Below are 72,089 nucleotides of genomic sequence, written 5' to 3'. Positions count from 1 at the left end.
AGGATGGTGCAAAAAAAAAGAAAAAAACTCTTCCAGGGCAATACCTTTCTCTAGGGCTCATCGCGGTTTTACCTATTGAAGACAAGATTCTTTCTCTCTAAGTTTTTGGATTAATTTCGATTGAAGAAGAACGTTCAAAGTTATCCATCATGGTCAAATGCGCCAAAAGCAAATGATACGAGCTCACAAAAAAGGTCCGCCCTAGAGAATTTTTTGAGAGGGACCTGGTATTGAAGAAGATCCTTCCCATACAAAAAGAACTTCATCCTAAGCCAGGAAGGATCTTATGTGGAAGACCTTATCTATAAAAACGACGATAGCAAGGACATGCCTAATCCTATGAGTTCAGATTCAATCAAAAAATATTTCAAAAAAAAGAAAAAAAAAGAAAAAACAAAAGGGAGAGGCCAAGTTGAAAATCCGCAAAGGACGCCTTGAGACCAAAGGGGATTTGAGTTGAAAACCCGAAAAGGGTGGCTCAAATAGTGATCAAAATGAGGCATGAGGTGATTAGAGCAACTCGAATCTTGATCAGATTGGGGCATGTGGTGATCTAGTCAATAAGAAAGAGTAGGCAACATCTTGAGGCATCGATAGAGTACTGTAGATCTCTCAAACACATGTCAAACTCAGAAGGCTTTTTAGAAAGTTTGTACAAAGAAGTTCAAGCTGCGATATCTGGGGCACCCAATTTTCATACTATTGAATTTGTTGTTCTTGGAATACTTCATTATTTTCAAAGATACACATTCCCAATCAATTTCTTTGTTATCCTTATTTGCTATTTTTGATAATTTATTTCTTTCGAGCTAGGCTCAGAACCAACTTTTTCTTATCTATTGTTATGACCTTTTTTGCAAGCATGTTGCATTGGAATAATGATTAATGGACTAATAAAACTTTCACAAGGGAAGTTTTGCATATTACTTTAGAAGTTTCTAAATAATACATGAACCTGAAACAGGACTATTGTTTAGAACGCACCAAGTTTAAAGGTTGGAAATTTAAGAATGAAAAGTCTAAATTAGGACTTTTTCTTTGGATTCTGTTATCAAAAACATTGATTGAGCAAAGTGATAGGATGTCAGGTTGGTGACAAACCTAAAATAAACAAGCAAGCAATGGTCACCAGGTAATGGGAAGAGGTTTCCTTGGAGAAGAAAGACTTCATTTGCACATGAGCCTTTGGTACGACACCTTAGGCATGGTGTAAAGGACCAAAGAATTCCACATTCAGTATCCTTGAATTGTGATAGGAGCGGATTAAGAAAAGCTATATATTTCTACCCTCGGGTTGTAGTGAGATAATGATGGTACAAAGTTTACGTCCCAGTGGATTGAACCTTGAGGTTTACAGTAGGGGAAATCTGACTAAGTGGAGACACTAGCCGAGTAAGAAGGCATTGTAGCACGTCAGTGATAAAGCCTTAATAAACTTCGAGCAATGATAACTTTAGTGAAAAAGGGATCATTCTAAAAAATAACAATCTACATTCATGCAAACACCATTCACATATGTCTAGTTAGGAGCATTTGATGCATTTCGATCATGTCATCCTAATCTTAGGCATATTTAGGTTTATTATATAGGTCATGTTCTTCAGAGAATGGATCGGTGAAAGCACAAAGCCTTGCCTCCCTGGTTTGCAGCGGAGCAATTTGAAAATAACAGATCTTGCCTTCCTGCGTCGACAGCGAAGCAGATCGAAGATACCAGCCTTGCTTCCCTGGGTCGTAGTGGAGCAGGTTGAAGATAGCAGACCTTGCCTTCCTGCATCAACAGCGAAGCAGATCGAAGATACCAGCCTTGTCTCTCTGGGTCGTAGTGGAGCAGGTTGAAGATAACAGATCTTGCCTTTCTATACCGACAGTGAAGCAGATCGAAGATACCAGCCTTGCCTCCCTGGGTCGTAGTGGAGCAGGTTGAAGATAGCAGATATTGCCTTCCTGTACCGATAGTGAAGCAGATCGAAGATACTAGCCTTGCCTCCCTGGGTCGTAGTGGAGCAGGTTGAAGATAGCAGATCTTGCCTTCTTGTACCGACAGTGAAGCAGATCGAAGATACCAGCCTTACCTCCCTGGGTCGTAGTGGAGCAGGTTGAATATAGCAGATCTTGCCTTCCTGTACCAATAGTGAAGCAAATCGAAGGTACTAGCCTTGCCTCCCTGGGTCGTAGTGGAGCAGGTTGAAGATAGCAGATCTTGCCTTCCTGTACTGAAAATGAAGCAGATCAAAGATACCAGCCTTGCCTCCCTGGGTCGTAGTGGAGCAGGTTGAAGATAGCAGATCTTGCTTTCCTATACCGATAGTGACGCAGATCAAAGGTACCAGCCTTGCCTCCCTGGGTCGTAGTGGAGCAGGTTGAAGATAGCAGATCTTGCCTTCCTGTACCGACAGTGAAGTAGATTGAAGATACCAGCCTTGCCTCCCTAGGTTGTAGCGGAATAGGTCAAAGATAGCAGATCTTGTCTTCATGTATTGGCATGAATTAGATCGAAGATAGCAGATCTTGTCTTTCCATACTGGTGGCAAAGTAGAATCGAAGAAAGCGGATCTTGTCTTCATGTATTGGCATGAGGTAGATCAAAAAAAGCAGATCTTGTCTTTATGTACTGGCGTGAAGTAGATCAAATATAGCGGATCTTGTCTTCATGTACTGGCGTGAAGTAGATCAAAGAAAGTAGATCTTGTCTTCATGTATCGGCATGAAATAGATAAAAGGTAGCAGATCTTGCCTGCCCATACTGGTGGCGAAGTAAATCGAAGATACAAGTCTTATCTCCCTGAAGTTGCAGTAGAGTAGATTGAAGCACTAATTCCTATACCTCTGAAGATGCAGTAGGAAGGAATGAAGCTACTTAAAGAAGAAGAGTACCAAAGTTCATCACGACCGGGCAAAATCAGGCATTTTCAAGTATTTGGTCCGTTCCTGTCACACGATAACGAGCAAAGACGGGCAGCAGTAACACCCTATTTTGGCCTGGGACTAAAAAGCCCAAACTACAAAGGGCCACGAGCCTCGCGCGATCCTCACCTACAAGAAACAAACAACAAAAAGGAAAGAAATCAAAGATTTGCAGATCAAATAGGATCATAAAGATACACTTCTTGATTTGTTATTCTTATTTCGGCTATATAAAGCCACTGAATGTACTATAACGAGGATCGAAATTCGAAACCAATTAAAGAAAACAATTACTTTCACAACCAAAAACAGAGAAATCAAATACCGAAAAAGTAGAAAACCGATCCAAAGGTCTATATTTTTTTGCTTACTTTCGTTTACTGTTTTTTTGTTTATATTTTTATTTTACTAAAATAAATAAGGGAATGAAAGAAATAACCTGTGTTTTGAGCCCAAATCGCTGTGAACGATCGAAGAAGCCGTCTCCAAGGAAAGACGGCAGGAAACCGAAAGATTATTTGGACTTTTGAGGCGTTTCTACTAATCTTTAGAGGGTTTTGAGCCCGAATTTGCATTTAGGGGTTTTGGAAAGACCGGATCTAAGATTCTCCCCTTTTTCGGCCACCGCAGACGGTGGTGCCGTCGCCAGAGATTGGCGGCCGGAGAGGTGGCTGACGATCGGCCGGTGCCTGGACCTAGGCCGGAGAACTGAGGGGTTGGGAGCTTTTTTTGGATTTTTTTTAGAAAAGAATGAAAGAAATGATTTTTTTTGAAAGATTTTTGGCTTAAATAGCCAACTAAAACGGTGCCGTTTTGGGCATGGGTTGACCCGAAACCGACCTGACCCAGCCTAGGATCCACGTGTTTTTGAGTGGAGGGGTAAATTTTGCTTTTAGTCTCTCCGCCTTTTAATGTTTTTGCAATTGAGTTTTTCTTTATTTTTAAAATTCGCCCTTTAATTTATTTTCAATTTCAATTTAGTCCTCTTTGAACGGTGCCGTTTTAGAGGAGAATGGACAATTATTTGCGAATTTGCCCTAGATTTTTATCACAGTTTAAAATTAGTCCTTTTTTTTAGAATTAATTTCAAAATGTTTTTTTTCCTTTTTTAAGTTTATATATGTAATCATTATCTTTATGATCTATATATTTATTAACTTATATATATATGTACGTATATATATTATACTTTCTATACATATTTTATAATTTCTATATATATAATCATTATCTTTATGATCTATATATTTATTAACTTATATATATATGTACGTATATATATTATACTTTCCATACATATTTTATAATTTCTATCTATATATTTTTCTTTATTCTCATGAATGTATTATACATAAATTTATTTTTTATATAAATTTTATATATTTTTTTCATAATTTCAATGTATATCTTACATACACACCTTATATTCGTTATTTATTTTTTTTAGGTTCGTTTATTTCCATCACTCGCTTATTCATTTGTGTTTTCATTTATATTCAAAAGAATGTTTTTTTTATTTTGCTCATTTATTAGAGACTTTGCATGTCATTGATTTATTTTTATTTATTTATTTATCTATTTATATTATTTTCATACAATTGTCATATTTATAATTGTTATTTGTTATTGCGACATTTTATACACGCATTCTATATAACATTACATCATTTTTTTTACTCGAGTTTAAAAATAGAAAGTTTTTAAAATTGAGATAATACTCGTATTTATGATTTTCAAGGAAATTGAGCCCTAACGTATTGGGTTCCAATTTTCTTCGTTAATTCTAACAATCGAGAATTACTCATAAATCAAAAAAATAAAATGAAAAGCTTGTTGTCAGGAATTTAATATGTTGTGTCCTAACGTATTGGATGTGACGTATTGATTTCTCGAGACAAAGATTAAAAAAATAATAATAACAAAGGAAATATTCCAAGTTTAGGATTTTGAGAAATTGTGCCCTAACGTATTGGCCTGCGATTTCTTTATAAATCTTCAACAAATGAATATTCTTTTAAATTTTATTACACAAGTATTTTGGACTAATTCATTTTTGATGAATTAGAATGTCGTGCCCTAACGCATTGGGTGTGACATTTTCTTTCTCCGAAATGATAAGAGTCTTAATAAGTAATTTTTTTAAGTTTTTATTAAGGATCATATTTTCAAATTTTCGACGTTAAGACACTAATTAATTAACTAGGTACCAATTTTGGGCGTTACGAGGGTGCTAATCCTTCCTTGTACGTAACCGACTCCCGGATCCATTTTTCTAAAACTCGTAGACCAAAGCTATTTTTTAGGTGATCCAATCACACCTCAATAAAAGATTGGTGGCGACTCCCAATTTTCATTTTTTTAAGTCGACAACTAATTTTTTTGTTTTCAAAAAATGGTTTCGACAATCACATTTAGGTAATCCTCATACTTAGGCGGGTCGGTGCGATGAAAGCTCAGTTATAATACTCTAGTTCATTTGACTTATTTTAATTTGGGTTTACATGTTTTGTAAATTTTTGGACTGTTTGGACATTTGGGGTTATTTTGGTTTTGGATTTTATTTCCGTTTTTCCGCATGAAATTGATTAAACATTTCTTTAACGACATTGTTTTCCTACAAAACAAAATATTTTCAAACAACAACTTTGTTTTAAAAAATTATACGTTTTAAAAATTTCCGCTGCAAACCTATATATTTTGGAAAGTGTAAACTAACAACATTTTCAATAAATCAATTAAGTATCATATGCTTTCAAATAAATCTGATTTTTGTGTAATAAAAGCTTACGACATATTTTCAAAATAAATGAATTATGGGCTTTCGAAAGAAATTGTAGTAACATCTACATATTTGGCCATAACGTCTGGGCCAGGTATGGGTTATTACATCCAAGATAAAAAAAAATTCTATAAAAGTAAAAGAAAAATGATTAGGAACTTACTTGAAATTGAAGCTAAAAGCTTGAAAACCCTTAAAAATGGCATTAAGCCTTTCTTCTTTTCTTCAATTCAGTTGGAGAAGATGAATCCTTCTCTCTTTCCATCGAAATTTGATTTATATAGTGAGATTAATTTGTTAATTAAGTTAATTAACTTTATTTTAATTAAACAAAGCTTAATTTATGCAAGTAATGACTACACAATCACATCGTCCACTAACATACATTTTAATGTAGTCTAATTGTTTTCTTAACCTTCGGTTAATTGCAATTTAAGTCCCCAAACCATTTCCAAATTAAAAATCTATAACAATATGAATTTAAACTTTAGTCTCTAGCCCTTAATTAACCATAATTTCGGCCAATTTGGCCGTCCAAAATTTAGTTCACCTAAATAAAATCTCTGTAAATATCTTTATTTAATATTTATGGGCTCGGTTTAGGGAAACAAGGTTTCGAAACTATAATTTTCAATACGATTAGAAACCGGGTCATTACACCACTACTATTGTTTTCAATCTCACTGAAACCAAGCTCATCGCCCATCCAAAAGGAGCCTTTTCATGTGAAGCGTGTTTCTCAAAAATGGTTTTACCACGTACATTAATATTAACATAATTGAGTTTATTTTTTCAATTACAAAAGCAAAGTTCATTCATAGATGTAAGGTAAATTAAATTTTGCAATGAAGTTGAGAATTCAGTCCATCTATTTTAATTTGGTCATCTTTTATGTATTGTATTTTTCAATTTTTCAAATTTTAATTTTGACTAAAGGATAGCATATAAGTTCATTAAGTTAAGTTTTATTATTTCTAAAACTTGATGTAGAAAACACATTAACACATGTATAATGACATGTTAGCTTACTATTTTTACACATTACTCACAAAAATCCTATTAATTGATTTATCAATTATCATTTGTGTCAAAACTATAATTTCAAAATTCAAAAGTGTAAGAACTAAAAACGATTCAACTTGAGGACATAGACTCAATTTATAACTTTATACATAGCACAAGTCTAATAACATAATTTAATTGTTACATTTGGATCAAGATTGAAATTTCAAAATTCAAAAAGTACATGGACTACAATTGACCTGTAACACCCCATACCTGACTTGATCATCGGATCTGAATGTGTGATATAACATTATGTTGCCGAAGCAACTCCAGCTAACTTGACACATGTTCATAAATTTAGTTTCGTAATTATCATTTATGTCAAATTAAACAACCATCATAATCACACACATACATACATAATGTCTAACAGTCTAATTTTATCAAGTTATTGAGTTATATCAAATTTGAGAGTTAGGAATCGAATCCAAACTCAATTGTTAAATTTTAACCTTATGTCTCGAGACAAGGATCTCCATGTCTCGAGGCATGCCACATTTTATTTTTGGGAATTTGCTTCGCTGATAGCATGTCTCAAGACATTGGAATTCATGTCTTGAGACATGGTACCTTATTAGTCTCGAGACAGATCTCTTATGTTTTTTTTTTAGCTTCAATGTTTGGATATTTCGAGACAAAGGGTTCTTGTCTCAAGACCTAGAACAATGCAAAATAAATTTAGCTTCGATGTGCCTTTATCTTGAGATAGAGACCCTTGAGACATACGCCCAATTTCTAGAGACCCAAAAGGTTGGTCTCAAGACCATGAACAAAATAACATCTTAAATGATACATTTTCTGCTTAGGGTCTCGAGACATTTTATTATTGTCTCGAGAGTAAATGGTAAAATTACTTAAATTGAACATTTTAAATACATTCAATCATGACCAAAACCTATTTAAACATACCTAACTTTAAACCAAATAAAAAAACCCAAATGGTAATGAAAAACACAATTATATATCATCAAACCAGAGCATTCAATGCATCAAGGCATAAACACCTAATTTATGTAACAACCCGATTTTTAATGGTGTTGAAAAAGGTGGTTTGAAAACCCTATTTTCATAAACTAGATTCGTAAATATCAAATATGAATATTTAAGGAGTTGGTATAAAAGAATATTAAAGTTTTTTCCTTCAATTTTGTCTATTAATTACTTAATTAAGGTACAAGGACTAAAATGTAAAAATTTTATCGCTATAGATTTTTAAATAGATAAAGGTTTTAAATGGTAAATAAATCATTTTTGTTTCATTAACTAGTGGAGAATGATTTAACATCCACTAATTTTAGTTATTTGTGATTAAGATTAATTAATTAATATTAATTAAATTTTAATTAAAGTATAAAATACATAAGTTAATGGAAAAATTTAAGCATCACGTTTATCTTCTTCTTCATGCTGTGAGTTAAAACAAAGAAAGCCCTTGGAAGCTTTCAAAGTTTTGGTCCTCAATTGGTATGTTCAATTAAGTCATTTTCTTGTAAATTTTAGGTTTTTGAGAGGTCATGGGAGCTTAATTTCCTAGCCCATGTACCAATTTGCAAAAAATTGAAGTTTTTGAAAGTTTCCGTTGTTTATTTCTTGAAGAAATCAGTGTTAAATTGATAGATTTTAAGCTTAGATGTGAAAAAGGACTAGATTGTAATGTTTAATTGTTAATTTTGATCATAAGGACTAAAGTGAAATAAATTGTGAAATTAATGTGAAATTGCAGTAAAAATAGATAATATGGAGTCCTTAAGGGATGTAATTGAAATTGGTTTTAAAATCGATGCTCAAAATTGAAAGATATAATTATATTAGTTTTAGGGACTAAATTGTATAAAATGTAAAACTTTAAGGGTATAAAAAATAAAGTTTCACAGGTTCATGCATATAATGAAATAGTGTATAAATGTTTGGTATTGATTAATTGAATGGAATAATTGTATAGATCAAGAATTGAATCAAACTAGTGATAATCGAGGAAAAGCCAAAATTGTCGATTAGTTCTTAAAGATTCAGTTGTTTGTTGTTTTGACTAGGTAAGTTCATATATAACTTACTAATTTATTTTTATGTCATGTTTATTTGTTTTCTATTTCATTTATATGTAATATTTAAATGAATTAGTGAATTTGGCACTTATAGCTCAAAATTGACTGAATTGTAAAATTCTTGAGAATGTTGGTTATATGGAAATAGAACAGGATGTAAACGAGCTTGCTGACTAAATATATGTTTCATATGAGAAATGAAATTGAGTATAGGAATTGATAATGTCATTTGTATGGAAATGATGCCCGAATGAACTTACTAAAATGTTAGAATACGTATGACATGCTATTAGGGTTATATAAGTGATTAATCAGGGATTTTATAGGTTATTATGAGATCTAGCATTTGTTGCAAATCCTCGAAATATATGTATCGTAGGTTTAGCTTGATATAACGTCATCTTGTGTGAGCATTACATTCTCGTATATTCGAGTCCATTTTATTATAGTTCTATTGGGCGATGTTCAATTGATTGAAAATGGAATTTAATTCATGAATTGAAACTGAAATGATATTGATGGTACTTGGCATATAGATTGCTATATGATTCTGTTTTAATTTTTAGCAATATTTACTATTTGAGAAACGTAATTAACATATTTGATTTCTGGTGATGTTGCATGTATAGATATGTGTTAATGTGTCAAGGGAAGTTAAATTAGTAGCCTAATATAATGATTGTTTATACTTTAATGCTCAATGTAAGCTTTAGATTCCTTATGAGCTTACTAAGCATCTTATATGCCTACCCTATTTATTTTTCCCTTTTCTCTTCCTTGTATATTGTCACCTTACGAAACTCGTCAAGCCAAATCATCTCAGAGCTCACACTATCACTGAATCGGTAGCTTTTTTATTATTTTGAGTCAAGAATTGTGGCATGTATATAAGTGTTTGGAGCAAACTTTATTTTATATAAGTCTTTACGAGTTGAATATGGCATTGAACTTGGTTTATGTGATTTAGACGTTGGTTTTGGTATGTGGTTTAGAAATGCATGATTTGGCATTTGTGATACCTAGTTGAATTGGTGTATTTTGATTTATATGCTCGAGGTATGTATGGCATATGAAATTGCATGTTTTAAAGTGGATTGGCATAGGTAAAGTTGGTATTGAATGACTTGGTGAATGATGTACATGTAATGAATGTTTTGATGGATGGAAACTTAAACATATTTGTTTGAAATATTAGGCATGTTTAGGTAGGTTTTGAGATAATTGGGAATGGTATTTTGATACATTTTTGAATAGTTGAAATGGAAACTTTGAAATAGGTACCAAATGACTCAAAATTTACCAAAAACAGAGTCCGCATCTTGATGAGCAACCTACCTCGTTGCAATGTCGACCTACAGTGAGTCACATCGCGACATCAAGTGGCTTGATTTTGTGATGTGACAAACTGTTTGGCAACGTCATTACATGGAAGAGATGATGCCCCGATGTCACCCCTGAATTTCTAAATCTTTGCAAGTTGGTCATATTTCATGCTTGAATTGTCAAAATAATTTTGTAAGCTTGATTAAGACTCGAGATTATTTGTTTAACCTAAAATGAATGTGATTAATGTTTGAGTGCATGTGAAAATAAGACTCGGGATTGTTTTCCAAAACTAAGAAATTAACAATTCAATAAACAAAAATGGTTGATTGATTTCCATGTTGCTAATTAGTCATTGGATTAGGGATCTAAAAAACCTAAACTTTTAATTGGCTCAATTTTACCTCTCGGTCACCACTTTACCAAATTAGGCGATTTAGTTTGATTTATCTCTCGACCTCTCCAAACTAACTCAAGACAACTAAATTGGTGCTCAATATGGTCTCCTCTCGGTCTCAATTATCTATGTTTTACCCTAGAGGCGTCAATTCTAAGTTTCAAAGTTTATCCTGTTTAGTCCTTATACCAAAAACAAACCAAGCAACATTTCTATCAACCCACTACCATGAATTTAGTTACTCATCATCGTTTACATACAAGCAACAACCCCACATACGTTCACAACATATATTAAAATAGGCATAAGGAATAGGGTTGACGAAAGCTTATTGATTTCTTGATGGTTGAGGAGAATGAAAGTGACAACAATGGAGGTACAAAATATCATGAAAGTTAAGATTTTTAACTAAGAAAAAGGAAATATAGTTGAGATATATTAAATGTTTTGGATTAAAATTAAAATACAAATAGATTTTTGAGTACTAAATAATAATTAAGACAAAGCTACAATAAAAACTAACTAACTACCAACTAACACAACTAAAAACTAGAAAAGCTTGAAACTAAACCCTAGAAAAATGAAGAAGATAATTAGAAAGCTAAAAATATGATAGAAAAAGTAAAGTCAATTGCTCTTTTTTTAATTCTCAACCAAAAGTGGCTTTTAACATCTTATTACAACCTAAAATTTTTGACCAAAATGCCCCTTGATGTTTTATTTTGATTGGTGTTGATGTTGGACAAAAACTAACCCTACAATAAATTTTCTTCCCGTTAAGCAACGGTATAACAATACCTAGGCTCTAGTATAGCACATGACATTATTCCCAATTCCCCCAATATGTAATCTTTACACTCACTGCCTTATTTCTTCTTCTCTTACATTCCTTTTCTCTCTAATAATGTTGAAGATATGGCTCAATATTAGTTAGTGCAAACAACTTAGTGAGTATTTTTGCACTGTGACAATAAAAAGTTTGATCTCTCCTTTTGAGCATATTTTACAATTTTTCCTCTTTTCACTCACAATTCTTTTATCTCTAATCATGTTTTTTTATTCACTCGCTTTGCTTTTGACTCTCACAATTTTTTCTTTGTTTGCTCACATTTTTCGTTCTTCACACCTTTTGTAATAGCCTATACACGCTATATCGAACCATTTCTTCACTATCTGCTCAATTACATTTTTTAAACCTCCAAATTGTTCTTGCCAACCCCTTAATGCCCATGGCATGATGTCCATTCTATAGTGAAATTTAAGATTAAGGAATGAGAAGGGTTGAATTTTTAACTCACTTTAGGCTCAAGGTTCAAAAATGTTGGTTCATCAAGAATGGATCACAAGGTTCAAAATTAGGGTAATAGGATTGTATATAGCTAATAGGTTAGTCATTTAGGCTCTTGGATAACAAACAATGTCTTAGGTCATGCCTTAGCATCTCAATAGACACAAACCCTAAACGTGCTTCTACTTTTTTCCATGAATAATGTTAAATTCCAATGCATGCATTCACACATTTATCCACATACTCATTCATCATTTGGTTAAAAATTTTAAAAATTTCATGAAATTTAGCTACCTCTATTTTACTATACAATGTAACTAATTGAACTAACTAATATAGCTCACTAAGAATAGAATTTATTTAGCATCATTCAAAGTATCATATCATGCCTCATTCAACCAATTGTCAATCATACAATGTTCAAGTACCATACACAATTGAAACAAAAAGATAAAACAAACACACAACCATAAAAGTAACTAAGCATGCAAAATTTTTATATGAATGCCCCCACACTTAAATTACACATTGTCCCCAATGTACATTCCCCAAACAAAGATAGAAAGGTTATCGGACATCCCTAAATATTGTGACCGCTCATCAAGGCAAGCTAGGGTTGTCCACTTTTGTAACACCACTAACCCGTATCCGTCGACAAATTAGGGTTACAAGGCATTACTGAACAAAACACAACCATTGCTAAATCAAAACATATACATTGTATATAAATATTTAAAATTTAATAAACTTGATCAAATATTAAATATGACATATTATGAGCTTCACTTAGATCATTTAAAACAAAATAAAGACATTACAATCCAATTAATCGATAAGGAAATAAATCATTTTCGTATGGCTATTAAATTAAAATACAATATAACAAAGTATGACCTTCAAAACATTTATCTAGTCTATACATGCCATAGTTAAAATTTAAACATTTTAATACCGAGAGAGTAGATAGAGTGATGATCTTGCTGACGATCCTCAAGCTTGAAGCTTGATCTTTAAATCTATAAAACAGAAAGACATAAACAAACAAAGTAAGCTTTTATAGCTTATTAAGTTTACAGCATAACTAAATATAAAATAAATTATATAATTTCCTGCGTACACTTAATGAAATCGCGAATACTACATATATTACCATTTGAATATTGCTACTCATAAATATCTTATTTATAACCAAATATATGAACTCATAGCATTCATATCAAAGAGTACATATATATATATGACATGCATATAATCAAATGTATTTATAAAAACTCATCAAACTTTACAACCAATACATTTACATATCAGCTACGTATAGTCAAATGCTTGCATAATTATCAACATCTAAGACCAAATGCATGTACACTTTAAACAAGAATAGTCGAATGCATATATATATTCTTAACAAAGATTATCACTGAATGTATATATATACATAGACCTCAAACAAATTTAACCGAATATATTCCTACTTACCAAAAATGCATTTCACCGTATATGTAGATGCTTATTAAATGCATATACCAAATGCATATATATATAGATTATCACATGCATACATCCGAATATATATAAACTTAGCAAATGCATAAGAACAAATATATATATATATTTATATGCTCTTCAATTACATATAAATGCATGCTTATATGCTCATCAACATCCAATGACCGAATATATGTACATGTTCTTCAAACTCATTTGACATAATTCATTTGCATATCCATTATATTTAAACACGTAATATAAACAGATTCACCAGAACTTTGCCTACTAGGTTTAAAACCTGATTCAGTACACCGGCTTTTGGCCTGCCAGACATAGAGTCTGAATTGTTTCACCGGCATCCAGCCTGCTAGACATAGAGTCTGAATTATTTCACTGGCAATAAGCCTTCTAGGCATTGAGCTTGAAATCTCAATTCACATAAGTTGTATCTCATATTTGAACTATTTATGGATATAAATCCATACGTAAAATTCAGCTCAAAACTTATAATATTTCTCTTTGAACACATGGATATATATATTTATGTAATTTGTATTATCAATTCCAGCTTCATAACTTAATGATTCCACCGAACATATCTATACATAACCTTATATTTTGGATCCTACTACTACTATCATACTATTAATTTATAATATACTTAAATAATATACATTTAACATTCGAACATATTAAAATAATCTAAGCTAATAATTTCATACCATTAATTCAATACAAAACTTTTACATATGCATATACATTCACATTCGGCCTCATGTATACATATATAATTCCGTACCTAATTTCAATTCAAGAAATTATACATGTACATTTATACATATTCGAATCTACCATATAAATGTATAAATTCATACTCAATTTCAAAACAAGAACTTAGACATATATAAATGCATAATCGATCCTCATATACTTATATAATGACATATCTAAATTCAATACACAACACATACATGTATATTTGCATGCTTATTCGAATATATATATACAATTATAACATACATATCACAAATCAAATCCAAGAGTTTATACATATATATATACTTATATAATCATTCGAACCTTATATATATACATATATCTTATACATATCTTTGATTAATCCAATAATTTATACATGTATATACTTATATACCATTTATACTTTAACTAAATTTAAAGGTTTATATAAGTATAAACCTATATATATATTCGAACATTAATAATACATGTATATCATTCATACTTTATTTTATTTCAATCAATATACTTTTAAATTAAAGTTCAAAAAAAATACAATACATTTACATACATATATACCGATTTAATAATATTAAATAGCTAATAGACTTACCTCGAATAGTGAAAAATCGAAACCGAACGATTAGTCGACGACTATAGCTTTTCCCTGATCCAACTCCGATTTCTTTGGTTCTTGATCTAAATATATTCAAAATGAGCTAAATTAAATATTATTACATTCAATTTAGTCCAAAAACACATAAATGGGAAAATTACCATTTTACCCCTGACATTTACACTTTTTTCAATTTAGTCCCTATTGCATAAAACACAAAAATACACAAAATTTGCCCACACTATATAAGGGCCGAATGTTGCTAGTGCTCATACAAGTCCACATATTTCAATTATTTCACATTTTAGTCCACCAAAAATTTAATCTCACCAAAAATTCAAAGACAAAACATGTTAATCTTTCAAATATCTTTCACATTTCATCATCAACTATCACAAAGCTCAAGCATTCATCAATGGCATATCACAAAATCATCACCAAATTCTAAAATTAAAGCATGGGTCTTGTAGTACACAAAGCAACGATCTCAAAAACGTAAAAATTTTCAAAAATCGAACAAAAACAAACCTTTAATTATAACCTTCTTCAAGCATTTTAATGGCTTTCTTTCATCTCAATTTCGGCTAAAGAAGATAATACAAACTATATTTTATGTTTTAACTATTATGTATTATAATAATTTTTAATTTACTAATTTAACCTTACTAAAAATAATTATAACCTTTATATATTAAGGTTTGTTTAGACCTTAGCCACCCACTATCTAAATAGTGGTTAAATTGCATCTTTAAACCTTTTGATTAAAAAGACAACAACAAATAGATGCTTTTAGATTTAATCCTCTAAATTTTCATTTTGCGCGATTAAGCCCTTTTAATCAAATTGAGCACTCAAACGATCTAATTTTCATACGAAATTTTCACACATAGTAATTCACATACTGCAAATACCAAAAATAATTTTAAATTATTTTTTGACTCGAATTTGTGGTCCCGAAACCACTTTATCTGATTAGGGTCAAAATCGGGCTGTTACAACTTTCATATTTAAGCACGTATTTTTAATGTAATTCTCGAATGAGTTGCCTACATAGAAAAACACAAAAAACATATGCGAATAACAAAATAAAAAACAAAAACCATCCAAAACCAAGTTCAATTCAAAATAATTCAGTATTTAATAGTTACATTCCGCTATTGGTATGCAAAGAAATGTAACTAATTTTCACCATTGGAGTCAGACTTCGATTCCACTATCTCTTTCCCATTTCCCTTAACTGTAGCCCCCTTGTAAAATCGTTAGGGTGGTTGGTTACGTGACTCGTCCTCCCTATGGCTGCAAAAGACTACCCCCTTGGTTGAGGGACGCTCTAGAGCAAACACTTCCTCCATTTCATCAACATAGGGCTTAAGGTGATCGTTCTCCATCTAATCCTCCTGCTCTTCATCTTTTCTATTGTTCCCTCCGCCTTTTTCTTCTTCTTCTCCTCTTCCTTCTCCTCAAAAGGATACAACTCATGGCTTCACCGGCCAATGTAGGTCTTCCAACCTGTGTCTCTTCGTGTAATGATCAGGACACAGCTTTTTCACTTTCATCATCAGAGTGTTGTACCGCACCATCTTTAATAGCTCATCGAGCTACGTTTGTTTGCCTCTGAAAGCCTTCTTCAGAAAGGCAGGAGGCATCTCTATCTTGTGTTTCTGGCACTAGTTCCACTCTTGAATTTGTTTCTCTGTAGTTTTTTGAATTGATGGAGCATGGAGTCGCCTATGATGCTACGGGTGGGGTGATGGAATTGCTCAGTTGGTTCCACAACCACCCTTTCTTTACAGTATAAATTCGTAATTAGGTGTAGGAAATAGATACCAACTTTGCCTCCAGCCATACATTCCTCATCTCCTTATTGATTCATCTCCCTAAACAGACGTTCTTATGCTACAAAATACAATACATCAAAACAACTCGGCAGACATTAACCGTATTAATGTTAAGAATAGGGCTAGCACAGGTACAAATAAAATGCATCCACATCTTTGCGATAGGAAACATAATGACTTAATTAAATGAAAGAGGGAAATCTTTGTATGGTTCTCACTTACGCTCTCCCCTATTGTCAGTTAAATAACTTAAAATGGCGTCCATGTTGACATTTATATAAAATTGTAAATCCATAGAAGAAATGTTATCCTTTTAGAAAAACAGAACACCATAATAGTCACAAATCATTTTAGGGGAGATATCATCATTTTGGTGTCGAACATAAACCCAGTTATCCGCAGTGAATTTTAAATTGGAGTATTAATCAAAAACAACAGGTATAACAACAGGTGCTTTTGGCACAAGGCAGAAGTTATGCCACTCGTAAAATCAGACAAGATCTCATATTTCATTGCATAAAGATGAGGTTGGGTCAAAACCATGTTCAAGGATGAATATTCATCCTCTTGTGATTTAAATTTACTCGGAACAAACCCTAACGACGAAGATGGTTCAGGTTGAGATTAAGTCCTTTTGGTTTTCCTTGATGGCATTGTATATAATTTCCTCTTATCCAATCAAACAATATAACAAAAATAAGTCTACCCAACTAGTCTCAACAATAGTAATTTTAAAATCAATAGCAACTAAATTCCGTTAAAGAACGAGTTGGAGCTTTTAACCTCAAATGGCTATTGGTGTTGAAGGCTCTCGATTTGTTCGTGTGGTGCCGTAGTTCCCAAATCAACCAAGAATACCTGATAAATTGGAGGAAAACACCAAAAGTGATAAAAGCTATTGCAAATAAAGAGAAGAAATTGAGAGGAAAGTGAAATGGGGAAGAGTATGAGGGAGATTAAGGCTGAAAACTAAGGGACAATAGAGGTAAAACAAGGGGGTTAGGATACCCAAAATGGGTTTTCTACAAAATCCAAAAGAGGTATCGCGATATTGGAGTTAGGGTATCGTGATGTCCCTGTATGTTTTATAACCTCATTAGAAATTATTTTGGGGATCACAATATCAAAGGGTTGGTTCCGCAATACTGAAAGGTGTTTTTGCCTTCCCTTGAAATTGTTTTGGGTATTATAACACTGACCCTTGGTTTTCATGATACCACTATATGATACCCAAAATTCCTAGTTTTTTAGCCTAAACTCCTAAATACACAAAAATTAAACCTACAAAGTCCTAAATCTAAACATGCAATGAATTTAAAACCTAAACTAAATAAAATCATTATAAGTCTCAGCTCAAATAATTTAATTATTTACAATAATGATCAATTTCCCAAATGCAAGTTTAAAGAGTGGTTCTCTGACAATTCGTTACACCCCAAAAATAAAACTTCCACAAGGTCCGAGAGCCTTTGACCCGAAGTTTGTTCATGATCAAATTGATAAGGACCTCCTTCAGCGAATGAGCATATTAATCCCCCTCATCTTGGACCATTTCGACATGTACATTATGAGTTGTTTCTCACCAAAACCCAATGCACTCCATTGCACCTTTCGAGGGATCATCAATTTTGAAACCACAAACTCAATTTCTTCCGAGTTCTCCATTTCTATTTGAATATACCTCTGTTGGAGCACCTCTTTGGTCATTTCATGTTGAGGGATTTCATCCATAATGTCCGAAAGATGTGGTGGCTCCTCTAAACATATGTTAATAGGATTGGAGATCTCCTCAATAATACCTAACACTTCACCCAATTCTCCAATCTCTATTTCTTGTTGAAAATCGGCCTTCAAGTCATGTTCAACACTTATATAGGGGACCTCCTTTTCAAGTTTCGAATTATTTGGCTCTACACACTCTTCTTCCGGAATGTGCTCCTTAGCTTGACTTTGGACGACTTCTAACAATAAGTCTAATTAATTCTTTCTGGTCTTCATAGTTTTGTGGCATTCGGACATGGCATCCTCAAGTGTACCAACCTGAGTGGTTAAGTAGTGATCTTCATCAGGTTCTTCACAATACATACCACAATCTTGATAAGAATATGAGGAATACGGATCATACACCGAGTTACTACCTACCAACCCTTGATTGCAACTATCTACTCCACACGCGTAACCATAAGAATCATAAGGAGATTCATATCCTTGCCTCCCATTGTTTCCATCACACCCGCAGCTAGGTATTAAAATACCATTCGCATAAAACATGAATGGACATTCTGGCCACCTAAAGTCATTATTAAACATGACTATCAATCAATTCTCTACAAGAAGAAATTAAGAAACCAATGAAAATAAAAATAAAAATAAAACATTGTATCTATATACTTAGCTTTGGCCAATTATATTCCCAAGATAACATGCAACAATCATATAAATCACACACAAAGTCCTTGGTAATGACGCCAATAACTTGACTGTGCCCCAACGTATGTGTACATTATTGGAAAATTGGGTTTGGAAAACGTAGCGAAAAATAAGTTTAAGGGAAAACTAAAGTTTTAAAAAAATTTCAAAGACAAGAACTTGGTTGTGTTACCAAAAGTAATAAACACTTAATCAAAATTATACCTTTGTGATTCAACTAGGATGAACACTTCAATCAAGTAATCTATTCTACTATCCTCAAACTCACATCTATCGAGTGTGGGCTCGCTTCGGATTAGAAAAATTTTAACAAAATTACCAACAGGGCAATGTCATAATTTCTCTAAACTTTTGGGTGAAACTGTAAATAACAAAAATATCTCTAGAAATTTTTTGAATTAATTTCTTCAGAGAATTTTCTCTCTAAAACTTTTCTTGAAGTCAAGTATGTGAGAATAATGATACATGCTCTTTTTATATAGAGAGAGTTTAACTAGGATTAAAATTAATCACATTAATATTAAAATAATAAAATATTATCTAGATAAATATTAAATTAAATTTAATATCTCATATTAATATTAAATTAATAAAATACTATTTAGAAAAATATTAAATTAAATTAAATATCTCATATTAATATCTAGATAAATATTAAATAAATTTTAATATTAAATTCATTAAAACAATATTATGTTTGGAAAAGTTAATTTGAAATCAAGTTACCCGGCATAGTCCCTCTAAGGCCTCTCGCTCGGTCCGATCAGCGGCCCCAAACTAGGAAATGCTACCACCAATATCAAAGAAAACCATATACAATGTATAGCAATTAATTCACTCCATCACCGATTCATGACATAATTCCATGCATAATATGATATACAATCAAAATCGAGCCTCAATGAGCTTACGAAAGCTCTTGAGTTAATCCAAGTATAGGTATCGATACCAAGTCTAAGTACCAATACCATTTCTAGGTTCGGTGTTTCAATAAAATCAAGTTAAATTAAAAGGTATTGATAATAGTCTTGAAGTATCGATACTTATCATTAGATATTGATACCTTAAATTAGTATCCATACTATTTTGGCATTCTGTTTTGCAAAACTTTAAAACATAAGTTCAATAGTATCGGTACCCTTGTAAAGTATCGATACTCTAGTATTAAGTATCAATAATTTAGTTCGGTATTGATACCAAATTGACATTCGATGTTTGAAAAATCAATTGAAAAATGCAAAGTATCGATACCTCTACCTAGGGTATTGATACATTATTGCCAAAATGCCAAAAACCCTCACACTTTGGTCCCTTTCCATGCCTAAACCAAACCTTTACTTAAATAGTGCCTTAAGCACATTCAAAACCTGCACATAAACCATTCCAAAAACATACACAATCATTTCTTTATACAATTCCAACCTCAACTAAACTAATATCTCATCTAAACACAACCAAACTTCTAAGATTCAAAACAAACCAAAACATAACATATAACCATCCTTCTAAACATCTAACCAATATGCCACATTTTGAACCAATACACATCATACTTATTTATACCATGTCATGCACTTAACCATTCATTTCTTCAATTCAATTCATGATCAATCATGCAACTTTAGATATCAAACAGTCATTATAACACATTCCTCAGCTTATGCATATATACCATTTGGCATTTACAATATAAGTTAAATATAAAAAATAGTTCTAAATCAAACTTAGCATTATAAGGTAATATGACAAACCCTAAGTACAAGCCACATATAACCGAGCTCAAACGATCAAAGAACTACTAAATCAGGAGATGGATAGTGTGAGCTCCTCGAGGGTTCGGTCAACACGTTGTACAAGTCAAAATCTACAAGAAAAGAAAAGTAACGGGGTAAGCATTACAAAATGCTTAGTAAGTTCATACGAAATTTCACTTAATGTACCTAAATTTTATATTAATTTAATCAATAGAAATATAAATATGCATAACATGACATTTCTTTGACATCCTTAAGCAATCTTGTACCAATTCACAAAACAACCACAAGTTAGTACATTGGCATAATAAAATCAAAGTATTCAAATTACAAACTTGTACCACCATACTAATTATTTTCATGTATTTCCCTCACATACATTTTATAAACATATCAACTAAGTTCATAATCACTCTTTCCAACCGTTTTCACCTTTAGTGCATTTGTACACTTCCAAACATACATAAAACATTTTCAAACACATTCCAAACAATGTACTTTAAACTGTTCAATTCAATTCAATTCAATATCAAATTTTCGATACCATATGCCTAATCAATTCAACATATAACGGCTTTAAAATATAAAATTCATATCATGCATAATTATCCTATTACCCCAGTTATCTGAGATGAATGAGTATACAAACATACGTCAAGTTACCCGTCCCAAGTATCTTCGATATATCAATTTCTCTTCTAAGCTAAACATATAATCGTGTCAGGTTACATGTACAAGTCAAGTTACCTACCCGAGCTAAACCTTTAAACGACCTTAGGTTGCTCGTCCAAGCTGAACATATATTAGTGTCGGGTTACCCGTCTGGGCTAAACCTTTATCGACATATCAAATATCTTGGATAAAGTTGTAAACATACATATAAGGTTATTCATTTGGGCTAAACTTGTGTCACATGTATTTTCGAGTCAACAACAAATGCTGGATCTCGGTAATCACCGGTAATAATCATTATCCATGGGTACGAGACCTTAACTAAGTCCATCAGAGTAATCCATCATATAAGCCTATATTCATTTCTTCACATTTTAGTCCAAATCTCACCTTTTGTTTCAAAACGTAAATAATTCAAATTCCATTTAAACATAAATATATTCACAGCATTAAAGACAATATAATTTAAACTCAACACAACTTATGAACTTACTTGGAAAAAAACAACAACAGATAAGGTGTCAAGGACTAATCCACAATTTTCTTTTTTTTTCGTGATTATCTTCTAACTAGTTTAAATCCTGATGTATATCATAATTCAATTAACTTATCAATTCCAAACATCAATTAACCACCTACTATAGTTATGTAACAGTTTAATTTCATCTATCAGATATTCCCTCAAGTTTTTCATTTTATTCAATTTAGTCCTTAAAATCGAAACAATTAAAGCTTTCACATTTAAGCTTCACTTTTTAATATGATTTCAATTTCAACCTTCCATAACCCTCAATTATTTATAATAGAAATTTTATGTCAATTTTGAAATATTTACACTTTAGTCCCTAAGTTCAAAACTAATAACTTTTACTTTACAAAGTAGTTCTTTTTCATATCTAAGCATCAAATATAACCAAATAACACCAATTTCATCAAGCATTCATCAATGGAAACATTTAGAAACTTTAAAAGTTTCACAATTTGATCTACGAGTTAACTAAATCAAGTTTCTGGGATCTCAAAAGAAGAAAAATTACAAGAAACAGAATAAATTCAACTCACCAATTGAGGGGGTTAAAGTTTGGAGCTCAATGGACGATACTCTCTCCTTCAAGAATGTATTTTTGGTGCATGGAGAAGTAATGAGAATTATTTTATCTTTCTTTCCATGTTTTCATTTTTAATAATTTATAAATTATAAACACATATTAATATAATTGAAACTTTAACATTATTTTAACAATTAAGCCACCCAAACCGTCCACTAAGTTAAAAAATGGTTTATTTTCCATTTTCTTACTTTAATTTAATTACTACATAAGTCATTTAGCAATTAAAAATATTAAGCGATTAACTTTCACCACTTTTAAAATTTAGTCATAGTACCATAATTAGTCACAAATTTGACAAAATTACCTATCCAAAATTTAAATCACCTATAAAATGATTTCGTAAATATTTTATAATATATATGGGCTCGATTTACGAAAATGAGGTCCTGATACCTCATTTTTTTACACCACAAACTTTAGGGTCACTACACTTGTACCTTAGCTAACTATCCATTTAACAAAATTAAAGAACCAAACTCTAATTAACTTTATACTAAACTAGTAAATATTAAATAATAATATTTACAGACTTAACCATCAAAAATGGAATTCCAAAACCACCATTTCCTATGCCATTGAAAAACGAGTTGTTACAGTCCCACCGGGAGTCTAATTTTTCCACTACTCTATCACCAAAGAATTGTCACTATTGACTATCTGTTGATCGTCAAATCACCACCGTCATGCCCGATGGTGCCATTGTCGACGCCACATCTGTAACAACTCGTTTTCAATGAAATCGAACCAGTTGTTTTGGGACCACAAATTCAAAGTCAAAAAATTTATTTTAATATTATTTTAATATATACAGCATGATAATATGATATTATAAAAATTTTGTTAAGAAATTTTACCGTTCGTATGCTCAATTTATGAAAAAGGACTAAATCGTGTAAAGTGCAAAAGTGGTGTTCTATTAGCTAAAGGTGTTAAATAGCTATAGAACATTAAAGTAGAGGCCCTTATATAGTAATTGGACCATTAAAGGTGATAATGGATGTGCACGGCTTGACAATTATGAAAATTTTAAAGTTAGGTAAGGGTAATTTGGTAAATAGGTAATTAAAGGTTAAAATTAAATAAAACAAAAAGGGGTCATCTTTTTCATTCATGCAAGAGCTGATTTTTCCAGCAAAGAAGAGCTTTGGAAAATCTTGAAAATTTTGCAAAGAAAGTCCCTTGCATGTAAGTGTTATCTAGTACTGTTTTTGTTGATTTTTATGTTTTCGAGATCGTTGTAGCTTAACCCAGCCAACTAGAAGGCTAATTTGCAAAACTATTGAATACTTTGAAATTTTCCATTGATGAATGTGATAAGGTTTTGAAGTTTAATGGAATAAAATGAATCCTTGTCGTTAATTAAACAACTTTTGTTAAGTGATTTTTAATGAAATTGTCAATTAGGGGTTAAATTGAGAAATGTGTAAATTGTGTGGGGAATGTGTGAAATTGTGAAATATTTGGGCTGCTATATGCATGTATAGAAATTGGCTAGGCTTGGGTATGGATGAAATTGCATGAATTTCATTTTACAAGCCTAGGGAGTAAATTGTAAAAAGGTCAAAAGTATAGGGGAAAATAGTAATTTTTCCAAAACATGAATTTTGGATTGAATTAAATAAAGCGAGGTTTAAATCGGTTAAATTTGATTACATAGATCTAGAAATAAAACATTCGGAATTAAATCGGGAAAAAGATAAAGTAGTGGACTAACCGATGGTTTTATCTTCGTATGAGTTTGAGGTAAATTCGTGTAATTAAATTGCATATTTATATGATTTAATTGAAATATATGTATGTGAATGGTTTAATTATTATGTATAATTATCGAGCGTATAATCGATGACATACGAAGAATACCGAGCCCCGTTTGAACCTTAGGAATCCGTAAGATACAAATGACATGTCATTAAGGTTACCAATTTGGTTGTCGTTCTGATGTGTTGCAAACACACCACAGCTCGTATGAGCTTTCCGATTTCAGCTCATCAGAACTTACCGATTCACAACTCGTATGAGCTTACCGATATCTAGCTCGGAGGAGCTTACCGTTTTTTGCTTGTATGAGCATACATGTACAAGAATTGACGGGTTTATAGTTTAGTGCATCTCGCATGTACTACCCGCGTATCTAACGATATTTTAAGTGTTTCAACAGGCATAGTATTATTACAAGATTACACAAGTTCAATACGAACTAGTACAGGTATTTACATAGAAATGGTTTATATATGATATACAGATGCACGGTATAGATGGTACATGTACATGGAATTTAATAATTGTTGAATTCATACATGATTCTCGATTTTATATGAATACATGGCTAACTTGGTTAATGGTTATGTGATAGGCTTTGGCCAAATTTAATTATGTTATGCTTTGAGTTGCTTACCTAAATTTGTGGTTAAATGGTAAGTTTAATTATGTATTATACAAACTTACTAAGCTTAATTGCTTACTTTGTTTATTTTCCCGTTTTTTATAGTGATTCGTAAGCTCATTCGACTTGGAAGTTGTTAGAGACCGCATCACAGTATCAAACTTTATTATGGTACTTTTGACTTTATATTTTGGGTTAAACGGCATGTATAGGTCATTTTGGCTAATGGTAGCCTATATGTCTTGTTGTGTTTTGGCTATTTGAGTTGGCTTGTTTTGTGAACATATTTTGGTTATGCAAATATGTAAATAGCCTTTGTATATGGCGTATAGTTGCCATATGAATGCCTTGTTTGTGAATTGGTATTTTGGGTACCAATTGGTTGAAATGGATAAGTGACATATATGTTATGTTTCAGGCACAATGATGCATGTAGCCATTTTGACCATTTAGGTATGTTTGAAATACATAGATTGCATGAATACATGTGGTCAATTGAAGTGCTTATGGATATCATGATGGTGTGTGATATTTTAACATGTTACAAACTTCATATTGGTTGGTTTTGAATGCCTATTTATGCCATGGTTGTTTGTACATTGTTGAGCTTAGATTGACACCACTTTGGGTGAGAAATATGGCTTGGAAAATGGCCTATTTTTGTCCACACGGGCAAAGACACGGGGTTATGTCTCAACCGTGTATGACACACGGCCTGGTGGCACGAGCGTGTGTCCCTTGATACTTCTATAGAAATCAAGTCAATAGCTTCACACGGCTTAACACACGGGCGTGTAGATTGGCCGTGTGGCACAAGTTAGTATACCCTCTAGTTTTCACACAGCCTAGCACACAGCCTGGCACATGGGTGTGTGAGGCCATTTTGAAGCGTACACGGCCTGGCACACGGGCGTGTGGTCTGGCCGTGTGACCCAAATCAGTGAGCTACACGAGCGTAAGGCCCATTTCGAATGCCCACACGGGCGTCAGTGAGATACACGGACGTGTTTCCCCCGCACTTTGAAAAAATTTTAATGTTTTCCTAAAAATTTCTTGAGTACTCGGTTTAGTCCTGAACCATTTTTAATGTCTATTTGGGGCCTCGAGGGCTCGTATTAGGGACAATATGATTGATTACGAATGATTTTTTTATTTGAATGAGAAATGTATATGAAATGTTTGATTGATTGATCTAGAAGTCCGGTAATGCTTCGTAATCCTGTTCTGGCATCGGATACGGGTTAAGGGTGTTACAACACCTCCCTGAAACCCTGAACCATCGCCATTTTGCTTGAATGGGCCTAGCCTATTCGACTATTATCGATTCAATCTGGGCTAGTGACAGCCCAAACAGTCTGATCTATCCACCGGTTGGACCGTGGGACCAGTTACATACACATAGCCTTGTTTAACCAGTTTTTAGGTTTCGGTCTCAAGTTTTGGTTCTCAGTTCAATTTTCGATCTTGAGTCCAATTTTCAAGTTCAATTATCCATGTGACCAATTTTCGATCTTGAAAATTAATTTTCAAAAATATCATATTTAATTTTAATTTATCAAAATTCATTTTCCCAAAATTCACTAAGATTTTCTAAATTAATTTTTCAAAGAAATTCTTTAATCAAATTCTCTAGTTGAACAATTCTCACGACCACTTAATTTAATTCCGCATCAAGTAATTCAACTCAATTAAATTATTTCCAAAGTCGTAGAATTTTCTTCTGATTCAAATGCAGATTGATCGATCTTTTATTGAGCTAGTGGAGGGACCAATTGGACATATACAATTAGGCTCGAGTAATTGCAATTATATCCAGAAGTATCATTCCGATAATTCAAAATTTACTTAATCATAAAGTCGGTATACAAGAAGTATCATGATTGAAAACTCCTTATTGTATACTCTTTATGAAAGCAATTCGTCTAACTGCTTTTCCAAATGACCTTATCATATACGAAAGCAATTCGTCCAACTGCTTTTTCCAATGACCTTGTCATATGTGTGTTACCCTTATATGATATCCTTTTCATTTGAATTAAATACTTCACTCAGTACAATCTTATTTTATCTCATTGTCACCATTATGTCTTCTTAATGATTAATATAACCACTGTCAACTAATAATTGTGATAAATTACTCGTTCGAGAACCAGCAACTTGTGCCCACGTCCCATATTTATCAATCCAATCAATGCCAATGAGATGATATCTTTACTTTTTTTAATTAAGCTATGAAGTCCATTGTTGCTAGTAAAGTCATGTCATACACAAGTCATGTACCCAACATACCGATTATCAACTCGATCATCTTTAGAGCATAAGCCTCCACTTATACTTATATCAAAGCACATAAGTTATATACGCATGGTCAGTGACTAACTTAGGATTTAGGTAAGTCACACCATAAACATCACAAGAGAATTAATTCATAAATAGATTCAAAATTAATTCTTCTTGGGTCCAATCCAATGTATCATTCTTCCAATGAGTACATTTATATCCCTACTCGTAGAGTCAACTACTCCAGTGGCCAAGACTAACCATCTCCCTAATTGGAATTGCAGACGACATAATAATCCTTCTAAATATTTGAATCAAATGCCCACTTTGATTCTTTTTACGGGATTACAAACTTGTTTAGATTATCTACTGAAGTAAGTTGTCTTTCTCACAATGTAAACATTCTTACAATGCCACTTATCATCAGTTTGAACTTAGACAATCAATAAGCTAACATTTTCTTGTCACAATTTTTCTATACATGCAAAACATGTCAGATAGAAACACAAAAGATATAATAGTGAAATATAAAATTAACTTTATTTATTCATCATTCAAATACATAGAATACAATTACATGTTTATTCAGGTTTAACACAATGTATCAACTATTCCATCACTTAAACTAATAACCAAACAAGTTTATTCTAATCAACAAGAATTTATTCATTCAATATGCATATTCAATTTATTCACATATGATCGTTTCATGTCTAATACATAATTAACATTTCCCTTACCTATTCATAGTAATATTAACATACAATCTTAGTTATTCAAGGCACATATACCATTTAATCAATTCACTACCAAACATTAGCACCACATATTTAATATTTACAAGTTTCATATCATTATCAACCAACTAAGATAAGTGTATGTACCATATCAAATTATCAAAATACCAAACCATCATCCCGTAACATAAATTTGTATAATCAAAGGACACCCTAAGGTACATGCCATTAACAAAAAAAAAAAAGACATCACCAACATGTTGAGTTTGTGATCGCTATTGGATGTTGATTTCAACAAGTGTACAAGATCAAAACCTAATCTGCGTACGGAAACAAAACCACACATTGAGTATGAACTCAGTGGTATTTCCATAATCTGAATAACAAATCATAATATAAATTATACTAGAGCAAGAATTAAAGATCATATGATATATATGTCGTTTAATATTATCGCATACTATAACATAATTTTTCAAACATTATTCAACATTTGATACAATTATCTCGTAGTTACTATTTCAATAATATAATGTCTCATTTCTCTTTCAATTTCGAACTTTGTATATCAAGTAAACAATACATTTTCATACCAAATCCTTTCATAATACATTTATTCCATTTTTATACTAAGTTGTTCCCAATGCTGGTCGATATAATCAACAAATAGATGTGCCTAGAATTGGTCAATATAACCAAAAAATGGGTGTGCCCAGCACTCCCCAACACGTAGTCTTGTATAACCCTGAAATCTTCCTATCTTGTAACATGCCAATTATACCCAACCCTACCCAAACAGTTAATAAGGTAACCATTTCTCAATTACATTTATAATTCAATACCAAAATATTAAGTCATACATGGAGCAGCACCATTCCTTACCATATAGGCTCAATTTCACATTTATATCAAAATACAATATTTTCAAATATATTTAATTTAGCCCTCATCGATATCAATCATATCAAACCAAATCAATTGAATTCATTTTTGTTAATACCAACTCACCTTATAATCTTACCATGCAAACAATTCATAATGCAGTGAAACTCAAAGTACTTCAGATTATAGAAATACAAACTGTAGACTTCGAGCTATTCGTCGACGGCTTTGTCTTTTCCTTTCTTTTTCGATAAATTTGGGTCAATGTTAGCTACAGATTAACATAAACACAACAATTCATCAATATACAAACGAATTCGCACTCAATCGTAAATTTATACAACTTTTACATTTTGTTCAATTTAGTCCTTAAAACCGAGACTAATATAACTTTCAATCTAGAACTCATATTTTCAAAAAATTTTCACAATATTCCTTACAGGACTTCTTATTTCTAATTTCTAACACAAAATTTTAAAACTTGCATATTAGTCCCTATTGTGCAAAACTATAAATTAACTTTACAATTTAGTCTTTTTTCACTTCTAAGCTTAAATTCTATATATATAGTACCTTAAACTTAAAAGATTCATCAATGGCATTCTTTTAAAACTTTAACAGTTTCACAAATAAAGACACAGGTCAACTAGATTAAGCTCTTGGGATTCCAAAAACATAAAAATTACAAGAAAAATGACTAAATTGCTCTAACCAATTGAAGCTCCAAGTTTGAAGACCTAAGGTCAAATATATTCTCCCCAAAAATGGAGATTTTGGGCATGAAGATGAAAAGAAAGTATTTTCTTTCTTTCTTTCCACTAAAACTAACATATATATTTTAATAAATAAAATTTTATAATTTAAAACATTACCCACTAGCCATCACCGTTCATTTCCATTTGTATAGTGGTATAATTTCTACTTTAGTCCTTAGCCTAAGATTATATCATAAACCCTATCGTAATTGAACTTTTATCAATTTTACAATTTAGTCCCTGAACTTAAATTAATCACTAATTTGATAAAATTAGTTATCGAAAATTCAATTCACCTACAATATAACTTTCGAAAATCTTTAATAAAATATTCACAAGTCTGGTTTATGGAGATGGGGTCTCGAAACCACATTTTTTACACCACTAACTTTTGGGTTGTTATAATTCTCCCCTCTTTAAGAAATTTCGTCCCCGAACTTTACCTGAAAAGATATGAGGATATTGGGACTTCATCTTCTCTTCTGGTTCCCAAGTCGCTTCTTCCACACTGTGATTGTACCATAAGACTTTCACGAGTGAAACGTGTTTATTCCTTAGCTCTTTCATTTCACGAGCTAAAATTTCGACCGGTTCCTCATTATAAGATAAAGCTAAATCTCAATTTCATCCATCGCAATAACATGAGATAGATCTTAGTGGTACCTCCTAAGCATTGAAACATGGAATACATTGTGTATTTTCTATAATTTCATTTGTAATACTAATCACATCAGGTGTTGCAACTTCCTCTCGAGCACGAATCGCATAAGCCCTAGCTGGTGCCCGAGCCTCAGATCTAACAGTAGAACCTTTCATTCCACTTTCACTGTTACCTGTATTGCCACCATTTCTGGATAGTCTCCCTCTCGCAGTCATATTACTCGAATGAATGTTTTGAGCTTTCTCTTTATCCGATCTTTCAAAGAAGTCTTTAAGGAAATGATCGCAAGAACCACATTTAAAACACGACCTGTTTATCAATCTACACTCCCCAAAATGTCGTCTATTGCATTGTTGACATTCAGGTTTATTATTTCAGACACTATCCACACTCGCTACAAATGTAGCCTGAGGTCTCGAACTCGAATGTTACTTTCTTTTATCTCTTCCCGAAAACCCCACTGATGCTAATGTACAACTGTGAAATTCCTTTGACTTCTTCGATAAGAAGAAAATGAATTTCCCGTAGATCGTTTACCAATGTCACAAGCCTCGAAACCTACTTTTCTTTTAGCTTTACTGAGTTTTTCGGCTTTATGTGCTCAATCCACCAAACCCACAAATTCTTTCAACTCTAGAATTCCAACTAACAACTTGGTATATTTTTTAAACTGTTTTCAAACTAGGTACACATAACAACCTCTGATGGTATATGTAACACCCCTTACCCGAGACCGTCGCCGGAATCGAGTACGAGATGTCATCCAATTTAACTTACCAATTCGAAGCATAAAAATTTGCTTTTAAAATTAAATTCACTGTTCACAACAAAACTGTTATTAAATAAAAAAATGAGAATAGTTTCTTAAATTAAAATAGAGTTATTAAATAAAAAAAATGAGTTGAAGGGGAATAAAAAGAAAATAATAAATAAGGAGGGCTTAGAAGGCAATTAGTCACATTTCAATTTTAGTGCGCACAGCAGCAGCAATTCACTTTCAAAATTTAAAATGGTAAATTTGCATGTCACGTCCTTAAAACTGCAAATGGTCACTTAATTAGAATTCTCTCATTTAATAACTCTATTTTAATTTAAAAAAATTAAGTATTACTTAATAGTTATTAAATTAAAATAGAGTTATTAAATGAGAATATTTTATCAAATTAAAATAGAGTTATTAAATAAAAAAATGAGTTGAAGGGGAATAAAAAGAAAATAATAAATAAGGAGGGATTAGAAGGAAATTAGCCACATTTCAATTTTAGTGCGCACAGCAACAGCAATTCACTTTCAAAATTCAAAATGGTAAATTTGCATGTCAAGTCCTCAAAACTGCAAATGGTCACTTAATTAGAATTCTCTCATTTAATAACTCTATTTTAATTTTTAAAAAATTAAGTATTACTTAATAGTTTATTAAATTAAAATAGAGTTATTAAATGTAAATAGTTTATTAAATTAAAATAGAGTTATTAAATAAAAAAATGAGTTGAAGGGGAATAAAAAGAAAATAATAAATAAGGAGGGCTTAGAAGGCAATTAGCCACATTTTAGTCCATCACTTTGGCACCATTGGTGCCACCAATCTCTTTGGCACCTTTGGTGCGGCCAATGTGATTGACCTGATTAGGCTGGTGTCAGCTTTTTGCAGGCTTTTGCAAGTTTTTTTTTTTGTTTTTTTCGGTATATTTTCGTAAATAATAAAAAAAGTAATATTTTGGTAAATAAAAAAAGTTATAATATTTTGGTTAATTTTTATTTTTTTATAATATTTTGTAAAAACCCTACCAAAACATAATCTTTTCTAACCATTTCAATAGCTAATCTTAGCCATATCATATGAACATACTCAAAATGATTAAGACTCTATACATGCCATAGTTTAAACATTTTGAAAAGCATATAATACCGAGATGATTATGATAGTGTGATACGAGCTCCGACGATCCCCAATTCGACCAAGTTCAAATCACTATAAAACAAAGGAAAAGAAGAAAGGTGTAAGCTACTAATAGCTTAGTAAGTTACATGTAAACAATAATTACTCATTTAATAATTAACACTTTTAACATATAACTAATCAAAACATTTCCTAGCAAGTTCAATCACTTACACATGCACAATCTTACCAATTCACTTGCATATACATTTTCACACTTAACCTTTATCGCTTATGCTCATTCTTTTCAAATGTACCTGCATACACACTTCATTTCATATTCACTTTAACTCATTATTAATCCCGTTGAACACTCGGAATATACACAGATACGTAGAGATTTAGCACATAAGTGCAACACTAATATGTAGCCGAAGCTACCACTGAAATGTAGCCGAAGCTACCACTGTTATGTAGCCGAAGCTACCACTGATCAATAACACTGGAAATGTCCACGGGCCTGCTCACACAAGCTGTCAGGTGTCTGCAACACATGCTAGATCACCTAGCACCCGGGACTCACTGTAACATTGTAACACTGATCTCTAGTGACATGTCACTTGTATCCACTTCTATTCCTAAGTTCAACCGAGAATTTACACTTAACACTTTATTTTCAACACTTTAACACTTGAATAATTCATGAATAATTTCCTTCCACATTGAATATTAATTCACATATCAAATATAATTCACAATTTATAAAAATATAACTATTATTTACACGTAACTTACCTCAGATGCAAAACGACTATTTTTGTAATTTAGTCGATAACTTTCTCTTTTCCCCGATCACTTCCACTATTTCTTCTTTCTTGATCTATATTAACACAATTTAATACATTTTATCAATATTCCATTCAAATACAATTCATACACAACATTTTGGCAAATTTACATTTTTCCTCATAACTTTTCAAAAATTCCACTTTTGTCCCAAAGCTCGTAAAAAAATTCACTAAATTTTTAAATTTCAAACTTCACTAAATCATATTTCATGCTCATAACAGCCCTCAATTTCACAAAATTACAATTTTATGCATACTTTACCATCTTTCACAATTTAGCCCTTTTTCAACATTTTCATCAAAATTCATCTAGTAAAACTTGTAATTAACACTTCAAACATTCATTATCTAACATCACTAATCAATTTACAATTATATCATGAATGGGTCAATTTTTAAACTTTAATTTCATTTAAATTAAATAGTAGAAACATGAAATTCAAGCATCAATAAGCATAAAAATACGAAAATAATTAAAAACGGGGCAAGAAATCACTTACAATTGAGTTTAGAAAAATCAAGAACCCTAGCTATGGTAACATGAAACTTTCGGCAGCAAGCTTCTGATTTTTAAGAAGATGGACACTTATTTTCTCTTTATTTTGTCTTTTTCTCAATTGGACAAAAATGCCCTTGACCCATTACTTAGATATTTTTCTAGAATTACCCTTTTGTGTCCATAACACTAATTTATGGTCTAATTCCACATAAACACTTCCAATTTCATGCAATAATTCAATTAAGTCATTTAATCACTAATTGACACACTTTGCATTTTTCTCGATTTAGTCCTAAAAATTCAATTAGGCACTAAATCATTAAAATTTTCTATCCATATTTTCACACAATATTTCAATCAATCAGTAACTAATAAAAATTTATAAGATAAAACTATTTCACTTCAGATTTGTGGTTACAGAACCACTATTCCGATTAGGCCCTATTTCGGGCTATCACAGTTTTTAACCTCACCGGAGGTAAACACACCACCCATCCAAACTAGCCCTTAGTCCTTTTTACCTAATTAACCATTTAAACATCAAAATTTCTTAACGAAATTTTAATTTGACCTTAATATAATCTTGTAGACCTTAAATAAACATTAAAATAATAATTTACTCGTCAGAATTGTGGTCCCAAAACCATTATTTCTGACAGCACTTAAAATGGGTTGTTATAATGTGTATATATATAAGTACGACATGTTTTGATCACTTTTGGGATCATATGAATAGTATTGGGATGATATGTTTGTAGGAAAAATGTTAGGGGTGTTCAAACGGTTAGCCGGACTGGACTAGTATTAATCGAATAAACCGAACTTTTTAATCCTTTAACCGTTAATCGAACCAATTTTTTTTCAAAAAAATTAACCAAACCAAAATATTTTGGTTAATTCGGTCGGTTAACCGAATTAACCAAAATTTATATTTTTTGTTAAAAAAGGTATAAAAATATCAAAAAAATAAATTGATAATGTTCATTTGACCGAATTATCTGAATTAATCAAATTAACCAAATTAAACTTACATATCGATTTACCCGATTTCAAACCAAATTAACCGATAATCGAAATTCCAAAAAATTATTAACCGACCTCCAACCAAATTAGATTGATTAACCAAACTAGATTGGTTCAGCCGGTTAATTCGATTTAACCCAAATTTGAATTCCCTTAAACGATGGTATGAATGGTCATGAAAATTGTATGTTTAAAGTATGATTTAGTAGATTAAATGATAACATCCTATGGTTAATGGTATGTTTGAGTTAATTAAGTTGATATAGGTTAAATTAAAGTGAATTGGTGTCAACTTGTGATATAATGGATTGGAAATTGGTATTATAGTATGTTTGGTATGCAATTGGAGTGTTTTGTGAAGGTTTTCTGTTATGCTTAGGGCACTATTTAAACGAAATTTGGTTTTGTCATGAAAAGGGACCAAATGGTAGTTTTTGACACTAAGGTATCAATACATTTACCAAAGTATCGATGCTTAGCATTTTTAAATAGTTTTCTAACAAATAGAATGCCAATTTGGTATCGATACCCTACACCAAGGTATCGATACTTTACAAAGGTATCGATACATATGATTGGTGATTGATTTTACAAAAGAAACAGATTCACAATTTGATATCGATGTTTATCAAAAGTATCAGTACTTGTGATTTAATTTTGAATTTTCCAAACATCGAACTTCATTTAAGCATCGATACCTTTCAGGGGTATTGATACATGTTTCTAAGTTTTGAAAATTTTGCAATTTAGCCCCATTTCATTAACGAATTAACATTTAAGTCTCGTAAACTCAATTGAGTCTTGGAAAGTTTTAATTGTTGTATTATGAATGTGATTATGAAATTATTTCAGGTTTAAAAGATTATTTTCAGTACTTTTCAACTATAGGTGCTTTGATTTTGACTGTAGTATTCTGTAACTCGGACCCTGCGATCAGGTCGGGTGAGGCGTATTAAAATATGCACTTGTACAAGATTTATTACAGATGTTAATGAAGTCCAACCTTCGTTTCAGATTCAGATATTATGTGACACAAGTTTAGCTCGGACGAGCAACTGGTGTGGTGTAATTTACCCTTGTATCCGAGTCTATTTACTAGGATTTATCGAGCGAAACGTTATAAATGAAATTGAGAATTTGAAAATATAATGAAATGGACTTGATATCTAATTTAAAAAGTCATTAAAGGGGTTGAATTGCAATAGTATATTCTTGTGATTGTTGATGGCAGAGGTGATTGAATTATATCATGTTTGTTGATTGAATATGTCATTCTATTAAGTTATATGAAAATAACATGAATTTGGTATGTTAAGGTACATGTAATACTTGGTGATCATGTTATAAAGATTTGCTCACATTGTTGATATTTTTTAAGTGTCATGTTCTAACCAAAGTTATGTCGAATTAAGGTAGATTTAATGCTTAATGTAAAAACAAGGTAAGCATAGTATTTTCCGTTTAAACTTACTAAGTATTCTAAATGCTTACTCGTGTTGTTTCCTTCCCTTGCAGATCATCGCCTTGCGAAACTTGTCGACCTAGACCAGCACGAAGCTCACGCTATCAAAAGATGGTAGAATTAAGTCCATTTTGAGCCTAATGTTGCAACATGTATATAAGGGCACTTATTGTGCATATAGTCTTTTTTGAGAGGACAATTATGTAGTATATTTAAGTATATTTGAACTTAAGTATTGAACTTGGCATGTGATCTATTGATGCATGGTTTGGACTTTTTTAATGTTAGTATATAAGTGATTATGCTCTTGCAAGATCTTGAGATGCTAAAGCTACATAAATGAAGTAGTTGAATAAGTCAAGTTGATGAATGACTTGGGTTTGTATAATTGAATGTTAAGCATGATGTATAAGTTAGGTTATGTATGGTTTATCTCAAATCGTGGACATATATGTTCCTATTTTAAAAAGGGCTTAATTAGAAATGAATTGGAATTTAAAAGAAGTGCTTTGGTATGACAAAATGAGTATATAACTTGGATACGTTTAGTTGATGTTCTTGTGAAATGTACCATGTTAAAGGTTGATTTCAAATGTTCATGTACTTGGTTGGGCATATTTGAAATGGATTGTGATTGATTTAAATTGAGAAGATGTCATGTAAGCATTAAGGTGTTTGTTAAAGGCTTGAAATAGGTACCAAATGTGCATTTTGCCAAAAATAGGGGTGACGTCGCAACTATGGGATCTTGATGTCGCAACGTCATCATATCAGAGAGTGACATCCTAATAAGCAAACACATGTCATCAAGATGTGACATACAAAGATGACCACGCCTCAACGAGGAATCAGCAAAGTTGTGATGTCGGCCAGATATTTTGAAAACTTTACAATTTGGTCTTAATTCATGCTCGGGTTGGCAAATGAGCTTTCGTAAGCTCATGTAGAACCCAAAATCATTTGTTTAGCATAGAATAAATGTGAATTACATTAATTACTATGTGTGAATGATTGTATGGTGAATGTCTAATTATAGTTGCTCCAGCAATGGTTGTAGCATCTCGTAAATCGGACCTGCGATTAGGTCGGGTAAAGGGTGTTACAAACTTTCTCATTCAATAATTATTTCAATATTTCTTAATTTCATATCATGGTGTACTCAATAATTTAACATGTCATTCAATATCATTTTCAATGCTTATTCATTTTGTCCCCTATTAACTGACAATGGACATTAGGAAAAATACGCAGATCTATATAATAAGTAAGTCCACGATCCTCTAGGAATTTGGACTACTTAATATGAATGCCATTATATGTCTATGACCTTCTAAGAATTGAGGTTTCTCACGACCCTCTAGGAATTGGACCTAATAAATCACTTATATTGGTGACCCTATGGTATGCAAACTATACCTGGACTACGTCTAACATCATTTAACGAGGTATGATCATCATTATCACCATTATAACATAATTCAACATGATATCAAGATTTCAATACTATATATACACAATTATATCAAGCTTATATGTACACAGCGTGCTCGTACACACACACACACATACATGTATATTTATATCACAATTCAATCATTCATAGTTTAATTTCAACAATCATGACATCAAATTCATTATCTCATATTTTTTCGGGAAAGATACGATTACCTCAGCATTTATTTCATATTCAAACATAATGACTTACTAGACTACGAACGAGTTATTGAAAGAGAATTATAGAAGCACAAATCGCAATAGTTATTCGATGTCCTGATGTTGTATTTCTCTACATTCGATAATACATTATGGAGACATCGTTAATTATAAAATTCTAACATAGATTACAATAATATAAACATCAATGCATTTATTACAATTTGGTCCCTCAAATTCCTAATGTAGGAAACACCTGTAACTAAAGATTTACCCAACTGAATCTAAACTCAACTAAACACATATAGTACAAGGACTTCCTACTTTTATTATTTATTAATAAACCCTAAACTTTTTACCTTTTACAAATAGGTCCTTAATAAATCATAATTTATCCAATAATCTAAGCTTGATTCAAACTCTATTCACTATCACCTACCACATTTCTATCATGTTCACACCTAATTTAACTAACCTCATTCATGCATGAACTTAATCTCTTAACATCAAATTTCTCTATGTTTTATAAGAATGAAAAATTAAACTAAAACTTTATTAATTCATAAATCTAACATAAGGGTCTTCACCATCTACCATTTTTATCTAAAAATCCAACCAAATTTTATGAAGAAAACTTACAACTCCCTTTAACAATGTACGACAACAAAGGAAGATGAGAAAATATTTTTTTCCTTTCTTCTCTATGGTGAATCAATAAAGAAGAAGAAAGTGAGACTTTTACCATTTTCTCTCTCCCATTAATTTCATGTATATATATGGGTAATTAACATGATAATTAGCTTAAGTTATTAACGAATCTATTAGTTTATTATATTATGATTCTAGTTAATGGAAAATGTTGGCATAATAATGCTTAAGCAATAATTATGACTTAAAATGGCTTAATTGCTAACATACTCTTAGATTAATTGCTATTTAAGGCACTTGTTAACTTAAAAAGTCAAATTCACTCGTTTCGGTCACTATACAATTTAGTCTCTATACTATAATTACTAATTGATCTAATTTAATTTCACTTAAATATTCAACCCTATAATCCCTTATTTGACACATAAATATTCAATCCAAATTTTTAGCTAACTTGATTTAATAAATTCAGTCTTAAAATCGAAATTTTTTGATGTCATTGAAACTCAAGTCATTACATGACCAATACGAAAGTACATAAATTAAAATTGATCAAATTAAAATAAAAAGACTAAATTTACAATTTATACAAAGTATAGAGACTGATAACAAATTTTTATTTTTTTTGCAACAAGGACACAAAGAAAACAGACAAAAACAATAAAGTGCAATCATATGAATCGAAACAAAACCCACAACCCGTAGCCATGCAAAACGAAAATTCTTAACAGACTATAGAGATCCAAACTTAAGGTTTTTCCCTAACTTGGGCTCAACCACCTATAGCCTTCCAATACATTCACCTTACTTGGATATGGTACTCTAGGAGAGTGAGTCTCCAATTGTTGGAAATTGTAGATTACAACTTAATTATTTATGAGCACTATTCAAATTAAAAAGTGATCATTTATCATCTAATGGATACATTTTCATGGGACATGCTTCTTCTTAGTATCCATTGAGTGCATATAAATAGAGAGACTATGATGCTCATAATGTACATTACAATCAATCCAATTTCAAAAATTAGAGTAAGAGTTAGGGAATTCCTCGATTTTGCTAATCAAAGGAAATTCAAAAGCTTCGATGTATCTTGGGAAGACCTTTATTTTAACTCTCTAGCAACTTTATGTGGGGGCAAATAGTTCTCTTTGGAAAGTGTCATAATCGCCTCAAAGTCTATTGTTTAATTTCATGTAGTCTCCAGATCTATCGTCTCCACTCAATATCTCCAACACCAATTACATATAAACATTAAAAAGTTGTTAAGACATTAAAAGTTGGGTAAAAGTAATATAAAGACTCTTGTACTAGGAGTCGGGTAGTATTTTGTCCCATGTACTTAAAAAATGAATAAATTAGTATGTTAGATTAAGAAGTAAATTGGTATTTTTTGTTAAAAATTTCATCTATTTGTACTATTAAAAATTGGTGTGAGTAATAGAATAACAAGACAATGACATTCGGCATGTTATGTATACTTTATACTAACGTATAATGACCAATTTTTAATGATAGAAATAGATGAAATTTTGAGCAAAAAGACTAATTTACTCTTTGATCTAATATGCAGGAACTAATGTGCCTACTTTTTGAGTAAAAGGACCACAATATAATTTAACTCTTAATAGGATTTTTTTAATTATAAGATAATAGTCAAATTTTAGTTTTGGACCTTGTATTATGTTGAAACTTGAGATTTAATATATATTTTTTAGTTTTTGATATATTTTGGTCTCTTTATGTTTATAATGTCATTAATTAATCTAAACAGTTAATATTGTTAACTATTTCAGTCAAAATATTGACGTCAATTTAGTCACTCTACTTTTATAATGCCCTAAGACCTTCTTTGCATGACAATTTGACTCATGCCGATTGTTTTTTTTTTTTACATGAGAAGATAATTGTTGAATTTCAATTGTAATCTCTTTAGTTTTTTGAGATTATATAAAAATGTTCAAAATTTAATTTTAAACTCTATATTTCACTCAAATTTAATATATAATCTTTATATTTTAATTTTGACATTATTTAGTATCTCAATTTTTATAATAATTTTAGTTAATCTAAATACTTTCTTATGATCAAAATATTGATGTGAATTTTTAAAAATTGTTAACACCATTAAAATTTTTTATTAAATTTAATTCTATTACAATGTTTTTTTTTTTGTTACATGAATTTCAAGTGAATAAATTTTTTATTTCAAATTGTTATACTAGTAATTTAACAGAAAAATTTTAACAATATTAACAAATAAATCTAACTTTTTAAATTTCAAAAATAGAACAACTAAATTTATAAAAATAAAAGTATTAAAGATTAAATTCTAATAAAAATTAATAACTAACTCAACAGTGGAAGTATACTAGTAAAAAGTGAAAATGAAGTTGGCACACGTGGTAGCAGGCTAAGAAGGGGAGGGCAATCTGGTAACGGGGAACACCCTAGGCTCTAGGCTTGCTGCTCTTATAAATTCCTTTCCAGAGCTACCTCAGTCCTCAGCTCCTCCTCCTCCTTTGCTTTCCTTTGCTGCATTCTGGGTCGGTCCGCCAAGCAGAATGAAAAACACTATAACAGAGTCTAACTATTATTAAGCCTGCTTCATTTTCTACCTCAGGCTGGCAGCACCTTCCGCCTTGTTCATCTATAACTCTTTTTTTTTTTCTTAATTAGTTACTGCAACAAGTTTTTTGCCTATCAATCCAATCCAAAACTACCTATACTTATATAAAAGTGAAAGTTGGAATATTTGTTTTATCAATTAATTAAGAGGTAGGTTGGATAACAATGGCACCTGCTCTGGGAAGCCTGCAACAGAAAAGACTTGGCAATGCCCTAACCTTTATGGCTTTGCTATTGATACTTTTCTTCGGTAACGTGCATCTCTCTCTCTCTCTCGTTATAATTTTCATACTTCACTTTCTTTTTTTGCTCATGGCTTCACTTTGATTTTGTATATAAATGAATTTTAAGCTGTTAATTGTCACCATCTCTTTTTCTTTTCTTTTTTTTTTCTTTATTTTGATTTCTTTTGTAAAAAACAGAAAAGAAAATTATAAATAAATTTATAGCTCCTAGAAAAATATTACATATACCAAATAAAAATCAAAATATAATTTCTTTTACTTAAAATATATCACACCAACACCATCAATTTTTAAAATTTTCAAAAACATCTTGTAGTTTTGAAAATTGTTTTTAAAATGTGTTTTAAGATTCTTTTTGTATATAAAAAGTGTTGTCAATTGTTCTCTTGCAACTACCTTCACCATGCATGAATAGTAATTTAAACTAAAAATGAAATTAAAAATATTTTTTTATTCACCTGAATGCATCAAATATTACTCTTTAAATTATACCTCTAGTTTGCTTTAATTTGCATAATATTGATGCTATAACTGTATATATCACTAATATTTAGATTACTTTTGGAAATAAATAATGGGTATAATCAAAATAAATGAAACCAGTGGAGGAGTCAATCCAAGGTGAAGAAACAGCGAGTCAAGGAAGCATTAAAAATCTAGTCTTTTCCAAGAAGAACAATACATCTGCCGTTGCTCGGAAGCTGCTGCAGTCCACTGGTATAGTATACCCTCCCTGTCTTAAATTAATTAACACCATCATGTTAGCTTTGACTTTTGAAACCTGATATATATGCATGCACATATAGAGGACGGCGATGGTAATCGAATAGGCACGGCATGCACAAAGGACGACATCGTGATATTCCAAGGTTCCACGGCGCCGCTTCCCAATGGAATCCCCTCCTACACCGTTCAAATCATGAACGTGTGCTTGTCGGGTTGCAGTATCTCCAACATTCACGTCAGTTGTGGATGGTTCAGTTCGGTGAGGTTGATAAATCCCACGGTGTTTAGGCGACTCTACTATGACGATTGCCTTGTGAATGACGGGGAGCCTCTTGGACCTGGTGAATGCCTCTCCTTCGACTATGCCAATACTTTTAGCTACCCTCTCTCCGTGTCATCTGCAGCCTCCTGCTAACTCGGCCCACATTATGCTTCTCAGTCATGCATGACTCGGTTTCACATATATACAATTAATTAATGTTTTCTACTTCGCAATAAGTTATCACATATATAGTATTAAATATTAATGTTAGTGCCAGTTATTTATGTTTATCTGTTTTTTTTTTGATAAAAAAATCCTGAAATTTAGAATTTAATCCTTTTGATCTCTTTATTTTTATATTATTATAATAATAGGCTAAATTAAAAACATTGTTAGTTACAGGCAATAAAGTGATGGTGTGAAATCTTTTATTGTTGTCCGATCTCATAATTAGGATCTTATGAAAATACAGTTAACCACATTCGTGCTTAAATTTTATTTTTCCAAAAGAAATCACATCATCACCCTAAAGACAACAATTAACAATGACTAACAACGATATGAAAGTGGAGGATGTTAGAGGGATCAAATACTAAATTTTAAGATAATAGAGAAACTAAAATCATAATTAAACCTTTCATGTATTGTTAACTGCTAAGGATTAAGAACATTCTTTCCCCAACACATTTGTTGTTGTTCAAATTTTGTAGCTATTATTATCGGATAAGTTTTATCTAAATACCAATTTCAGTTCTAATCCAATAAGAGTGATCTCATATCATAAATAAGACTAATCTCATATCATAAAACAGATGATAACACTAATTATAAAAAGAAATTCTCCAAACTAACTTTTTTTCCTAAATTGTAATGCCATCAAAGCTGGGCTTTTTTTACACACAATATAAAGAGCAAAACGAATTGAGCTATAAAGGTACACTTTAGTGGTCGACCATATAGGCCCAGGGCTATCCTAGCTTGGACCAGGACAAGGCATACACATCCAATTTGCAAGTCAGATGGAACTAATTCGATCTAAAAAGAAAACAATTCAGGAATGGAAGATAAGACGAACTCGATAAGATAAAATAAAGTTCTGCTAGTGGAACAAGCACAAAATGGAACCGGAAAAGGTTTGTAAATATAGAGAAGCAAATACCAAATAAGCCGAAAACTGTCAAAAACTAATATCCATAAGTGTAAGTAAAATCGGTTACTCCAAACATGGCGGAGAGTATTTGGGAAACGATATAGAGACTGCCACCCATAATCACCAATATAAGAATTGCAGAGATGGGGTTCTTCAACAACTCCAGTATAGGCTGGAAGATAGTGTATATAGCCCCAGTACTGACCGTAAGCGCATAAAGTGCGTATCTCCTCACATTCTCCCAAAACTCCTCCATTAATGGCCCTTCAGGACCCAACGCCAAAGCCTTCTGGACATCCGCTTCCATTAGGAGCAATGCCAAACCCATAGAAACAGCTCCTACTACCACAAACCGTGAAAACCCACTTGAAGAAACTTGAGTAAGCTCCCTTTCGGGGGTTACTTGACATTCTGTTTGTGGAATTAGTACTGGCTTGTCTATCGCAGTGATTTTAGGAGGCGTCCCGGGTTTTAACTTGAGACGAGGATTGAAAGCGTTGAATGTGATAGATGTGATGGGTGGTTGAAGGGGGTGAAAAATAGTGGAGACTTTGGGGTGAGGTTGGTATGGCTTGGAGCCGGAGGCGTAGATTTGGAGTGTGAGCGTAGAGGTCTTCATTCTTTTTCCCCCGGGCACTTAATTGCAGAGCTTGGGACCTTATTGCTGAGGCTATTTGGATGGCATCTAGGTTCCGCATTGCCAAGTGTGTGGTTACTATGAGGTGTCCACACCTTATCCTTTTAGAAGCAAACAAGAATTTGTGATTAAAGCATATTTATTAGATTTGTGATTGCTTAAAAATAAAAAAATACTACAAATTGATTTTTCGGTTTAAAATTTCATTCATTTTTACTGTTAAAAATTAGGGTGGTTAATCAAAAAATTAAATAGTGAAACATTGTGTGTCATGTAGACCTCATGCTGACATACAGAGACTAATTTTTAACAATAAAACTAGATTAAACTTTTAATAAAATGACCAGTTTACTCTTTAATCTAACGTATAAGGACTAATTTACTCATTTTTTAAGTAGAGAGGGCAAAATCTAATCTAACTCCTCGTACATGGGCCTCCATGATACTTTTACCAAATTTGTGTTAATTTAATCTTAGCACAATCACTACTGTTATTATAGCAATAATTAAAAGAATGTGAGTTTAAACACGTTTTTCTTTTAATTTAAATATGATGAGAGGTTATAGGTAAAGATAGACTTTGTATAAAAAAATAAAGGTTAGTATTTTGTACACTGATAGCATTATTTTTTTCATTTCACAAGCAACCTTAAAAAATTATCACATGTGTCATTTTAAAAAAACTCCATTGATAGTGTACCAAATATTTCCAAGAAAAAACAATTCACCTCTTTAAAAAGCAAAGATTTATGTTTAGTGTTTCTCATAAAAAGTGTTTTTAAAAATAAAATGTTTATTTTATACGTGATATTGTAAAGTAAAAAAATATGCATTTTAATTATATTCAAATTGGTTGATATTATAATATTTCAGTAAAAATATAAAATAAAAATTTAGTATAACTCATTATTAATATTTTTATGTAAGGTAAATTACACCAACTATCCCTAAACTTTCTTATAGTTATTTTTGTCACTCATTAAAAAAGTAACATTGCACCTTAATTTAAAGGGTTAATAGCTAATTTGTCCTTGAGCTATAATTAAAATATTTTTTTGGTATTTTTAAAATTTTCTTAACAATAATAGTAAAAAAATAATTTTTCGCTGGGTTTTCCAAATACGGTTTTCCAACAATTGGTATCAAAGTCAAGTTTTGTTCTATCTAAAAGTATTAAAAAAGTAATCAAAATAGAATTCTCTTCTTCTTCAATGATTCGATTACATAGAAAGTGGCATTCTTTATATCTTATGCATGCTTTGAGTTATATATGGAAATGAATGTAATATTATATAATTGTTATTTTTTGTCAAGGTTTTGGTTCTTAGGAAATAAACCATGGACTATCATCCCCACGTAGGACTGTTTATTTTTAAAATTTATAAAATTCTTGTTAGCCGAAAACAGACATAGGACTTAAATGTAATTTTTTTCAAAAAGAGTTCATGATGAGGAGAAGATGGAGCAATGGCGGTTGAAGGCCCAAAGAATACCTTGTGGTGGAAAATTATGTAATTTTGTTTCTCTTATATTTACTAGAAATAGAACCATGGAAACCTTGGTTGACAGTTTTATTTTAATTACCCATCTCTTTATATATTTGTTTATAATATTTATATTATGTTATGTTATAATTGTGATATATTTGTATGAGATGATCCACAATTGATCGATTAAAGATAAGAAGTGTGGTAATGAGAAGGTATATGTCTAGGATTGGGTCTAGCAAGGAAATACTTGGTTTTTAAGCAATTAAATAAGACTCACCTCCCTTTCCTATGACCTTGCCTGGTGCACTATTCACATTCACTTCTTCGGTTTTTTCCTTAAACGAAAAATTGTGGAGAATCAAAATTGTTTGTTTTTATGGTTGATTGATTCTTCTTCTAAATGAATGTGAATATTATAAAACTATCATAGCATGTCATGCATATACTGAAAGCATGTCATATAGATTAGGTAAGAATGCTACTAGGACTATTGTATCATCATTCTTGAAATTTAGGATAAAAAACCTTGCATATTTTTTTTAAAATATTGTGTAAGAGAAGGTCCCTGAAATGTTCACATTCACTTCTTTGGTTTTTCCCTTAAACGAAAAATTGTGGAAAATCAAAATTGTTTGTTTTTATGGTTGATTGATTCTTCTTCTGAATGAATGTGAATATTATAAAATTTTCATAACATGTCATGCATATACTGAAAGCATGACATGTAAATTAGGTAAGAATGCCACTAGGACTGTTGTATCATCATTCTTGAAATCTAGGATAAAAAACCTTGCATATTTTTTTTTAAAATATTGAGTGGGAGAAAGTCCCCAAACAAGACCTACGGCCTCCATTGATGGTCTCTAAGTGATAGCATGATCAAGTTTCGAGTCGGTTCTTACCCTGGCTGAACCCCAAGGTAAATTTTGTCATGTGAGTTCACTAGATGTGATCTCTTTTTAAGGACAATTAGTTATGCATGATTTTCAGTGAGACATTCTCAAGATGACTTACAAATGAAAAGATGTTCATGATGGGTGTTGAGTCAATGGTTACACACTCAAGATCATCTCTTATTAAATAGTTTCCCAATAAACGATATTTAAGCTAAAGATGATGGCAAAATGTTAAATGGTCGTTGGTTCATGTGGAGTCTTAAGAATAAAGATTCACGAACTGATTGGATGTAATCCATGTTCTTGTTAGTTAACCATGGAACCTCAAGGCAACATTATTGATGGGTGTGAGAATGATCGTAGCAACAGAAAAATGTTTTTAAGGTTTCAATACAAGACGCATGTATTATACTGCATTCTTAATATGTTACTGAAATGAACATATTTGTTTAATACAAAGATAGTAATTAGTGAATCTTTATTGTTTTAAGTTCAAATATGTCTCCTACTCCACTTATTAGCATTCTTACTAAAAATAAATTGAATGGCGATAACTATCGAGAATGAAAATGGAATTTTGACCACCTCCGAACGTACCAACATCTAAAGTAAAAATCCTGCACAAAATATGTTTAAAAGGTGGAATCTGCAAGTATACAGGACAGGTTGTAATATAGTTACAACAAAGTAGGTGAGTACTCCGAGGACCGTACCCAAGGGAAGCAAGCACTAAATTAATCCTAACCTAAGCAAAAATAGAACTAATTAGTACTTTCAATAAATTATATTATGACTAAACATAAAAAAATAGAGTTTTTAATAACTAAAAATAATATAATATAAATAGAAAAACTAGGAAGATTTGCTATGGAAACTTAGTCAGACATGAGCATGGATGATTAGTTCGCTTCGGTAATCCTAATTAAATGAATATTCGGTTTCTTTGTTCAATCAACTAGTTGATACCCTAGCAGGATCTTCCGGTCTTCCACCATAATAATGAGTCGGCAAGAACTATTTATCTTTCTACTTCATAATCCAGACCAATTCAGGGCTAAGGTGTTCACGAATAAGCCATACCAATTTTTGGGTAATTTTGTAATTTCACATTAATATGGATTATAGGTTTGAATTGGATAATTGTAGTCAATTGAAATATTTAATTGAGTTAAATTATTATTTAGATAAAGAAAAGAATTAACTGGACTTGAATCAAGGAAAAACGAAAGTCTCAAATTAATTATCAACTTTTGTTGATACAACCGTTGTGGTCGAGGTAAGTTCATATGAATTTAATATTTATTAAATGTTATTTTGGTTGATTATTTGTTAATGTTATATTATTTACAATTGATTTGGTAATAATTCGATAATTGAATAGTTGACGACAAAAGTACCGTTTGAACTTAAAGAATGCTTAGGATACAAATGACATGTCATTAGAGATTATATGTTTGGGTGCTAGTCCTGGATGTCCTACCAATGGCTGAGGTACTGCATTTGTTGTGGATTCCCCACACCTTGTGTGAGCAGCATCGTGTAGCTAACATCCCGACCCACAGCTTGTGTTAGCAGGCCCATTTCACAGCTGTGTGAGCATTATTGAAAATGTTATGGTTAAATGGAAAGGTATTCCCGAGTATCCGATGTTATTCTATACGGGTCAACGGGTAAGTAAAGTAATGGAAAGGTTTAGATATGAAATTATGGATATCGATGATTTTATGAAATGGTAAAATGAGCTATGAAAATGAATGAATAAAGGCATTAATCACATATGTGAAGTAATGAAAGTAAATGTAACTAATTTCATGTTGTATCCTATGTTTCATAGATGATGAATTGTTAAGTTATTTATTAATGATGTGACTTGTGGTGTTTAGGAAAGTCAAGTACTATATGATTTAATGAGCATGGTTGGATGATTAAATATTAAGGAACGGTAAGTTTAAGTTTCTCTTATACGAACTTACTAAGCATTAAATGCTTACGTAGTTGTTTTCCTCTATTTTATAGATCATCAGAAAGCTCAATCGGTTGGAATCTTGTCAAAGCCTATCACACTATCCATCGATCATTTTGGTAGTTTTTGAACGTTTTGGTTACGGTTATAAATGGCATGTATAAGGCTCATGTGTAATTGTAACACCCCTAACCCGTAACAGTCACCGGAATAGGGTTACGAGGTATTACCGAACCAAATTCAAATTTGAATAATCATAGATGTACACATGTTCAACCTACTAAACCAACCAAGTCTTAAATCAAAAAGGTAATATCAAATTATTACGAGTCATTTCATATCATGCATCGAACATATTCGTAAACACATAACTCATAATTAAAAATTATGCAGAATATTTCAAACACCACTTTTGGTCATACCTCATTTCGCCTACTCGACTAACAAATCAATTACAAACAACAATGACACAAATGTGTATATAAAACTCACATTTAAAATTTTACCTATTTTACATGTAATCATTATATTTTAACATATGTACCTATATCAACCCTTATAAATACAAGCAATTATAAACATTGGGCCAAATATGCCATAAGCATTTGTATAATTATCAAAATTCAAAATCTTCCAAAGCATAACATCACTTATATTAGTTTCAACCATTTACGAAACATAGCCAAATCATCAACCATAATATTTAATCAAAGCATGAAACCATTCATGTCAAAATAAACAAGTCATTTTCGCATGGCCTATTATATATACACTTCATTCAAAATATATTCAAAAAGGGGAGTATAGCCTATACATGCCATAGATTTTAAATTTAACTTTTATAGGTACCGATGGACGGACGATAGTGTGATTGACTACGCTGACGATCCCTGAGCCCGTAACTAACTTTCAAAATCTATAAAACCAAAGGAAACACACATACACAATAAGCTATCACAACTTAGTAAGTCATAAGCAATTAAACAATTCAATGACGTTAATAATTCAATAACAAAATCGAATAATGCAATCATATTCATATATATACACATTCGAGCTTGCAAAACTTAAATATCAAATATGTAACTATGAACCAATTTCAACTTGGCCGAATATACCTTTAAATAATAACATAGTTATTTTTCATCTTCAAATCATATACCCACTCTTTACCGAATGTACTCATTCATATATAAATGCATATAAAACATAATTATGACTTCACATATACTTACCCCTTTGGCTGAATATAAGCTTTTCACACACACATACTTTCATTTGCATCAAATAATTTGTATCAAAATTGACATAACCAACTAACTTTGATAGCATATATTAATTAACTATTACGTACTTATACTAACATATACATATATGTCACATTTATCATTCATCAGATCAGTACAATTTGTGCTAAATAATTTATCGAGGCCATAATAAAGTTGCACAATTAGTGCTCTTTCTCCTTTAACCAAATTGATCTCCGTTTTGCACACTTAGTGCCCGTTATTAACATAATTACTTGGTTTCGCACACTTAGTGCTTGTTATTCAACATCATTACTTAGTTTCGCACACTTAGTGCTCGTTATTCAACATCATTATTTAATTTCGCACACTTAGTGTCAATCATATAGCCGTAGCTATTCTATACTCGCACACTCAGTGCTAAATTTTGATAAATCACATCCACCTCTATTTCTACTTCCCGAGCTTAAAAACATTCGGCTACACACATATAAATATACATTTGCATATTTTCATTTCAGCATATATATATTTAATATTTATTTAAAGATTATATATAATACCCCGAAAATTACTACAGTAAGAAAGTAAGATAATATCCTTGATTTAGTAAAATAAGAAAATAAAGTGATAAAAAGGGTAATATTGAGTTATGTCAACATTGGAAAGTATATTATGACATATTAATTTAAGAAATGATTAAATTGTAAAAGTGAAAAAAGTTTTGTTGCCCAAGAGTAAATACTTCAAATTTTAGGGGTTAAAGTGTAAATATAAAAAAGTTGAAGGACCAATACTGTAAATATTTTAAGAGTGAAATAATCTAGAAACTAAGGAAAATGGATGAATTAGGACCAAATTGAAAAGGTGAAGAATTTTGAGGGACTAAATTACAATTTTACCAAATTAAATGATGACTCAAGGATGGAATTCAAAAGATTATAAAGGGCAAAATGGTCAAATAGAGAGAGAGAATTCTAGAAGGTAATGATGATGTTTGTGATATTTTTAATTAATTAGTTAGATAAATGTTATTTAATTAATATTTTATTAAGATTTTTAGTATTATTTTATTATTAAATGATTAATATAAAAGAGAGGAAAGATGATGAAAAAAATCATCATCTTTTCCATGCAACCAACGTGAGAAGAGAGGAAAAGAAAGAAGTTTTCCTTTCCTTACAATTTGGTTCTCCCACAAAAAATTCACCATTTTCACTTAGAAATCAAAGAAATTTCCATAGCCACCAAGAGAGAAAATTGATAAGGAGGCAATGAGGAGCTAGAATATCAAGTTAGATTCAAGAAATAGAAGCTGTAGGAGAGAGAAAATCAAGTTAAAGATTGAAATCAATAGCACAAGGTAAGAACATCAAGATTTCAATATATTTTTAAGTTTGATATTATTGAAAAAGCATGGAAATAATGTTATAGTAGAGTTTTCTTATATAAGGTCTTAAGTTCTTGATATATTAGTGAAGAGAAATAAGTGAAAGTGATGAGAAATATTATAGAGAAAGGGAATAAGGGAGTTATACACCTAGTAATCAACATTTTGCACTAAAACAGTTTTGGACAGCAGCAGCAGGTTAACTTTGAAAAATTACCATAAATTGTGGAAATTTAATTAGAGTATGAATAAAATATGCAATTAAATCTTATTAAGTTTAGTTTCTCATAGAAGAAACGGTGTAAGTAATGTAATTGTAAATCATGAGATATAATAAATTTTGTGAGATAAGGTCAGAATGAATTCGAGTTCCCCTGTTCTGAATTTGGAAAATCATAAAAAATTGAATAAAAATAATTAGAGGCTTAAATTTATATGTTTAAAATCTTGAATGGGTCTATTTTCAATATAAACAAATAAAAACATCATCCAAATTCTTTATAAAGAGATAATTAATTTTTAGTGAAGAGGGGTCGGAACTGTCAAACAGTGAAACAGGGGAATATTTAAAGAATAAACTGTACTTATTGGCTAAACCAAAAATTATGAAAATATTATGGTAAGAATATATGTGAGTCTAGTTTCATAGGAATTTGGCAGATCTTAATTTGGAGTTCCATAGCTCAAGATATAAATAATTTAGTGACTATGACTCAAGTGGACAGCTTTGAATTAATATATAAATAAATGGTGGAATTATAGATAATGTTACATATAAGCATATTATACATTAAGGATGTGGAATGGAGAGGTGGAGGAGGACAATAAATGATTATTCAACTAGCATGAGTTCTCATCAAAAATGGCCAATTTGCATGTTTTAGATTCAATGACTAAATTGAATAAAAGTAATATTTTAAGGGTAAATTGGTAAAGATGTCAAAAAGTGACCAAATTGCATGAAATGAATTGTTTTATCATTTAAATTAATAAATTGAATGAAATATTAATTTATATCAAGATTGGGTGAAAATTTGAGGAAAATAGAAAATTATCAAAATGTCCCTGAATTTTGGTATTTCTACAATTTAGCCTGGTAAGTTCGTGTAACTTGAATTATATTCTTAGATGATTGAAATATATATATTGGATTGAGAAATTGATTTGAATTGTGAACATGAGAATTTGTGAATTGAATGAAATGGAAATGAAGCTTTGAATTACATGAGTAAATATCAGGTCTCGTAGGCCCTATTTGTTATGAATATAATATTTCGAGGATATGTTGTAAAGAATTATAAAAGCACGTTAATAATTTAAAAAAGTTTTAATTCGGATGAAATTTTGTAACTCGGTTTAATACGTATGCAAATGTATGTCTTCTAGTAATGCCTCGTACCCTATTCCGGCGTCGAATACAGGTAAGGGGTGTTACAATATGACATCGCTAGATTCGGTCATAATGTTTAGACCGGGTTTGGGGTGTTACATTATAACATCTATTTGCTTATAAACTTACCTCGTACGGAAACAAACGGATCGGATGAACTACTCGTCAACTTTCGATTTCCCCCGATATCAATCTGATTTCTTTCTTTCTTGATCTATATGAATTCAAATTTAACTCATTTAATCACCTATTTGACATTTAATTGTAAATTTATTTATTTATTTATTTTTCTTCACTACTAACAACTGAGACTTAGTAAGAATAACATAATATTTTAGCTACTAAACTCGATTTATCAATCCCTATAACCATAACTTACCTCATGCAACATCAGAATTAAAACATGAGAATTTACAAAGTTTCCTTTGAAAAAAACTCACTCACAAACATATTCAATTTGTCCTATTTTGGACAGAACAAGATAGCAAACATGTAGGGCATTTGTATCCGCAAGAACACACTCAATAGTATTAAAATTTACTAGCTTATCATTAGGGGTGAGCATTCGATCGAATCGAATCGAAAATTTTCGAGTTAATCGAGTTTTCAAATCTCATTTTATCATCCTAACTTTATTTGAAGCTTTCTCGAATCGAGTCGAGTGAGATGGAATTCGAATCGAATCGAATCGAATCGAATCAAATATATTTGTTCGAGTTAAATTTTAAAAAATAATTTTGGGTCCTTATAACCACTGTCACACATCGTAATAAAATTTGTCCACCTTAATCAAATTTTTTATTAACTTTCATCACCTCATAATTTATTTATTAATTTTTTTATATATTGGTTAGCTTCTTTGCTTGCTTAGTTGTTTCAATTATTTTCAGATTCTTGTCACTATGTATTTTGGAATTAAAAAATATATTAAATGTAAAAATATGATTTTTTAATAAAAGTTATTTTAAAAATAAAATGTGAAATTGATACCAATATAAAATGTTAACACGAATATTTTATGGCATAATTAATAATTCAATTTTAATATAAATATTCAATATGACTAAACAATTCAATAATACAAATAATATAAAATGTGAAATTTAATTTAATAATATAAATAGTAGATATAAATAAAATTATTACTATTTATATTTAGTGAATTTTTTTTGGATAATTTTGATTTTTTTTATTTGAGGGTAAAGGGTGAGAAGTAAAAGTTTAGGGGGAAAATAAAAAGTTTTGGAGAATAAAAGTTTGAGGGAAAATAAATAGGAGGAGTAAAATTTTGGAGGAAAAATATTTAAAAAAATAATTGGAGGGGGGAGGGTTTGGGGTAGATGGGAGGTGGGAGGTGGGATGGGAAGGGAATAAAAGTTTTAAGGGAAAAGTGGGAGGGAGTAAAAATTTTGGGAGAAAATAAAAGGTTTTGAGGGTTTTTGGGAGTAAAATTTTGAGAAAAAATAAATGAGAGAGTAAAATTTTGGTGGGAAATAAATTTTGGGTAGATTGGGGGGTTGGGAGAGAGGAGAGTAAAAGTTTTGGTGGGAAAGTGGAAAGGAGTAAAAGTTTTGAGGGAAAAGTAAAAAGATTTAGGAGTTTGGGGTAAAAATGTAAAATATTATAGTTTGATATTCGAATTATTTGAATTATTCGAGTTATTCGAATTTAAAAACTCAACTCGATTCGAACTCGAAATTCAAAAAAAAATTCGAGTTGATTCGAATAACTTGATTAACTCGAATAACTCAATTCGTTTAACTCGAAATTCAAATTTTTTTTTCGATTTTTTTGAGTCGAATCGAGTTTTGCTCACCCCTACTTATCATAGCAAAAATCCATGCTTTTTAATCCTGTAATAACTCAATTAATTCATCCTAAAACTGGACAGTATAATGCAACAAATGGGACTGTTTTTACAGCCTCCAATTGGCATGAAAATAGAACCATTAATTAGTTCAAATTTCGGACAGCATAAAAAGGGCACAAAATTGGGCAGCATTAATTTTTACACTATTTCCGAGCAGCATTTAAACTTACAATAAAAGAATCTAACTAATGCTAGACAGTAAACATTTTCAACCATTAAATCGAAACCGAAACATCAATGCTAATTTAATAATAATTTAGTTTAATTAATTAATCCAACCACCGAAAATATTTTATTTTTTGAATTAAATATCAGCTAACCGAATTTACAGTTTTTTTACCATGCTATTTTAATTTTTGTAACACCCAACTCCTTAAAAATAGCTAGCAAAAATCATTACACAAAAACTATTTTTATCCACCTCCTTAACCAAATTCCCAGCTAATTGTACATATACAACTCTCAATTAGTCCCCCCCCCCCCAAACCTTGACAATTTATTGATTAACACCATGTTATTATAGATTTAAAATATCTAAGTCACTAGGGATTAATACAAACAATAATTACTACCTAAAGTAGCTAAATTGCTCAAAAAAATATTTAGCCATTCATCTACATTTTTCCAACACAACGTAATACTTCAAAAGAAAACCAGTCCCAAAATTTATTATAAATTTAGCAATATAATCCCTTTATTAGTTATGCCTAACATTAATGGTTCCAAAAATACAAAATTTACCAAAAATGAAAGCTAAAAACACTTACATGCATTCAAAGTTAGTAACAAATAGCAAAGCTTTCTCCAAAGCTTTTCATGTTTTCGACAGCAACAAGAAAGAAGAAAAACACCCCTCTCCCCCGCTAACCTTCTTTTTCTTTATTTTATTATAATAATCATTAATTACCAATTTACTTAATTAACCTTTAAAAACTTTAAAAATTACTCAAATGTCAAGCCATTAAAATCCACTATCAAATCTAATCGGCTAATTACCAAATAAAGACTTCCACTTTAAAGCCCTATAGCTATTTAATACCTTTAGCTATTAGAACTCAACTTTTACGCTTCATGCGATTTAGTCCTTTTTATCAAATTAAACACACAAACGGATAAAATTTTCACACGAAACTTTCACACATCTTAATTCACATACTGCAAACACCAAAAATAATATTAAATTATTTTTTTGACTCGAATTTGTGGTCCCGAAACCACTGTTCCGACTAGGGTCTAAACCGGGATGTTACAATAATAGGTGTATTTGTATATACTTGGATACTTATTACAAATGTTATGTATTAAGCTGGGTATAAGCTTACTTGTGTATGTGCCTTTAATCTTGGTGTGAATATGTTTATATAAAGTTGTTTTGATCTTTTGATATAAACCTTATTTAAGTGTTTGAATCATGGTAAGAATGAATGTGAATGAATAAGAAATGATAAGCTTTGTATGAGTTCTATATATGAACTTATAAAATTGAATGCAAATTAGTTGATGTGTCATGTGAATTGAGGTTAATAATTGAATTGTGGTGTCAAGGATGACAAATTGATTAGGCACTTAGGTTGATTGTTTTGGCATGTTTTAGGCTTGTTTAAATGTGTTTTTAAAGTGTGGAAATAGTTTATTTTGATTTGGCTTGGTACCTAAGTTTGGATGAAAGTATGCATTGATTTTGAAGCTTTTTAAGGTGCACACGACCTAGGCTTATCCACACGGCCGTGTGTGACACACGGTCATGTGCCTTATTAATTATAAGTGCAAGATTTTTCACACGGTCTGAGCACAAGAGCGTGTGGGGTAACCACACGAGCGTGTTTGAAGGCACACGGGCTGACCTCTTTCACACGACCTAGCCACACAGCCGTGTGACCCCTATTTTCAAAATTTTCAAAATTTTGCATATTTTTCTGTTTTGATTCAAATTTGTCCCTGATTGTTCCCAAACTATTTTTAGGGCCCCGTAAGCTCATTTTAAGGCTCGTAAATGTTATTTTGCTATGAATGAAATGCATATTCAAATGTTGTTATTTAAATTAATAAATGAATTGATTAATGATATTTGATATGTGTCGTAATATTTCGTAACCCTAATTTGGCGACAGAGACGGGTTAGGGGTGTTACATAGAGTCGTCAAGCCTAAGGTTTATGTTATTCCTCTCCTAAACAACTAATCCGTTAAGAGAACCCTACAAAACAATTAATTAATCATACCTCCACTTGTTAATCCCCCATAAAAGGATTAGTTCCTCATGGATCTCATAAACATGATAAACTTAATATATAAAATAGACATGAATAACGAATCAAGAGAATAAGGTTTAGGAGAAGCCTGAATAGTATTAAATATAATATCGAATCCACACAAAGTTTTATTGAGTTCCACATATCAGATCTCCTAATGAAATCTAATAACAAAACTAAAAATAAACCTAAAGCCTAAGAAAAGAGAAAACTAAAGACTAAAACTATGAAGAAAATTATACATTATAAAAATTGTCCATAACATGTGTTAAATGAGCCTATTTATAGAATTAAAGTGGTTGTTGTCCTTGACCCTAGGTCAGCTGTTGTCCTCGTGCTTAATGTTTGATTGTGCGAGCCAAAATACCCATGGCTTGTAATTATTTTTCGTACATAGTCGATGTTACGACACACCAGGTCCTGTGCTAAAGGTTTATTGGCAATAAATTCTTTATTATTAACAATAAATCATCACATAATGCATTATTGTTATATAAATTAATACATTAAGAATGTATCAATCACAAACTCCCATGGTCAATTAGTCAATAGTATAATGGTAAATGATTTACATTACTTGAGTACTTATTATTAAACAAAACTGGAATCAAAGGAAAAGCTAAAATAATTGTACTTGTATTTAACACTTGTTTGAATCACTTTTAAAACTGAAATGAGTTGAAGGATTTTGAGTGAAGAATGATTCAGGACTTACGAGACAAAATGTAAGCTATAGGGGTATCCATGCTTATGATTCGAGATGCTCTCCCATATTTAAGTTTAAAGGAGGGTGATGGTGAGCTTAAAGGAATATTTAGGCTGAATATATTGAGTATATGGACTCACATCTCAAAATGAATGTACATGAGACTTTTATACTAAAAGTGTTATAGGTGCTTAGGTTGCAATAAGAGTATGTGAATGCCTTGAGGCTTAACCATTCTTTAATTGTGATTGTGGAGGCAAATTTCCTTATTTGGCAGGCTTACTGCTACAATTTGCTTATTACTCTTGCTTATTCTTTTAAGCTTACTACCTATTTCCCCTCAATGGCTTAGTACCTTTGTTATATCAATGCTACAATTAATACTACATTATTACATATGGAATTATATAAAAATCAAATGAAGTTTTGATTGAAATATTAAAGTTATAATATTAAAGACTATGATGTGGTAGGTTTAAATTGCATAATGTGTACGTATTTTTTTAGATTATATATAAAAATACAAAAAGACCTTAAAATATATTTGTTACTTTGTAAAAATAATGGGTTTTTTAAAATAAATTCACAACTACATTAGTCCCGATTGGTGGGTGACACAAACTTAATTAAACACTTAAAATATAACTAGATTATGACATACCAATGATATAAGTGAAAATAATTATATTATAAAATTATTTAAAAAATTGACATAAAAAACAAATATGATTTTGGTTGAAATGGAAAAGTTGAAGGACTGAATCTTATCGTGTTCTGGATTTAAATCCCAACATGTATATGTTTTTTTTAGATTTTATTTAAAAAATAAAAAGACAAAAATAACCTCAAAATAATATTAATTGCTTTGAAAAATAATAAGTTTTCGATAATTTTACAACCAAATTAAGACTCACGTGATGGGTGACATAAACTCAGTTAAACACTTAATTTATAAAAGGCTTAATGGTGTAAAAAGCTCTCTAACTTTTAAAAAAAAGCAATTAAACCCTAGTTTTTTCCACTCAATTGGGTACTTGAACTTTCAAAATACATTAAAAATGCCTTAAAACCTTTTCAAAAAAAGCAATTAAGCCCCTGCTCTTTTTTTTTTGCATTCAATTGGGTACTTGAACTGCTAAAATGCATCAAAAAGGTCATTTAACCGTTAACTTTAACAATTGACAGTTAAAATTAACTGCCCCTAATTTTGTTTCAGTTAAACCCACCACGTGTCACAATTACGGCGTTACATGTGGCAAAAAAAAATAAAATCAATAAAAGTTATAAAAATTATTAAATTTTAATAAAAGAATATAAAAATATTAAAAATTATTAAAAATTGTAAAATTTTATAAAATTTGTAATTATAAATTTTATATAAATATAGAAAAAAATTATAATTTTATAAAATCATAAGAAAATTATAAAAAAATGTAAAGAATAAAATTCGTAAAAATTATCGTACCAAAAGAAGCATTTTATAATTTTTCTATAACTTTTATTGATTTTTATTTTTTATCATTTTTTGCCACATGTCATGTTGTGTTGCAACACGTGATGACTTTAACTAGAAAAAATTGGGATCGTTAACTTTAACGATCAATGGTTAAAATTAATGGTTAAAGGTCATTTTTTATGCATTTTATATCTATTTTTATGATTTTTATAAAATTTTATAAATTTTTTTTATATTTTTATGATTTTTATAATTTTTTTATAATTTAATAATTTTTATAACTTTTATTTTTTTATAAATTTTTGCCATATGTCATGCCGTAGTTGTGACATGTTGTAGCTTTAACTGAAAAAGATTAGGGGAAGTTAACTTTAATGGTCAACTGTTAAAGTTAACGATCCAAGGGTCTTTTTGATGCATTTTGACAATTCCAATATCCAAATGAGTGCAAAAAAAAGAGAGCTTAATTATTATTATTATTTTTTGAAAAAATTTGAGAATTTTTTATACCTTAAACGTTTATAAAATATAGATATAGTTCAAATAATGCAATGCAACTAATTTAAAATAAATTGGTTAAAAAGTGCTCTAAGTCCTTCACTCTTCATACATTTGAGATTTAATTTTTTATTTACAAGTGCAAATCCAAATGTAGTAATATTGAATGTCTTCGAAAAAAATAGGGAAATTAAAATCTTTAGAAATAAAAACTGTAAAAAGTAAAAAGTAGAAAGACTAGAAGACAAATTAACCAAAGAAAATATAAAATAAGGTTGATGAGTTGAATATAAAAAACATTTCCGCGCCTTTCACGTAAAACACACATTTAAATTCAAAATTTGGATTAAATTCAAAAAACAAAACCTCTTTCACTTTTGCAACCCGACAAAACAGAAACAGAACCATAAATATAACACACATCATCTCCGAAGTGGTGTTGTCTCCCTGAAAATGGCGACCCGCTACAAGTCGTACGATTCACGCTCTTCCACTTCCTCCATTTTCTCCGATCCCTCCTCATCCATAGACCTCAGCACTTCCTCTTCTGGGAAACCTAAATCCTCTTTCTCTCGAGCCCTTGTGAAATCGAACCCCTTGGATGTCGACCAGGGTTGCCGGAGCAAGAGCAAGGCCACCACCACTCACCACAACTTCACCAGCATGGTTAAGCGATTTGTGGACAATCAATCCAAAACCAAGGCAATGGGTCATGCTCAGCTTCTCATTCCATCTGATGTCCTAGCCGAGGACATCAAGAAGACGGCAAGAAAGGGAGCTGCTTTAACCGTCTTGCAGAGGAAGCTGTTCGGGAATGGATCTGCCGGTAAGGACAGGGGCAAAATGGAGGTGAAAGCCTTGACTGAGGTTAAAGGGAACACTAGGACCTTGGCTATGGTTTTGAGAATTGAGAGGGAGCTGTTGAGTGCAAATAAAGAGCTCGAGATGGAGATTGCCGAGCTCAAGCTTCAGCTTCAAGACAAGAACACAGAGGTCAGCTCCTCAGCTGCCCCCTTTGCCCTTCCAATATAATTTATGTATGAGGCTTTTTGTGTGTGTGTGTGTGTGTGTGTGTTAATGTAAGTGTTTTGCAGGTTGAGAAGCTGAAAGATTTGTGTTTGAAACAAAGAGAAGAAATTAAATCATTGAAAAATGCGATACTGTTTCCAGACGCCATGAATTCCCAGCTTCAAGAACTTGTACAAAAGCAAGGTTCGGAGCTGACCCAAGCCAAACAACTAATCCCAACTCTCCAAAGACAGGTTACTTCTCTTACAGAACAACTCCAATGCCTTGCCCTGGATCTTGATCAGGTAAGAAAAAGTCCAAAGATATCATTTCAATTAAGTAACTAAAACCCATTATAAGGATTGTTGTTAACATATGCTTGTAACAGGTGAAAGCAGATAAGTATTGTGGTAATGCATGTCACCAGCAGTATGGCAGCTCTCCCATGACACCCAAATCTGATCCTGATGGACCTTTTGATTCTTTGGTAAGAATTTAGACTTTATTAGCACCTATAGTGTTTATAACTTGGAACATTGGAAATCAGGTGAACCCCAAGGTGATCATTTTTCAGGAATACAGTTCTGGTGATCCAACAGCTCCTGGTAGTCCAAGTGATTTGGTCCTTGAAGATTTAAATCCCTGTTTAACACCTTACTATGTTAAGGCAAAATCCAAGGTAGAAAACAGCCTTAAAAATTCCTACTAATGTTCATATGTATTTGGGGATAATACTTGTATGGGATAGTTAAGCCTGAATGAACTTCCTGCAGGAATTTGATGAGATTGGCTATGACTCACCCCATCATGAAACCTTCTATGAGAACAATAAACAGTCATTCAATGGGCTCGGATTCAGTTCTCGTGCCAAGAACTTGTCCCACAGTTACAGAACGCTGCTACCAGGATCCAATAAAGGAAGCTCCATGCATCATAAACCTTCCTTAATTGCTTAGTATCACTCAGTTGAGCATTTCTGTTCGAATTTCTTTATACTTCATCTTTTCATCCATTGCCCCTGCCTTTTGGCAGATTATAATTTATACTTTTTGAATAAAAATTTTATGTTGTTAGTAGCCAAATTACAAGCATTCTTCATTACCAACAAGATGTCACAATGATTTATTGAAACCAAACCAAGATGTCTAACAAACATCAGTTGTACAACATTGTTATTTATTGAACGAACACGACTCTGTAACAACGGCTGTCTTATTCATCCGATCAACTCCTCTGCTCAGGCCATGCTTTTGCTGGTAGCAGTCCTAATGATCTGAAAAAGAGCTGTCAAAGGAAAAAAAAGCAAAAGGCTGAGTTGAAGCAATCAAAATGTTTATCTAAAACCATTAGTACTAGGATATCCAAAGACAGAAAGTGAGCATACATGACCCAACGACCACAAACACAAAGAAGCCTAGAAGAATTGGGCCAACAGGGTATCCATTTTCTTTCTTTGCTGAGCTTTCCACAGATCCCCTCTTTGTGATGTTCCTTTGAAACCTTGCAACCTTCCTTCCCGCAAGGCGTTTTGAGGTAGTCTTTTATCATCAAATACCAATTACAACAACAAATACAGATTAGAAACACCAGTATCGACATGCAATCATACCAATTACTTTGACATGCAATTAAACTTACCATTGTTGTAAGTGTGGTTTGCGTTTGTTGAAAGCAGAAAGGTTTGTGAAATGGGGAAGAAGAAGTGAAGAAGATATAGGGGCTGTCATGTGACAACACCTATCGTTTTATAAGCAAAACGTGGGACTACTGCTCTGCTCTTTTCTGTACGTTACGTTAATACAACCAAATTTGCTTTTATGAGGAAAATGTCAACACTAAAAAGACAATCAAATATAGAAATTTTAATGTTTTTACAACATATTATTAGTTAATTATGTTTCAAACATTTCACCTTTTATATTATTAAATGTTATAAAAAATGGTAGGAAAATCACAATCAATCTGCAAAATCCAAAATTCATTTATTGACAAATGGGATTTCCAAAAACTGATAAAACCCCACTTTTTGTTATATAAGCATTAACACTATATTATATGAAACAAACATAAAAAATTACAGAAAAACTAAGGAACCAGCCTTTGAAAGTAAAACAAAGCAGTACATTTTTAGCACCCAAATTTCTACCACCCCGAGTTGTTCTTGGCCTTGTTGCTACCATATAAGCGGAAGAGACCAAATGCTGAGATACAAGATAGGCCCACCATGCAGATGCTAACTAGTAGTGACACTGCTATTCCTTCCCCAATTTGGTTACAAAATTTCCCGTACATGTTGCATATCACCATCCATTGAAGCTTTGTTTGCCCCAACTTAGCAAACGCCGCTGACTGTGCTGCAGCTCCCACTGCAGCCACATTCAAGTATGCCAGTGCCTGCAATGCAAAAACACTTCATGTGTTAATCATTTGGTTTAGATATATGCATGTAACAGGGCTACTTCAAGGTAAAAATACAAACAGTGGCGGTTCTTAGCGACCCGAAACCAAACCTTTAGTGACACACCTAACGTGACTAGTCCTACAAGTGTGAACTGCAATAGAAATCTCCTCTCTTCATTAAATATTGACATTATCTTTTATGTGCATTATTAGGCAACATACATATCACCCCAGAATTCCCTTCTCCACCCAACCCGCATTAGTTAGGTTTTCGAAACCGCGTGAAGATTCTGTGCAGCAACATTAAACTGGTTGGACAAAATTCAGCAAGTGGAAAAAACCAGTAAAGCTTGTCATGAAAGAACAATAATTCCATTTCAACAGCACCAACGACCAACTTTTCTTTTGGCATAGAAAATTTGCTTATAGGTCCACCTACTTATATACTCATTCATATTTATTACAAGCTTTATCAAGTAGGTATTAGTTGTTTCTTTGTATTAATGATGTTCATCTTCCCCTCATTATTACATGATGCTGCTTGACTCGTCGTACTGTTGTTGCTGCTGTCGAAATATAGGGTTTTCATTTTTCTACGCAACAGTGTAATATTAAAGGATGAGCAGCAAATTACCTGCCACCCTGATCGCAACATTAACTTTGAGCATTAAAAGCTAGTGACTCAGCTTTCCTCCCCTGTTTCTCTAGCAGTTGAAGGAAGAAAAAAATTGTTCTCTTTCAATGCATCTTAAAATTGCCATTTTACAACGTTTTATTACTTTTTTTTTCAACTACTAAGCATACAATTCATAATCTTTCTCTTTGCGAAGCCAGCATGAAAACAGCAAAAAAACAATTTCTTTTTTGGTTTCTTTTTTGGTTAAATGAACCCATTAGCCAATTCTGGATATGTGGATAGTTCTGCAACTGAAACATACATACATGCATACATATATATATACTATAACGAAACAAGACCAAGGCATGCAATAGCTTCTATGATGGGAAACACAAGTACCTGATCTCCAGAAAAAATGGCCAAAGCCAGAGGCTTACTAAAAAGGACACTTCCTCTCACCATACCCACAACGCAACGCAGTCCTTGTACCAATGAGTAAGCTGCAGTTATGCCGTTGGCCGCCACCAAAAACCTGCGTTATGTACATCAAACTTGATCAACAAAAGCAACTCACAAGAGGGAGTAGAGAGGGTATGTATATTTCTTACACAAGAGCTTTCATGTCTGTAAATCTAGCTTTCTTTTGAATAGTGAAGATCTCTTTGATCTGGGTATCTGTTCCAACAAGAACAGCTGCAAGAACGCTTAAGCCACATATGAGACACCTCAAAACCAGCTCTGCAACTCTCACTCTTCTATCAATGACCTTCAAATTAGTGCCATGGTAGACGGGAACATTCCCAGGGCTAACTCCCACACCCAGATAACTCATGTTTTTGCTAAATTCCAACACTCTAGTAGAGAAGGAAGAAATAGAGCAGCACAGCAAAAACAAATCTTGGAGCACAGTGAAGGTACACGGTACACCTAACTAACCAGGGCCGCTAGCCTACATCCACCCCACTTCTTAAATAGGTTTGAGCTCAGTAAAGGCGTTGGATGGTAGAATAATGAGAAGATAAAAAATTAAAATAAATAATAAATAATATTATTGTACTATTACAAAATGAAAATTCAACATATGATTGGAATTTTTTTTTGTTCAAATATGTCAGAAGTAGCTGTAGTTTTCGTAACATTTTAGATTTTAAATTCAGTGATTTTTTTTATTTTAAAATATCATATCAATAAATTTAATAAAAAATATATTAATAATCGACCAGATTTAGAATAAACTAAATTAAAATTCTCAAATAAACTTCTTTCAAATTCTCAAATTCGTACATGGTATGAGTTTCTTTTAATTGTTATATGTCACTCATTAGCTATACATCACTTTTGTCCAAGGTGCCAGCTGACTACCAATGAAATTTTGACACGTTATATTTTTATTGCTTCTTATATATAAAGAGAATTCTCTAATTTCATTTCTCTCACTTACCCTTTGTATCTTCTTCCCTGTCTCGACATCTTTAAATCACGGCTCTCCATCTTTTAAAAGTAAACCTAGAGATATGTAAATTAATGGTATTGCTTAGGTATAAACCACATAAAGTATTCTATTATTGGAAAATGCCTCATGGAAATGAGATAATTCACACGATGATGTTGAGATTATAGGTAGTTTATACGATGATGCCTCATGAAAAGTAGACGCACTTTTCAGTTCTCTTTTAGGGTTAAAGTTTTTATTTTATTAGGATTAGAGTTTTTATTAGGGTTTTTGTTTTAAGGATTTTTGGTATTTTAAAAGTGTTCAGGATTTTCGACGAAAATTCTTAGTTAGTTTTGAGGGGTCGGGATGTGATAATGCACCTTAGCATACATACATTTCATATGTCATGGTGGGATAGGACTATGACCTTATAAACCCATCATGAGGAAATTCAATTTCGAGGTAATAATGTTTGATACAATCAGGGGTCAAAGTGAATGTGAAGGTCCTAGTAGGCTGTTGTGATGCGGTCACGAGTTCGAGTATAATCGGGGGGGGGGCCAGGTGACAGTCGTTACGCGGTCAGGAGTTCAAGCTTTTTGGATACCCGCAAACAATGCCCTATATATACCATACATAAGATTGATGCCATAATCATATGGGAAACTCTAGGGACTTCTGGTATAATCAACGTAATTTTTTTCTCTATTTCCAAGTAGTCGATATATCTAACCTTTCATTCTTGTCCAAATGCCAACACTAAGGATAAGATAATTTGTTTTATTATTTTGATATATATAGCTATAAATACCAAACTTTACTATGTTTATTATTTCGACAGATTAAAATAGTTTTTGAAGTAGAAAACAAATAAAATTGTGGCATGCGCCAAGCTAAAACGAAAATGATAAAAGTTTTTTAGTGTTTGTCCAAAATTACAAAATTTTACAACCTTATTATTTCATATTAGTAATTTAACATGAATGGTGTATAATGATTTGTTTAATTTTTAACTTGATAAAAAATCATTTTAACTATCACTTAAATGTTTACTTTTTTTTAACCTTTAAACTTACGTTGTTTGTTAGATTATTCTAAAATAGATGGAAAAGTTAACATCTGTTAACTTTATTGATGTGGCACACACATACACTGCTACGTTAGGATTAATTAAATTTTTTAATATAAAAATATAAAATTTATTTAAAAATTTAAAAGTGTTAAAAATATTAAAAATATTTTTTAAATTTTAAAAAGTTAAGTAAATGTTAGCGTGGCATACACATGGACTTCCATGCAAATGCCACGTCAGCAAAGTCAACAAGCATTAACTTTTTCAACTAATTTGAGGTGATTTGACGAATAATGCAAATTCAAGAGTTGAAAGACGCAAAAAAATTAAATGGAATGCTAAAATGACTTTATTTTTGTAAATTGGTGAGTCAAATAAGTCATTATACATTTATAAAATAATTAAAAAGGTTGGGTGCAACGATAAGACACCTCATACTCTCAAAGAAAAATGCAGGTTTAAACTTTGAAGAAAATATTTGTGGGAGGGACAATCACGAACTTCGAACATGAATAGTAAAATAGATTTGAGTAATAAAAAAATTGTAAAATAAAATCGTTTTTACTTTCCTTTTCTATTGTTTAATAAGAATAATTTTTAGTTAAAATTAAGAGTTTTCACGAATAAAAATAAGCGAATAAATTTTTACTTAATTAAAAAACGATAGATTTACTTAGTGTACTAGTTTAAGAGCTTTTAATAAGTTGCTGACGCCGGCTCGAAGGCTTAGCATTAAAGCTCAGTCGATGCCCCGACAACCTCCGCCATGATGACGACTTTATTTCCTCCTCGCCAGCGTACCTGCTGGACGTGGGTAAATCAGCCTTGCTTGAACAGACACTTCCGATAAGCTTTCTTCTCTTCTTGCTCCAGGCAACGATGGCTAAGCTGATGAGGGGTCTAGGGTTCACCCTCTTGTGTTCTGGGCTAGGCTTGGTTGGCCTTGTACTTTATGGTTTTATTTCTTTGGGCTTTGGGCCTTGTTATGTAATGTTTAATGAATTGTTTTTCTTTAAAAGAAGCTGAGTTAAGTAACATATTTCATTTTTCAGTAATTTTAAAAAGTTATTTCGTCATTAATTATTTTCAATTAAAAGAGTAAAGGAAAGATTTGTTCACATTATACCACCATATCGAGGTTCGTGGCTGTCCCTTTTAAAAATATTTATTTTTAATGTTCGAATTTGAGTCTTTTCTTTGAAAGTATAATATATTCGATCATTGTATGCAACCATAAATAATATCACTAAAAATTTAAACAATTTAAATCGTTAACCACTTCATAAATAATTTTAATTTTTAATTTCTCTCTTTCTAGATTCATCGCGATAAATGTAAAAATGCAAACAAAGAAATATATGGTGATGGAGGTTTGCTTATGAGTGGGGGTAACGGAGCCGATGGAACGTGGTCAAACAAAAAAGCTCAAATAACGCACGAGGCATAGACGAAATTAACGACCGACCACCTCATCCGTAGAGAGAACAGACTGAGACCACAGAGAGGGGCATTAATGGTGGGTAACCATACCATTAAAGTCCTTTTGTGGGGAAAAGGAAAAACCTGGAAAAGATGGAAGGGAGTGAAGGCAATGGCCTTTTCTTTCATTAATTTGTCTTGTATTACTAGGTGGTGGACCTTTTTGTTGTTTCAAGAAGGGGGTGAGTAGTGGTGAGATAAGGTAAGGGGCTCTCAACAGTGCTTTCAGGCTGATGCTTGAATTTAATGACCACCCATTTCTCCTCCTTCTATGCCTATTGCATACACTAGTAGATCAGCCTACATCTCCATGAGAAACAATGGAACATCCCTCCTTCCTTCCAAAGCTAGTAAGTAAAAACACTATATTTTATCAATTGGGTGGTAAAAAATTTGATGTCTTTTAAATAAAATTTTAGATTCAAGACTTGTGAATAAAAAAATAATACCGAAAGTAAGTTTTATCTTGATTTAAAAGTTTAACTCAGTTGAACTCCAAATTTAATTGAATTCTAATATAATTACTTGTTAGATGCTCAAAAATTAAGTTATAAACAAAATTTAACTTTCCTATTTCAAGTACTGTGTTAACTCTATATAGCCATCTGCAAATACAATATGTAGCAACTAACTCCACCTTTAATTGTAACACCATTGATCGACCTCGACTTCTCCCATAGATGTCCATTTAATTTGTATTTTTAATAATATCAACCGTAAATAACAAGTAGCGACTAGTTAGTAATATATATAATTAAACTATTCGGATAATCACCTAAGGTTGAGAATACTCTTATTTCAATTACTAATTTTTTTTTTTGAATTTCATAATTGCTATTAGAATAATTGAAATTTGTAGTTACTTCATTGCTAAAATATATTATGTTGATGTAGTCATTAATAAATTTAGCTCTCTATTTTTATGTATTTTTGTCAATTTGACATTGACCAAATTTAAATATTTTAAAAGACTAGAGGATAAAAAAAACAATTAATTAAAAAATCAAGAAAGCAATTAATGCCTTACAGAAAAAGTGCATTGATCGGTTTAAAGAAATCATAGTTTTTAAAAAAAAAATTATAAAAGTTATTGAAAATTGTAAATAATTAAAACATTAATTTAAGAAATTATAGATTATTTAAAAATGATAAGAAAATCATAAAAATAAAATAAAAAAGTATATTAAAAATTATAAAAATTTGTGAAAGCCAAACGAGTGCAAGTCAAAATAATACATCAAAATAATGAAGAAAAGCTAAATAAATAAAAGATTTAAAGATTGGTAGTTACCAAATATATTCTAACAATAATTCCAATTATTCTAATGGTAGTAAGAAAAATGACAAAATAAATTGAGTGATGAAATTAGCAAACAAACTCTTTGGAGAACGAAAATTTTGAATGATCATAATTTACCATCTTTTTATATGAATTACTTCATTAATTCGCAACACTAATACAGTATTTATATTACACACTCTTCGGGCAAACTTTTTAATTAACTTGCTCCATGCATGCTTCACCTTAATTGCAAATTTAGCTTGAAAACTAAATTTGATATTCCCATGGAAGGTGCAATGTTGGGCTTTCGAAGAGGATAGCATCCGCCATACCCTGTGTAGCCACCATATATAAAAGTATGGGCAAAGTGAACCCCAAACACTAACATAGATTTCTGTCATATATGGCTGCGAAACGATGAAGGAGATTGTTTAAAATTGATAAGTATATATCAACATTCGCTGGGTGTGGTGGCTACTGATTTTGAGGATCTTTTGGTTTGTGAGCAACACCATACCAAATTTAATCCTCAGTATTGTCCCCAAATATATGTGAATGTATGAAAGTGATGACACTCTTCAATTTTCTGTATTGAGTGCATGTGATATTAAATTTCCCCAAGTTGTAAAATTGAAATGGAATTGCTACACCAATTCATCCATCTTATCCTATCCAATATGTTGAGTGCGAATATCTGTTTTGAAGCGTATCACTTTCTCAATAGAAGGTATTGTTTTCATGTTGAAATTTTGTCTCCTGTACTCTAAAAGAGGTTCACAGAGTTTGGGGAGTGTTTTAGTTGACGAAGATACAACTTGCAAGCTCACAGGATAAATATTAATATTGTGCAAAATATTAATTATGTATATTGCGTCTGTGGGGTTTGAACTCTTATAGGTGCAATATTCATAATTAATATTTCGTAAAATATTGACATGAATTTGCAGATAAAATCTCAATAGAAAGACAATATTCTCCTTTGAGAGAGTAAAACACTCCAAAGCATATACTCTCTCAACCGAATCTAATCCAATAATAAGAATAATAAGAAGCATTCTTCTATGTGTGTACCTTAAAATGGATTTAGGGATGGTACATAGCGAGATAACGAAAAGATGACAATTTTTGGGTTTTTCAAAGGGTTGAAATTGGAATTAGGGAACATTAGCATTCAATAAAAACCAAAATAGGCTCATTGTCAACAAGTCTGAAAACTTTCCAAACGAAAAGTATGGCAATGATTTTGCCCTCCACCTAGGGAACGGTTTCAAATTTGCATGAATTATGGCCTGTCAACAAAAAGAGATATTAACTTAGATTTGAATCATGGATAGAGATCAAGACCTGTGAAGATGGCAACAACTAGATTATAATCTTACTTGGGTCAAGATCGGTGATGATTGCAGCAGAATTGAAGTAGCAAGTAGCTCCTTTGTTCTTGAATTTCTGGTAGTAGTTGTTAAAGGCATAAGATGCATGGTCTTTTATAGTATTTGGATGGTAACAAGGCTGGTTCACATGTATCTTACTGCAATCTGCACCTCCCTTTCCACAGGCCCAATCAAGTGCCTTCAACAACTCTTCATCTGGTGTTTGTTCGTCAGCTATGCACCATTCTCTGAACCCTCCACCTAATACAATCACAAAAAAAAAAAAGAAGAAAAAAAGTACACCACCATAAAACCACGGAAACATCAATGAAAATCATGAAAACATTGGGATTACCTGCAGTCATCTGCAATAGTGATGAAACCAAGCAAAGAACAAGTAGAATCCTATGTAGAGCAGATGACATTGTGGCTAATCGAAGATGGAACCAGTACCACCATTATTTAGCTGTAAGGCTATAGAGAAAGTTAAATCTCATGATGAGAATTGTTTGCTTTTCTAAAAGTAGAGGTTCTTCTCTTTCTATGTTCCTTCCATATTACGATTAACAAGATTGTATTTTTTATTGTAATAATAGTCAAATCAATCAAGTGTAAATACCAGTAATATAATGCTTATGGAGGTAGCTATATATGTATATATTGGTTTGTAGCTTATGTGTTAAGCTTTCATTTGTAAGGAACAGTGCAGATTATATTAGAATCAATTGGTCTCCTTGATGAAGGCAAACAAAAAGCAAAAGCAAAAGAAAAGCGTTAGACTTTGATCATATCTAAATGTTTTGAAAATTACATTAACCGTACTTGAAATTTGGTCATTTGAGTGCTAATAACTTAATTATTGTTCTCTTCACATATTAAAAACAAAATTTGAAGGAATTAATTAAACATTATGAATCTTGGAGGCAAAATGATGTTAAATTAATCCATTAGAATTTAGATACATATCCATTGATTTTCCTTTCCATCTCTCAAGGAAAAGGTAAGTAAAGAGAACAACCATTCTGTAAGTTCATTTTCGCTTTGGGGAGGGCCGACTTGTCAGCCATTGATTGGGCTGATAAACAATCATCAAATCGAGTGTGCCTGCGTTGATTCATTTTTAAGCCAGTCTTTGTTGATTGAATGATGGGTTCAGGGATAAATTAATATTTTGTTTCTCTAGTTTTTTTTAAACATGTCATAAGTCCTTGTAGTTTAAAAAAAAATTAGAATTTAGTCTTTGTAATTTTATTTTTAAGATTTTAGTTTTTTTACTTTTTCAAATTTCAAAACTCATGATACGAGTATGGGGGCTCAATTTTTGGCCAAAGAACATGCTGGGCTTAACCTTCTACAAAGCCCATGTAACAAGCTCAAAAGATCACAAAACAGGAGGCCCAACTTTGGATGGGAACCGGACAACCTTGGAGTTGAGAAAGATCATCAAGATTTTGAATTTTGGTTTTAAGAAAATCAAGAAACCAAATCTTGGTTTAAAATGGACAGTTTTGATGGTTTTAAGTTTCAAGAAAATATAGATTTCAATTCTTGAAAATCTTGGTTCAAGATCAAATTTCTTGAAGCGGGACGTGCTTGGACGATCACCTACGAGCTTAGTAGAGTTAAAAACTTAAACAAAACAAGCTCCAACAATCCATGCAAATCTTTGTGGAGTTTCGGCCCAATTTGAGCCCATTTAAACGTTATTATGCTTAGTTATATTTTATTTTAACCTAATTTGTTTTTGATCCATTAAAATAGTTTTTATTAAGCCCAATTATGTTATTTTAATGTTGAAATTCAGTCTATGCCCTTTCCTTACTAGCCGGCTGAATTTCTCTTTGTTATTTTCATACTTAAGTCTTATTTTCATTCATTAGGTTAGTTATTTACTTGTTACTTATTGTTGAGGTAATCCTAGTGTGATTAGGAGTTTATTTTTACCCAAATTTTACCCTTTCATGTAATTCACCACACGCATCTCTTTTTTATAAAATATACATTTGAGTTTCTCTCTTTGCAATATCTCTATTGTGATTTTTAGAAGTTTCATCTTGGTTTTCTTCAAGAAGCCATGAGAAGCATTTTTCACCCTCCTATTTAATAGGTTGTTGTCCTAGGGGTTAATTAGAACCATTTGAAAAGCTTATTGAAGTTTTTCTTTAAAGGGTTTCATAAGGCATCGCCTTTTCATTACATTCTATCCAATCCTTTTCCACCTTCCCCATATCTTTATTAATCTTGATTAAGTTAATTTGAATCTTTTTCTCATACTCTTTCTTCTTATTTAATTTCAAGTTTCAAGATCCAAGGTTTTGACTTCAAGAAATGTGAATTAAAGTTCAAGAAACTCTAGTGTTCCAAATCTATTTGAGTTTTCTTATCTTTTTATTTTCTTTGTTGTTCGGTTTGAGGAGATCTAATATCTCTTTATTGTTTGATAATTTTCTTGATTAA

At 31.5% G+C, this 72,089-nt stretch overlaps 6 protein-coding genes and 1 long non-coding RNA gene across 7 annotated transcripts; 2 read left to right on the top strand and 5 right to left on the bottom strand.

Annotated features, from left to right (window-relative positions):
* Positions 1 to 15,748: 15,748 nt before the first annotated feature.
* Positions 15,749 to 17,735, bottom strand: LOC121218559 (uncharacterized). Its single transcript, XR_005915029.1, has 2 exons — positions 17,268 to 17,735; positions 15,749 to 16,542 (listed from the first exon to the last, which is right to left on the bottom strand). It is a non-coding gene; the product is annotated as an uncharacterized lncRNA (long non-coding RNA).
* Positions 17,736 to 40,666: 22,931 nt separating this feature from the next.
* Positions 40,667 to 42,357, top strand: LOC107901822 (TPD1 protein homolog 1). The gene is made up of 3 exons (XM_016827978.2): positions 40,667 to 41,040; positions 41,639 to 41,752; positions 41,842 to 42,357. The coding sequence occupies exons 1-3, from the start codon at positions 40,956 to 40,958 to the stop codon at positions 42,174 to 42,176; spliced, it is 534 nt and encodes a 177-aa protein (XP_016683467.1). The 5' UTR covers positions 40,667 to 40,955; the 3' UTR covers positions 42,177 to 42,357.
* A 724-nt stretch (positions 42,358 to 43,081) lies between these two features.
* On the bottom strand, positions 43,082 to 43,906 carry LOC107901821 (uncharacterized). The gene has a single exon (XM_016827977.2). It carries the CDS (start codon positions 43,790 to 43,792, stop codon positions 43,208 to 43,210), a length of 585 nt encoding a protein of 194 aa, XP_016683466.1. The 5' UTR covers positions 43,793 to 43,906; the 3' UTR covers positions 43,082 to 43,207.
* A 15,432-nt stretch (positions 43,907 to 59,338) lies between these two features.
* LOC107962081 (uncharacterized) lies at positions 59,339 to 61,142 on the top strand. Its single transcript, XM_016898317.2, has 5 exons — positions 59,339 to 59,960; positions 60,062 to 60,280; positions 60,364 to 60,462; positions 60,550 to 60,654; positions 60,749 to 61,142. Exons 1-5 carry the CDS (start codon positions 59,421 to 59,423, stop codon positions 60,929 to 60,931), a joined length of 1,146 nt encoding a protein of 381 aa, XP_016753806.2. The 5' UTR covers positions 59,339 to 59,420; the 3' UTR covers positions 60,932 to 61,142.
* Positions 61,074 to 61,769, bottom strand: LOC121218558 (probable stress-associated endoplasmic reticulum protein). The gene is made up of 3 exons (XM_041095963.1): positions 61,614 to 61,769; positions 61,360 to 61,513; positions 61,074 to 61,259 (listed from the first exon to the last, which is right to left on the bottom strand). The coding sequence occupies exons 1-3, from the start codon at positions 61,614 to 61,616 to the stop codon at positions 61,213 to 61,215; spliced, it is 204 nt and encodes a 67-aa protein (XP_040951897.1). The 5' UTR covers positions 61,617 to 61,769; the 3' UTR covers positions 61,074 to 61,212.
* A 169-nt stretch (positions 61,770 to 61,938) lies between these two features.
* Positions 61,939 to 64,044, bottom strand: LOC121218557 (CASP-like protein 2B1). The gene is made up of 3 exons (XM_041095962.1): positions 63,603 to 64,044; positions 63,394 to 63,526; positions 61,939 to 62,369 (listed from the first exon to the last, which is right to left on the bottom strand). Exons 1-3 carry the CDS (start codon positions 63,824 to 63,826, stop codon positions 62,118 to 62,120), a joined length of 609 nt encoding a protein of 202 aa, XP_040951896.1. The 5' UTR covers positions 63,827 to 64,044; the 3' UTR covers positions 61,939 to 62,117.
* Positions 64,045 to 69,156: 5,112 nt separating this feature from the next.
* On the bottom strand, positions 69,157 to 70,258 carry LOC107901820 (glucan endo-1,3-beta-glucosidase 12). Its single transcript, XM_016827976.2, has 3 exons — positions 69,988 to 70,258; positions 69,642 to 69,893; positions 69,157 to 69,551 (listed from the first exon to the last, which is right to left on the bottom strand). The coding sequence occupies exons 1-3, from the start codon at positions 70,055 to 70,057 to the stop codon at positions 69,517 to 69,519; spliced, it is 357 nt and encodes a 118-aa protein (XP_016683465.1). The 5' UTR covers positions 70,058 to 70,258; the 3' UTR covers positions 69,157 to 69,516.
* Positions 70,259 to 72,089: the final 1,831 nt, after the last annotated feature.

Source organism: Gossypium hirsutum, chromosome D06 (assembly GCF_007990345.1).
Source record: "Gossypium hirsutum isolate 1008001.06 chromosome D06, Gossypium_hirsutum_v2.1, whole genome shotgun sequence".
Classification (NCBI taxonomy): Eukaryota; Viridiplantae; Streptophyta; class Magnoliopsida; order Malvales; family Malvaceae; genus Gossypium; species Gossypium hirsutum.
The sequence above is the reverse complement of the archived record's forward strand: the minus strand, read 5'-3'. Positions and strand labels throughout refer to the sequence as shown.

What these genes read in the sequence shown, in the direction of transcription:
- LOC107962081 (XM_016898317.2), top strand. Translation starts at nt 59,421, where the DNA reads ATGGCGACCCGCTACAAGTCGTACGATTCACGCTCTTCCACTTCCTCC. An exon ending in ATGGACCTTTTGATTCTTTG is followed by an intron (nt 60,463 to 60,549) that starts GTAAGAATTTAG and finishes ATCATTTTTCAG; the next exon opens with GAATACAGTTCTGGTGATCC. An exon ending in ATGTTAAGGCAAAATCCAAG is followed by an intron (nt 60,655 to 60,748) that starts GTAGAAAACAGC and finishes AACTTCCTGCAG; the next exon opens with GAATTTGATGAGATTGGCTA.
- LOC121218557 (XM_041095962.1), bottom strand. Translation starts at nt 63,826, where the DNA reads ATGAGTTATCTGGGTGTGGGAGTTAGCCCTGGGAATGTTCCCGTCTAC. An exon ending in ACAGACATGAAAGCTCTTGT is followed by an intron (nt 63,527 to 63,602) that starts GTAAGAAATATA and finishes TACATAACGCAG; the next exon opens with GTTTTTGGTGGCGGCCAACG. An exon ending in CCATTTTTTCTGGAGATCAG is followed by an intron (nt 62,370 to 63,393) that starts GTACTTGTGTTT and finishes TTTGCATTGCAG; the next exon opens with GCACTGGCATACTTGAATGT.
- LOC107901822 (XM_016827978.2), top strand. Translation starts at nt 40,956, where the DNA reads ATGGCACCTGCTCTGGGAAGCCTGCAACAGAAAAGACTTGGCAATGCC. An exon ending in GCTATTGATACTTTTCTTCG is followed by an intron (nt 41,041 to 41,638) that starts GTAACGTGCATC and finishes AAATGAAACCAG; the next exon opens with TGGAGGAGTCAATCCAAGGT. An exon ending in GAAGCTGCTGCAGTCCACTG is followed by an intron (nt 41,753 to 41,841) that starts GTATAGTATACC and finishes ATGCACATATAG; the next exon opens with AGGACGGCGATGGTAATCGA.
- LOC107901821 (XM_016827977.2), bottom strand. Translation starts at nt 43,792, where the DNA reads ATGAAGACCTCTACGCTCACACTCCAAATCTACGCCTCCGGCTCCAAG.
- LOC107901820 (XM_016827976.2), bottom strand. Translation starts at nt 70,057, where the DNA reads ATGTCATCTGCTCTACATAGGATTCTACTTGTTCTTTGCTTGGTTTCA. An exon ending in ACTATTGCAGATGACTGCAG is followed by an intron (nt 69,894 to 69,987) that starts GTAATCCCAATG and finishes TGATTGTATTAG; the next exon opens with GTGGAGGGTTCAGAGAATGG. An exon ending in CATCACCGATCTTGACCCAA is followed by an intron (nt 69,552 to 69,641) that starts GTAAGATTATAA and finishes TTTTGTTGACAG; the next exon opens with GCCATAATTCATGCAAATTT.
- LOC121218558 (XM_041095963.1), bottom strand. An exon ending in GTTTGTGGTCGTTGGGTCAT is followed by an intron (nt 61,260 to 61,359) that starts GTATGCTCACTT and finishes TTCCTTTGACAG; the next exon opens with CTCTTTTTCAGATCATTAGG.